Source organism: Neltuma alba, unplaced genomic scaffold, assembly GCF_004799145.2.
Source record: "Neltuma alba isolate B1F8T4 unplaced genomic scaffold, ASM479914v2 tig00012118_pilon, whole genome shotgun sequence".
NCBI lineage: Eukaryota > Viridiplantae > Streptophyta > Magnoliopsida > Fabales > Fabaceae > Neltuma > Neltuma alba.
Window position 1 is genome coordinate 1250 of NW_021636670.1, and position 72089 is coordinate 73338.

Consider the following 72089-nt stretch of genomic DNA (forward strand, 5'->3'; position numbering starts at 1 on the left):
TTCTGATGCTTCAACAAAGCGGGGGTCCATTTCCTTCCGCACAGTGGAAAATGCTGGGTCATCAACAGGGCCATTTGTTGAGCTGAGCCTTTTCTCTCCCAGCAGAAATGCACATGGTCCAGGATCTCCATCGCTTCGAGGTTGGCCTATGCGACCCTCAACTCATGTTATTGGACCGTGAGCAGGCTAGAAACTGATTTACTGAGTGAATGCCTTCAATTTTGTGGAAAAGTAAAACATTGTAAGGCTTTAGCTTCAATAAGGCTTTTTATTCTTGTTTTGTCTCCTAATTTTAGCTCATAATTTTTTTTTCCCCTGGAGTTTATTGTGAGTACTCCTTTTAATCCCTCTTGTGCCATCTATAATCTTTTTATTTTGGCTCTCAAGTTTTTATTTACAATGTTTGAATGCTTTTTTTTTTTTTTCCTGTAGCAGTAGCGGTGTATTCACCTGAGTTGGAATCTGTTGGGTGTCTATACTCGATAAATCTGGATAGAATTTATGTGTTGGACGAGGAATGTTCATTGTGATGGTATGCTGAGACTGAGCATTTTGTTGGATTCATTGTTATCAAAGTCAGGATTATTAAGTGCAGATATAGAAGAAACTTGTGTCATTTTACGTTTTCGCTGACTAGGCTTATCAGACCTAAATTTCTTGTGATTTCGGACGCTTGAAGGAGACTTGAATATTTATTTTGTGCGCTTGGCCTAGCCACCTTGAACTTCTGGATTCTAGGTGAAGGAGCGCTTTTTGGAATAACAGAATTGGAAGGGCGGACTTGATTTAAAAAATCGCAGAAGCAGGGTGAAAATTTTTTAATTAATTTTTCTTGCTCCCCCCCCCCCCCCCCAAAAAAAAAAATCTCATATCTTCTGCTTCTATTATGAAGTTTTGTGATGCCTGATTAAGGCAAAACGGGTTGGGCGGGTTAGTAGGACTATTCATGCTATAATGGGCTTTTATGGATTATCATAATCGTGGCTGTCTGGCTCCTACGTACTCTCCTAGTGGATTCTCAGTCCTCCCCCCCGTCGTCTCTCCAAGGTCTACTCCAAGGTACTACTGCCATTTTCGTGATGCATGAATCTTCCAGCATCGTCTCTCGTACCCCCCCTCGGGAAGCGATTCTTCTGGTACTACCCTTGTCGATGCATGTGGGTTTTCACCTCCATCCATTCTAGTCTTGTCGCCTAACATCATCTGCCTTTCCTGTGTTGTGAAACATTTTATATAGGACTCCTATTTTTACCATGCTCAGAGCCTTCAAGCTGCACCCTACCCCTAAATGTGGTTAGATTCATGTGTGCTCCTGGATTGACCGATCTTGATATTTTCAAATTTGCGTTGTATATGATGAATATTCTCATTTTTGTCGCTTTAAATTTGAGATTCTTATATGAAAATTATTATCCCCAAATCTCTACCATAGTTTTGGGTCGTTCCTTTAAGGTTTCTAAATCATATTGCAATTTCTTAAATTGAGTATTACATCACCTGCTACAATTTCTAGATAGATATTTCCCCATTTTTGGTTTTTTTTTCATTGATTTTTCCCCATGTTAGTTAATCATTTTTTGTTTCATATACATTATACATATATTTTTAAATATTATGCAAGATATTCATATAATATATATATACACTTTGAATTATATGTAAACAATTTGGCCAAACAAATTAGATGTAAAATATAATTTACATATTTTATGTATTTTGCATTTATATGTATGTCCATGATGGTTATTTGTGTCTCTGTTATATATTATATATATATTTGATCCGTATAAAATTTCACATGTATTTTGTAAGAAACATAAACTATAATGTATGTTTTTCCTCTGTGTTAAGTTTTTTAAAATTTAGCTTTTTTATACTGCATGGAATGAATCTGTCAAAAACCATCCTCCCATTCAAAATAATCAGACGACAATTCTTGTTTATCGTCTTTTTTTGCGATGACCATCAACAAGAGTCAAGGCCAGTCATCAACCAACGTCAGTTTGTACCTGCCCAGTCGGTGTTCACACATGGACAGTTGTTTGTCTCATTGTCAAGGGTCAAGAATATGGACGATCTCAAATATTAATCCTCGATTCTAACAGCAAACTCACAAACATTACTTGAAAGGTGGTCTATGGGAAGTCTTCCAGAATGTGAATTTAGAATGACCTCATTCTTACCATCATGGCCGGCTGTTGTCTTCACACTATTAGTATGAGAACTTTCTTTGTTAAAATTACATAATACTATCTTGTGATGCATTGTAATAGAATGAGAATTATTTATATTTAAGCATCTCACATGATAGTTTTTCCTCTTCACCTCCCCTATTACGCTTGAATTAATCAAATAGAATAATGCATACTTAACAAAGAGCCTCCATAAACAATAATTGCACGGGGAAAAGATCCTATCGGACGGTCTTCCCCCAACATTACTCGTAGTGTGGTATATTGGGAGGTCTTCCAAAATGTCCGTTCAGAGTGACTACATCATTCAATTCATGAGATGCCTTTCAACTTCATATTATCAACATGACAGCTACCATAATTACATTACATTTAGAACTCTGACTCTAGGATTAACTTACATTTATGCATTTCAGGCAACTAGATAACCATCTTCACCTCTTATATAACTTACACCTAAACAAGCACAATAATACATAACCTGCGAAAAAATTACATGCACCACAATGATCCATGCAACGCACGGGTAGAAGATCCTAGTTTTTTATCAAAATTTTATAACTCATTTTTTTAATTTTTTAAATTGACTTGTTAAAATTTTTTTAAAACCAAACGAAGGCATGTAATAATTTTTTCAAATAAAGTCATATAACGGTTGTGGCTAATGGCATGGGGTTGGTAGAGAGATGATAGCATCTGCCTAGAGGATTGCGGTGGGAGATTACAAAATCTGATACAATCAAACTTAGTGTGGAACTTACCTCATAAAAATGTAATGAAATATGCAGAGGCGAGTGAATTTTTCAAATAGATTACCCTATGATGAATACGATCAAATGGACTGAGTTTTTGGCGATATGCTTTCCCGCTACTGGGAAAATTTTATTATTTTGAAACACTTCCAAGACCTATTCATAATTATGCGGGGGAATAAATCCGAATATATAGTTTCTATGGGCTTCTACATAATTCAAATAGCATAAGAACAATATTACGTTACTCGTGCACCTAAAATTTAGCAATGGAAAAAAACAGGAACAGATATTCAAAATGTACCCCCCTTGAACATTTTAAATTGGAGTCAATCAGTTGCCAAGAACTCAACGGCTGAAAAGAAAAATTGCTCCAAAGCAAAAAAATTTATAGCTTCTCTCGCAACATAGTGATCACACTCAATTGTATAAATAGGCCAGAGCAAAAGAGGTGGTAAAGTGCAGGACCAAAATCTGGCATCTGTATGATGCAGGTAACTTTTATTGTACAAATACATAACCAACTGTAAAACAAGATATATATATGTGGATGAACTGATGCCATAAATTGACTGTTGTCAAAGCAAGCTCAATCATCGACTTCAGCTTTAATTTCTCTCAGCAATTCGTCCTTGTAATCCTCAAAAGTTCCATCAAAGAATTTGACGGTACCATCCTCAACTACCCATATTTGACTCCTCTCTTCATCATCACATACACGCGATATCAATCTAGAATCATGACTAACAAGAACAACTCCACCAGTGAATTCATCCAATGCATCAGCTAACGCATCAATACTTTGCATGTCTAGATGATTAGTGGGTTCATCCAACAGCAAAATGTGGGGCTTTGACATGGATATTGAGGTGAATACCACCCGAGCTTTCTGCCCTCCTGATAGTTTGACAATAGGGGTAAGATGATTATGACTAGGCAATCCAAACTTACCAAGTTTTGCTCGAACAGCCTCCTGCTTACTGAGCCCTTCCTGATCTGGATGAAGACGAAGAAGATACTGGACAGGTGTTTCATCCATTGTTAGGAGGTCCACAAAGTGCTGGGAATATCTTCCGATCCTCAATTTCTGACTTCTTCGAACTTCACCCTCAGTTGGAGACAAGTCACCCGCAAGAAGATTCAGCAGTGTCGATTTCCCGGCTCCATTAGGCCCAACAATGGCGACACGAGTCCCCATATCAATGCCAACATCAACATTTGAGAGTCTGAAATCTGGCCGCTTTGGATAGCTGAAGCTCACTTCAATGAGCTGCAGCAAAGGAGGTGTTAGTTCAGTAGGTTCAGGGAAGTGAAACTCAACACTGTAATCCCTCCACTTTTGTGGAACATCTGCTGGGGCATCATCCTCATCAACCTTGCCCTTGCCTTTACCCTTGCTTTTTGCTGCTTCCTTAGCAGCTGCAAACTTAGCTCGATCCTTCACCTTTTCCTGCTGAACCCGATTTCCACTTCTTTTGGCTGCTTTCATTTGCTTATCATAAATCTCAAACTTCTTATTCATCTCTTTGCGGCGCTGCTCATAACCACTTTCAAAATCATCAAAATTTCCACGGTAGATATAAAGTTTCAAATCATGCAAATGAATAATCTCATTACAAACTGTATTTAGGAAATCCCTATCATGTGAAACGACCACCAAAGTCTTCTTCCAACGGCACAAGTACTCCTCCAACCAGAGAACAGCTCTCAGGTCAAGATGATTTGTTGGTTCATCAAGCAATAATAGAGTTGGCTGAACAAAAAGCGCTCTGGCTAAAGAAATTCTCATCCTCCAACCCCCACTAAATGATTTTGTAGCGCGGGCCTGCATATCCTTTGTAAAACCTAATCCTGCTAGAATCTTTGATGCCTGAGCTTCAGCTGCATCAGATCCCATCAACTGTAACTTCTCATACAGCTCAGCAAGCTTCTCTCCTGCATCATCTTCATAACCATCATCCTTGTCTCCACTTTCATCAACAGAACTTGCATTTTGAAGAAGAGCCACTTCTTGTCGGGTTTTAACAAGTTCTTCATTAGCTGAAACAACAGCTTCAAGCGCCGTTTTATCATCACCAACAACCTCCTGCTCAACCAGAAGCACATCAATATTCTTTGGCACTGGTATCTTCCTCCAGGCAAGGAGCTTCAGCAGTGTGGACTTACCCTTTCCATTGGGCCCAACTAAACCATACCTCTTCCCATGAGATATCTTCACTGATGCATTCTTAAGGAGTTCTTTACCCCGAGCTGACACAGAAAAGTTCTCTATTGTCACATCCTTCACATTGGCATCAGTGTCATTTTCTCCATCAAGCACTGAAGTCCGGCTTCCAATGACCACAGTAAAAGCATCACGGTCATCCCTAAGTGCTTCCTGTTTCGCCAACTCTGCAGCATGGGCAGCTAGAAGATCCTTCTTTTCCCGCTTTTTTACCTCTTTGTCAGTGACAGACACCTCAAGAGGCTTTAAGTCAGGCCTTTGCTGCTGAGTGGACCGCTTAGGTGCACTATCTTGTTCTTCCTCCTCTTCCATGACATCATCTTCATCATCAGAGGGAGGAAGATCAATACCATCGGTGTATGTAGAAACTTTTGGAGCAGATTTTGCCTTGGGCTTACTGGATGAAGATGCTTTCTTGGGTTTATCAGGTTTTTTCATCCATACTAGCAAGCATGGCAGAGACAGAGAACTTTTCTTTCTTAGCCTTTGCGGCAGCGCCGGCTTCCTCTGTCTTTTTCCTTCCCATTGCAAAAATCTGATACAAGGAAGCAGAATCCACATAAGTTTATGTTAAAATTGTTAACTACACTACTGCCAAAGAAGAAGAAAATAGGAATTCACAATAACATTAAGGTTCCAAAACATTCAAACCCCATGGAAAGATCACAGCAGAAAATAGCTAAAGATCATTTTACCCTTCCATTAAAAGTTACATGCACCATATATACGTCAAAAAGGATAGATATGATCATGATATCAAGAAGCTGAACTGATCAAATAGGAATTAATATTAAAATGAAAGTTCAACTAAAATGGATATTACTAACAGGGTCAGCATATTCACAAAGCATCATATGAAAAATGCCTCTTAAAGAATCAAGAGACTACAGTAACATTGTCGTTCTTCAATAATTTTTCCAAATCAATAACATGATCCATTCAACCTAGAATATACTTCTCATATTTGGCCATCCATTGACCAAATGTTCCGTCAAAGGAACCATGCAGTAGTACTAATTTCACTCTATCATAGTTTACCAAAATAAAACAGGATCATGAACATAATATGCAGGTAAATGAAAGAAACAATATTAATTGGGAGTCAAACATGCATCACAAATAATCACAATAAATTAGAATCTTCAAAGTGTTGATTTTAAAATACAGATTCTAGTGAAGTTGAAAAATTACAAACCCACCTGACGGAAATAACAAAGAAGAGACTGCAACATGAAAAATGCAGAGAGAGGCATGATGAAAATCATGACTATAATAAAATGAAACCCCAAGGCTACATATGGGGGAAAAAAAAGTCACTGCCACAGTTAATTTTTTAATAGTTTGCACTGGAATTATAGTAGTTGTTTCACCATAATTAATGAGACATATAAAATAGGCAGATTGAGAGACAGCTAAGTTGAAAAAATAATTTGATACCCAGAATCAAAAAGTACATTAGATGGAAACTTCAAAATAAAATGACATAAAAGAAACCATAAATCTGAACCACCATGAATAATGAATTATAAAACCACAGTTCATAGACTATGAAATTGACACGATGCAACTTCTAATGTTTCATTATCAACTATCAAAATAAAAGCAAAACCACAGCATGCTAGCCAACCTTCACAGATCACAGAGTGTCACTGTAGTCAGAAAAGCAAAGAGAGCAACAGATGGAAGAAAATAGAGACCAAAAGGTATGATAGAGAAGTCGCTAGAGATGCATAAGAAAAAAATATCACAGGTGGTTGAACTAGATTACAAGCTGACCTCGGTAACAGACCCTAGATCACAAAACAAAACTAACTTCACGCTGATTTACAAGCACAAAAAGGAGAGGTAAATCAGACATTGATTTCTCTCTTAACTTGATAAGAGTACAAGCACCACCATAATTAAGAGATAAAATTAAGAGAACTAAAACACTTCAAGGGTGAAGCCAAAGTTGAGTGGCCAATACTCGGTTTAAGCTCCAGTGTGGTCAACAGAAAACAACCAGTCAACAATGAAAACAAGTAATCAACGATCAGACACAAAATATTATCAAATATAAGTGTTAACAGACTTAGAGATAGTTTGCTTTCGTAAAAATCACCCTCCCACGGAACAGTTGAAGAGCCATGAACTAGAGCACGCTTACCTACAGTCAAACCTGATCCCATCTTTGCAGAGTGGATAATAATCGATCAAAACAATAAAAGCCTAATATCTGGCCAACTACTAACCTCGTATAAACAATAGATTCACGGCCTCAAGCTGGAAAAATCTTAAGGTTTTGACATGCTATCCCAACCTTGGTGGACCAAAATTAATTAGGGAAAATAACAAGCAGCTCGACTAGAGATTCAACAAGAACAGCCCAAGAGATCAACGAAACATCTCATGCGCATCTTCACAAGTAACAAACATCTCATATGCGTCTTCAAATTTATTCACAAACAATCACTATAACCACAATTTAGTGTAAAATTACAGAACTTCCAAGTTTTATCGTTATCCAAGATTTGCATCATAATCATACGGAACAGGATTTCAATTCTTCTTCACCATCAAGATAGTTTAGAAATATACTTTCAATTAAGTCTCTTCTCTACCAAACGTTCCATCAAACACCTAGTGGGCACACAAGATTGTCTCAAATCCCTAACTGAGATTATGATACTTCAATCCTCTCTAGCTGTTCATTTTAACTCAATTCCACTAATAAACATTTTACCAGACAAAGACCATACATACAAATGAAATTAGCAAAACAAGTCTCTCTCTGTGTTTCTTTCAATCCTCTGACTTATTATGAATTCTAGTCTCCTTCCTAGATTCACCCACAGCAGCCACCAAAGCTACAATTGCAGCAACGAAGGGAAGAAGAAAAGATTTGTTACAGAACACCCATACTCAATGAACAGATTGGATGAAGACCGAATCAAAGGGACACATTCAAGGAAATAAGCTTACAATCACCACAACGTCGGTTGAGGAGAAGAGAGGATCACGCCGGACAGAGGAGGAAAACAAGCAGCAACCCGAGAAACTGAGCAGAGGAGAAAGATGACGGCGGTGGCCCCTGGCAGACGCACCGGCGATGGCAAGGAGACCAGCAAACGACGAAGAGGAGCGTTGGTGCTGTTGAAGAAAGCGCTAGGGATTTCTGATCCCCGAGCTAGTTAGCGACTGACCCGACCCCTGCCCGCCGCGCAAGCCTGGGTTATTTTATTTAGTTAGAAGGGCTTTAAGGTAATTTCAGATTATCAGCAAAATTTTAAAAGGAAATATCCATTTCTACCCAAAGGATTTCCGCCTTCCGTTGTGAAGGGCTAGGCGTGTGAGGGCCTGATTAAGCAGGGAGAGGGATAAAATAGGAATATTACAAAACGCTAGTGGACATTTTAATAAAAAAGGTTCAAGGCGTTTCCTCCTCGTTTTATTTTCTTCCAAGCTTTGGTAACCAAATAGTGTCAGAAAATTTATATTTAAATAAATTTAAATTTAATTAAAGTTATTTAAATTTTAATCTAACCTAAACTAACAAAAATATATACTCTTATGAAGCTGTGAAACCAAAAAACTATAATATGAAATTTTTATTATAAAATAAAAATAAATTCTTTCACATGGTGAAAAAAATAGCCTGAGTTAGATATATTTTCCCTTTTTAAAAATTTCGTATTTGTAGATCGGTTTTCATGAGACATGAGCTATATGTGTGTGTGTATCTCTCCTCATATTTTAACTTCTGTTCTAAGGCCTATTAGGTGCCGGGTAATATTATAAACATATTTTTGTTAAACACGCAATGTCTGTTATATGTGTGTCCGTGCGAAAATCTCTGTTTCCTTTGTTACCTCTACCTCGCATATCTTCAAGATGATATATCCGATCCAGTTATTCACATTGTCCCTATCAAATGTAACATTTTGATCATTAGAATACAATCACTTATTGATTACTGTTAAATAAATCTTACCCAATTTTTATATTAAAAAAATGAGAGAATGACAAAAAAAGAAACCTGAAAATCTCAAACCAGGTTTAGTAACACAACTTTATTTGATATTGAAAAGTCTGAATTTGTAAATGATAGCAAATTTTTGTTGACATTCTTTATTTGGCATTTACAAAATTCCAACTTCTTTTTTTGTCATTATCCCTAAAAATATTTAGCTTTCATATAAGGTTATGTTTGACATGCAGATTTAAATTTTAATGGATTGGGAATGGGATTGACATTAGGGTTGGGAATAAAGCTTTAAAATTGTGTTTGTTGTGAAGTAATATTTCTGGGCATTGATTTTATTAATTTTGTTTTATAAATAATTATTAATACAGTACAGTACAGTACCCTACTCTCTCTTAAACTCCAAACTTCAAAACCATCTGTGATGTTCTAAACTTCACCTCCCTTCACCCTTCTCTTTCACAGATACAATCTTTTGAAGCATCACCCACCTTTGCCCTCCATTTTCACAAATCCTGAGAACTTTGCCTTTAGTTGAGGATGGTGATTTCTCTTGACTTGGTTATGGCAGTCCGTGAAGACGACCCATCTTCGATTTGACTGCTTCAAGCTCATGATTTTCTGCAAATATGGGTCTATGATTCCTATTTTTGTTTCCTATTTCTTGTTGGTTTCTAATTTCTGGTTCTATATTCTCCTTTTTCATTTTTCTTGTTGGTGTTGCTTCCTCTTTGCTTCTGTCTCACTAAAGGGAAGACCCTTTTTTGTCTGCAAACATAGCTTCGAAGACATCACCACTTGCCAGATCTGATTCAAAGGTTGAAGATGAGGAGGTCGGAGGAAGGACGTCGCATATCAGTGGAAGACATCATTGATAGGGGAGGACGGAGATAAGAGTGATGGCAAGGAAAGGGCATGGAGTGAGGGGCAATTTTGTCTGCAAAATATCAATCCTAGGACTGATTTCCAATACCAAGGGGTTGGGCGGTATTGAGCAGTCGCATGAAAGGTCGGAGTGTGCAGCCCCATGATTACTAACATCCTCCTACCAAACATAGTAAAATGAGCAATCCCACTAAGGTTCTATGCTAAAATCCTTTCGATATAGGAGTTTATCTGTAAGCTTTTATATTTAATCTTTTTTTTTAAAGAAATTTTCAGTGATGGCTTCAAAATAATAATATTGCAAGGTCTCAAAATATATCCATTGCCATTTGGAAAGAAAGCATTATTCTGTTGAATCCTAGACGCAGCAAAGAATTAGGCTTTCAATTCTAAATTAGACAATTCTGAGGAAAAGAGAATAATACAAGAATCTGTTAGATGTGGCATGACAATAACCTAGACAGTATATATATTGAACTTTGACAGCATCAGTACATGCATTAATATTTGTTATATATGCAGCTCCAAGATCAGGTAATTCTGCAAAATTCTCCTAACTTTCTCAAAACGCGGGGTTTGGTTTGTGGGTTGCATTGTACACTTTCTTGGTATGAACGTATGATGCTTGCAACAAAGTCGATTTGTGGTATTAGTTATGATCTGGTATAATATTTAAGACAAAAATTGGTCTCGGGAGTTTTTTTTCCCCCCAAGTCATAAGTTTAAGAAAACATTACAATAAGGTCCTAATAAAAGAAAAGTCTAAATAATGAGTGAGTATTTGTCATTTACTATCCTAGAACTTGTTATTGCATAGTGTTTTGTTATCATTTGAACTTTTCAATAATTATGTTAATTAATATGTCATGTCAACTTTTAAGATGAAAGTAAATGACAAAGTGAGCTCTTAAAAATGTATTCAAAAAGACATCTTCAAAACTTATTGATTTCATTTGAAAAATTTATGTGAGGAATGCAAAACTATACCGATGTTAATCCTTAATATAAGAGTTGTTTCAGTAATTTAAGTAAGTTAAAGAAGTTAGATAAATTATTTGGTTATAACATATATGACTTGATAAATTACTTGATTATAACATATATGACTTAATTGCCCTAGAATACCTATGCATAACATTAAATTACATATAACTTTTAAAGTTAAGTAAATTAGCTTTAAAAAATCATAAATATTAAAATAAAATGGATAGAAGTCATATATTCATATACCAACTTCCTAAGTCTTAACTAGTTCTTATAATTAAGATCAAAGAAATATACTTTCATGGCCAAGAATAGAAAAAGTATATTCATGTAATACATGAGCATCAATTCAGGTATAATCTTATAAGCAATAGAAATAAATTTTAGTGTCAAAGAGAAGGAATAGAATGTCGCTTGAATCACTTTCTTCACTTAAAAATTCCTCCTTTCCCGTAAATGACTCAAGATATCAAGCTCTAGGTCAATTTGAAAAAAATCAATATAAATAATAAATAAAAATCAATTATAAGTCGAGCCATATTTTCATTTCATCTTCACTCTTTACTGTGCTATGAAATTGCTGTGCTATGAACAGTGATGGCTAACTAAATACTGTCAGCTCATTCTTTGGGCCACGTGCATTTTTTGTAAGTATAACAGAGTAGAGTAGACAGACCCTTTCATTTGTCATATTTTTCAACTTCCATCAGCAAGAGTGTGTCAGTTATTTTCTACCTACTGCACTTATTTGAAATTTTTTTTCTATTCAAATTCAAAATTTAAACTTGATTTTCTTCTTTCTCCCTCATTTTATTCTTTGGTTCACCAAACATGATGGAGAGGGTCAGGAAATTTTATGGAAGCTTCATCCATACAACAACCATAAGAGAAGCTTTTAAAAGGCTAGGTGTGTCATGAAATTGGACTGGAGGAGAAGAAAATAACCAGGCAATGAGGAAGAAGGGAGAGGCTGATGGTGTAGTGTTGATCGAAGAAAATGAAAGGCGTCTATGGTGATTGATCAAAGGAGTGGAATAAGAGGTTTCTAGTTTTGGCTGAGAGGAAGTTGTGGGATCTAGTTTTATATGCGTGTGTTGCCAGCCTGTTTTTTTGGTTCAAAGTTGCCATGTTTGAAAGTGGAAGAGGGAATGGTCATCAATGAAAATGATGTTGAGGAGGTGAGTTGTGGTTTGAGGTACGGAGGTTGTAGCTTGGTGTTCTCCCCTCTTCTTGGCTAAACCCTAAACCTATAAACTAAATCTTAGAACATATAAATTGTAGGAGTTAAACTCAATGCATAAATTCCAAATAAAATTGTCGTGCATAGATTTTTCCCCTCAAATTGACTTAATTACTTCAAAATATATTATTACTTTCACTTCTAAATATAAGATTTACTTTTAAGGAGGTAGTATTGATAGGTAGAGGTTTTGTTGAAGATTTTAAGAAAGAAATCATATTACTGAGTTGGTAAATTAAAATTTAAGGAAATTAATGCATCCCATGCATTGCGCGGGGAAATACTTAGCCGAACCAAGCTCTAGGACTAAAGAGAGAGGAAAAATGTCACCTAAACCATAATATTTATTGAAAGATATCAGCTCATATGCAACCAACTAAGTGAGAATTTTAAGGTTTTCATTAATTAGAGAAAAGATTTTGTTAAATTTATAAAGCGCAACTTCTTATCCCCCTTTGCTTTACTCCATTGAAGCTATTTTCATAATTCTTTTTCTCCTCTTATCACATTTAGCTTTTTGTTAGACAATCCTATAATAAAATGGATCTCGAGTTTTGGATAGAAATAAAGTCTATTTTTTCCTAATTTGCTCCCAATTCGTACTCCATTCAAAACGCTAGCTAATGTAGGTATAAAGAGAAGTAATGACTTTCTCAATCTTGAGAGGAAAATGTTTGTTGTTCGTTTTTAAGAGGATAGACAACTTATAATGCTGTTTATTTTAAAATAGTCTGTAACTACAGGCTCTTCTAAGTTGACAAGGCAAGAAATGCATAGTAAATATGGTTGTTAACTCATAATAAGCAGGTAATGATAACAATCTTAATTCCCAGAAAATGTAATTGTACCCGGAAATTAGGTTATTAACTATGCTTCTCAAATTTTACATATAGAATATAATGAAGAATTGCATATGAAAAAATTCATTCAAGTATAATTTTCTTCCATATTCATTCATATCTATAATATTATGTATTTCATTACATTATACCAAAATGCATAATTGTAGTTTCTTCAACTTTTTCAACTTTGATAGTCCAAGAAAAATGCTAATGTAGCGTACAAGCATATTCTTGAGTTGGTATCAGACATATGCTCCTATTCTCTATTGACTTTGGGTGATATTTGGTCAAATCTAATCTAAATCCCATATTTGAGATGTATCATTCATTCTCTCTTGAAAGAGTTTTGTCCTCAAAGTTGTTTTTTTTTTAATGGAAATTGGACATAAACTTGTTCAAGCTATAATACCAAACTTTAAGAACAAAATACTAACTATTATGTCAAAAATTTAAGTTGATAGCAAATAGCACTTTAATTCCTACAACCCACATTAGAAAAGGATCCAATAGTCTCTACTAACTTTGGATGCCACTTAGCTGAATCAAATCTATATCGTCAAACTTGATACGTATCATTTGTTCCTCTTCAAAAGAGATTCATCATCAAACATATTATTTGACAAAAGTTAAATTCAACCTCATGCAAGTTCTGATACCAAACATTAATAACAAAACGCTAACCAACATCCTAAAAACTTTAATTAATAGTAGAAATACACCTTAATTTCTTTAACCCAGATTAGACATGACTCCTCAATCTTTACCAATTTTAGATGTCACCTGACCAAACTTGATAGTTTGATTTATTTAGTTTTAGACAATAATTTGTCTAATTAAATTTTTAAAAAAATAAGTTAATTTGGACTTTAATAATGATTTGATTTATATTATATGCGTTGATATTTTTAAAATATATATATTTGATAAGAGAGTATTTTTATACTTATATAACTTGTGATTCTATAATTTGAATTAGAAATTTATGAGTTTCAATAACAATGTTTCTCAAACTAAAATAAAATAATAGCTAGATTATAAAATTTAAAAGTAAAATTCCTATAAAAAAGAAAAACTTGATAATTTTATTTTAAAAAAAAAAGCATATTCATGAATAAGAATAATCGATTATAGTGATGATAAAGTTTTAAAATACTAATGATAGTGTTTGTTTATTGCACATTTGCACTACAGATGAAACTTTTAGATGTTATCTTGTTAATAAATGTTTCAAATGTTCTTGGATGTTTATGGATATTTATATATGATGATATTTTGTATTTGTAACTTAATTTTATTCGTATTTATATCTTTTATTAATAATTTTATTGGTTTATTTTTAGTTTTTTGATAAAAATATGAGAAACATAAAAAATAACATTTTTTTCTTAAACAAGTCAAAAGCCCGCAGGCCGGCCCTGCGCCCATTAGCTTAAGGATGGAGATAGAGTGGGTGTGAAAACGGTAGGCTCTCAATGGATTTTTCTTCTCCCATTGTAGTCGTGTGCTAGGGTTTCAGAGTGAAGAACTAGAAAGAAAGCAATCGACTCTCTGAGACGGGTTCTTTCTCAAATCCAAATCAAGTAACTAGTATCTTCAATTATCTGAAATGGGTTTCTTCTTGAATTCGAACCCAACCTAGCAGTGGCTCTGATACCATGCGAAATATGGGCCAAATGATTAAACTAGATCCATCATTACACCGTAGTGAGAGAGAAGCTCAAAAATCTTTATTGGATCATCACTGTCAAAATTACACCGTCTTATTAGGCCTGAGTTGGGCCCATAATTTATACACAAATCAATGTAACCAAAACGACAAGCATCCTGGCTAAACTCAAGATTCCTAAAAAGAAAACACCCCATATCTAATATACAAAACGATAATTTATATTATGTTTTCTATTTCTTTAAACTACAAGACTAAGACAATGAAGTTTCGAGCAACATACAGAAAGATACGTCTAGTGTTTACCAACACTAGACAAAGCGTGTATCAGATGTTCAGGACGATGTGACATCCTTGAATAAAGAATATGAAGAAGTGAGGAGAAAGAAGCTGTAATTTTGGAGAAGTGGACATCTCAAGGAGAAGATCAAATGGCACTCAAAGAAGTAATCGAAATTCTTGAAAAATGTCCGAAGGAGATTATAGTTAAGCTGCCAGAGCGGGTCATTGAGGAGCCTGGCGTTCCATCAATTACGGAGTATCAGACTCTTCAGAATGCCTTCTAAGACATTCTAACTCTGCTACAAGATAGAGTAAGATGCGAGCACTTCATAGAAAAAAAAAGGTGGGGAAAACAACAATCATGCAAAACTTAAATAACCACTTCTATAACAGCGTTGTCCAGTTGTTGGTATGATGATTTTCATCAAATTGCTAGCTAATGAGCAGACTGAAGACATTCGCATTCTGCAGAAAATTGCAGATCGAACAAAGGTGGATAAAGAAGGTGATGATGCATGTGAAGTTGCTTAGAAGATACAGCAAGTGCTTGTGGACAAAAAATATTTGCTGATTTTAGATGGCGTAAGGCGCACACCCAATGGGATTGGGGAAAAGTTAGATATTTCAAAACACAAAAAAGATAGTAAGATGGTAATAACCACTCACTATCCTCTTGCTTAGAGGTCAAAATATGTTGACAAGAAAGTTGAGCTCAAAACGCTGCCCCGTGAAGAAGCACAGGCTATGTTTCAAAACATTTTAGGTGAGGCTTTACCCCCAAAGGCTGAACAGGTATGTCATAGGTTCTGCTACTGTCGTCCTCTCCTCATAGCTCCTATAGCAAAGTCTTTTGTATATCAAGAGTTTGCTCCTGGTTGGGAGTGAGTTCTGAAAGAACGCATGCCTTAGCCTCAATTCGAAATTGATGGTATAGAAGAGCCATTCTCACTTTTGAAAATTTGTTGTTAGACATTGGGTCCAAGTCCGCTCTTGATGGGCCGAACTGCTTGATTCAAAAGAAAAGAATTTCTTGGATCAAGAAAATCAATCGCAAATCAGAAGCAACTATGTTCCCCTCCATGTAAGTTATATTGCAAGGTCATTTAAACATGAAGACTCCTCCCACTAATTGGGAGAGGGCTTTGAATGAATGGAAGTGCTCCAAGTAATATGATGATCCTATCTTTTCGATTTTTGAAATATTAATTCTTTTAGTATTGTATGATGGGATTTCAAATTTATATATATGATGATAGGCGTCAAAAAATTAAGTGCCTAAAATATCTGATTTCTTTTTAACGCATTATGCTTTTGAAGGCCTTGCCACTAGAATGCAGGGAGAGTTCGTCATCTGCAAACCGGTGAGTAACTATTCGAAAAAGACAGCCTTTTCTTGTTGTCCGCGTCTAATGTCTTCTTGTTGGGGTTATAGAGTATTTCATATTTACATGTGTGTGAGTGTGTTGGAATTTAACGCAGTCATTAATTAATCTTGTTATTCATTTTAATTCCAGAACATTTAGGCCCGACCCTGGTTGCTTTTTTATTTTCGAAATAGAATTTTTTTGGGAAATAAAAAAATGTTTGAAAATGTGTTTTCAGTTATGTGTTTGGAAAGAAAAAAGTCAAAATTTATCTTAAAAACAAAAAAATTAGGGAAGAGGTAGATTACATTGTATTTTCATGAATAACTTTTAGTACTTTTGTGAGTGCTTTTTTGGTGAGTTTTCGTGTCTTAGAATATTGCGTTAGTATTTGTTTTTTAGGTTTTTTTTTTGGCTTCGGTTATCAGTGTGCATAAATTATATTTTATTTTTTTTTGGTATTAATAAAATGGACTCTATTTATGTCAACAGAAAACAAAAATGGTGCTAATAATGCACACTATTGTTTCACTCCTCATTTTACCATTTTGGATATGTTTTTCAAATTGATAATTCAAACAAAATTTTTTTTAAAATTTTTGCTCCCAAGACTTGTTCTAAAAGTTATTAGTCTACAATTATCCTGTTATTTTGATGTTTGTTTATCTCATTGGCACTATTGCTTATTTTGGTTCTGTTGTTTTCACCTTAGCTAAGCTGAAGGTTTTGGAGGCCACATGCATTTTCGTTTGCTATGAAGTTTGACAAAGAGTTGGATCTTGTAGGGCAGGTGGATTCGTTAAAACTCCACTATTCCCTTGACTTTTGGAAGTAATGCTAAGGCATGAAGAAGCACTGCAATGACTGTCGTTGATTGGCTCATGTTACGTCGCTGGTTAGGTTTGGAGTGCTTTATTTTCTTTTTAATTTGTTTCATTGATACTTGCTTTTCAGCTTGAAAGAGGTTGTGTTTGTAGTGGAATTTGAGTGTGTTTTTTTTGGTTGAATTTGCAGTTTGCTTTTGATATTAATAATATTGACTTGATCTTGGTTTTGATGAGTACCATTTTTAATATATGAAAAAGGATCAACATGTCCGAATTTGATCTTTTGACCGCTATTGACCTGAGCCGAATCGTTGTACTCATGGGCAACTATTTAATATTGTCTTTGATCCTTAATATAAAAGTAAGATGAAGACTAAATTCGGTTCTAAATATTAGGTCTTAATTCATTTTGTTTCTTATATTTAAAAATTTTTTCTTAAATTATCTATATTGATTGTAGAGAATTTTCACCAAGAGGTGCTTTCTAGTTCACATAATTAAAGAAAATAGTTTAGAGAAAACAATACACATTTTAAATAATTTTCTGAATATTTTTAAATTAGTTATTTACTTCTTATATTAAGGATTGAGGGTAGTGTTTTATATATTACTATATAATGTTCTATTTAACAATATGCATGCACACCCGGCCCACGAGACTTACGACTGTAGCCTGTGTGATAAGGCTGGTAATATAAAAGGTGAAAAAATAAAAGACTAAGTTATTAAAGTTATAAGTGAGTCAAAAGTTAAGAAAATGAGTTGTATCAAGTTGTAGCTAAGAAATTGAGTTACAGTTGAGTTAAAAGTTACAAAAATAAAAGATTGGTTTTATGTTTTTTTTTTACTAAAATTTGTTATTACAAACTGCTCAGTTGCTATGAGACTTTTTAGTAATTATTATATTCATTCAATCTTATAATAATGCTCCATAATTAAAAAGGATAAGAAAAAATGATTAAAATTTTTATGCATTGAAATTATAAATCATAAATTGAAAGCAAACACCAACCGTATGATGTTATTAGTATTAGCGAACATGAACATTTTTAATTATGTGAAGCGGAGCAACATATTTTGATTTTTCAAGCATATAATGGCGATAAGAAATAAGTGGATTATTAGACTCCATTAATTCTGTGCGAGAATTCGAGTTTTGAAGACTTCATCCCACCGCAAATTTGTATTAATTTACATTAGAGTTTAATGACTTTCAATTCATAATTAAAAATGGTAAAAAAATGTATTGAAAATATTTATAAATTGAAATTACAAATTACAAATTGAAAACAAACAACAAATATATGAGATTAATGGTTTTAAACAAGAGTAATAGAGAAATTGATATTTTGGACAGAAAAAGTTTTTACATGTGAAGTAGAACCCAACATCTAGATTTTTCAAAGCGGTCCCGAAATAGATAATTGTGTGAAGAAAAATGTGGAGTAAACTCCCTTAATTTTTTTCCAGGAACGAGTCATTTGAATTCTTGATCCCTTGACAAATTTGCACTAACTTGCATCCAATGTTAATGACTGTCAATTCATAATTAAAAATGGTATAAAAAAAGCAATTAAATATTTATAAATTGAAATTATAAAATATAAAATGAAATCAAACATTAAATATGCGAGATTATTGGTTTTAAACAAAGTAATAAAGCAATTATATCTTCAACATATTAACTTTTTAATTGTGTGAAATGTAGGTAGCAACATCTAAAAAAAACAGTTAATTCGAGTCACGTCCTAAGGACACTGTCCTTATGAGCTATTTTACAACTACCGGCAGATAAGGATGCGGCACTCTCAAAATTAAATGGAATTTTCCTATAAAACAGGGTGAGTAGAACAGCAACAGATAATAATAAACTCAGCAGGTAGAAAAACACACAGGAGGAAAAAGATAAGAACTTGAAAACTCTGGAACAATGTGTCCTAAACCTTAGATTGAAGCACCCTGTTTACAGCGCCAATAATCTAGACGTTGCTAGCCTCTTAATGACAATAAAATGTCAGTTTTTGGACGTTGAAACCATTAAATTTTTTGATTGCACAATCTGAAACGTTAGAGGCATATACGCAAGCATTCCGTTTAGAGTTTCATGTTCAAATCATTTAATATATTACAATTAAAATGATTAAAAGCACCGTTCATGATTTCAAATATTTAAAGGCATTAAACATTAAATTAAATAAATTGTTAAACAATTAATAAAGGGTTAATTAATCCGCAAGTCCTTATATTTTCAATGAATTTTGAATTAGGTCCCTATAGTTTTTTTTCTTTTTATCAGGTCCTTATACTTTTACCTTTTTTTAATTAGGTCCTTATATTTATTTTTCTTTTAATTAAGTCCTTATAATTTTACTAAATTTTTAATCAGGTCCATGTAGTTTTAATTTTTATTTATTAATTAAATATAAGCTTAATTAAATAGAGTAATACTGAAATATAAAATATTAATAATTAAAATTAAATTAATAATTATGTAATAAAAAAGTGATAGAATTAATTAATTCAGGAAATTTTTTTAGAACAATTAATTTTTTTGCTGAAAAAATTAAAATCATTATAATAATTCAATATGTTTAGAATATTATTGTTTATAAACTAATATTAAATAATATATACTATTTTATGTTTATATAATAGTACTATTAGAATTTATAAAATAAATAATAAAAAATTCAGGGACTTAATTAAAAATAAGGTGAACTTATAAGGACTTGATAAAAAGAAAAATAAATACAAGGACCTAATTAAAAACAAGTGAAAGTATAAGGACCTGATAAAAAGAAAAAAAACTATAAGGACCTAATTCAAAATTAGTTGAAACTATAAGAAGCTGTGGATTAATTATCCCATTAATAAATATAAAATCTGTTCAGCAATTTGAATGATTCAACCGTTTATGATTTTAATGGGCCACTTTTAAATTTTTAAGGTATTGAAAATCTATTTATGACATTAAAACTCTTTAACATTTGATTTTCTTATTTCTAATAATAATAAGAAAATCTGATCATGATTAATACTCAATTTGTTTTTATTTTCCCACATTCTCAAGTAATATAGGATTTTTTTTGACACACCCTCACAAATATCACAACATGAAATATGCCCCTTATTTTGATTTTTAAAACTGGGCCCAAGAAAGATAGCTTTGATCAGAAATATGTGAAGGAGATCTCCTTTCTTTTGCCTCGTAACGAGACATTTGAAGACACGATTTCAAGACAGACTTACTTTTTTTTTTTTTTACTAAAACATAAGTGTCCTCTTATTAGAGGCAATTCTATTCGAAATATTGTTAGGTACTAAATATGGACACCTCTCTTAACTGGAATTCGAACCTTGGTTCATCATGTTGTGAGAGACTAGTCTTTTTCACTAGACCCAATCCTCATTAGTAGATAGACTCGCTAATTTGCGTCAAACTTAATGACTTTAGATTCGCGACTAATAATGATTAAAAATAGGTGATAATAATGTGTATAATTATAAATTGAAACCAAACAACAAAGATATAGGATTAATGGTTCTAATCTAAAGTCACAGTGAATAGATATTCTGAAGAGAAAACATCTGTAATTTTGTGAAGTAGACCCCCTTAAAAAGATTTTTCAAACTGGGCCAAAGATATATAATTTCAATCCATTTTGTAAGGAAATAGAACTTTTGAAAACTTAATCCCCCAACAAATTTGTAACTCCCCCCATACTTTTTATGAGAATGTTTTGGTTATTTTTATGAGATCCTACTTAGAGGCATCGAAGCTCCTTTTGTCCCTAATTAATTTTTTTATTCTTTCTCCATATTTTTTCTCATCCTACATTTTATTTCATCATTTATCTCATTAATAATATTTCTCTTGCTCATATGCTTCCTTGTTAAATAGAGACATACTTAGGAAAAATATAATGGCCAATTTTTATATATATTTATTCTTTTAATTAATTTTAATTTTCACCTAACGTTGTTGACTTCTAACTCGCTATTAAAAGTGGTAGTTGCACATCTAATTTCTTTATGGATCCACTTGGTATAAACAGAGGCAGTTTGATTTAATGATCCATACATGCGTGCATCATCTGACAAATGGACAATGAAGGGAAGAACTGTCAAGTCTCAATTATTGGCATGGCAAGGCGCAAACATGCAGATCACGACAGATGTAGTAAAAACAAACATGGAAACATTAGTTGGTGTTTTAGCTGGGAAGCAAGGAAATGTATGCAAGGGACATACCTAAGCCCCACGACGACCAAAGGGTCATTTGGATTCGGAGAAGGAAAAGGCGATTTATTTTTAATTGTGCTTTTAAGAATTTAAGATGTGATAAAAGTTACACTGTAAAATGTGATTTATATTTAAATTGATTTTTGTAAATAAGTTAGTTGGTAAAAATAAAATTGTTTGGATTAATAATTAAAAAAATAAAAAGTTATAAATTTACATAATACTTCATTTTAGAATGAGCGTCAAATAACTAAATAACACAACTCAAAATATTGGTTAATACTACCTCCGGTCGTAATTATTAAACCTCGTTTGTAGACTATAAATAATATTTTATAATTAGGATCAGAAATAGTATTAGTTAAAGACAATAAATATATAAAAAAAAAAATTGACATGTATGCAATAGCTTGTAAAGAAAATCAAGCTCCTTCAAAGATTTATTTTAAACCAGAAAAAGTATAAGATTGGATGTGACTTGTAAATTTTTTAAAGGTGAGACCCTTTTTTTTTTTTTTTGAATTTCTTCTCTCTCAACGTTTCAACAACTAGAAGGATCAAATTTTCACCATAACTTATTGTAGCTTGCACCCGTAAGTCAAATGGCTCCCATCATGAATACAAATGCTACAATTAACTTTTGACATCCTTTGTTATTAGCTTCAAATAACTAAATTGTGTGGTTTAAAAAAATTATTAAAATTAATTAAAAATAATAAATACATAAAAAGTATTTTTCTCTCTTTCAAATATGTCCTTATTATTTATAAGTAAGTAAGTGAGAGTGAAAAAAAAAAGATAAGAGAGAATGTATGGGAAAACGATAACAAGATAGAGTATATTAATTAATGATAAAATGGGTAAAAATTTGTTTAATCCCACTGTGGTCTGTTTGAATTGTCACTTATAGTAATTTCTCACATGCCAATAAAATCATTAAATGCGTCAAATCTTTTACTTTTACCTTTATTAAATAGCTAACATCTCTCTTCACCTTTAGATTAGTCTCTCTTAATTTAATTAATACGGATAGGATTAAAAATGAAGTAGTAAAAAAAGTATAAGTGAAAAATAAAAAGGACCAAAATTCCTTCCTACAAATGATAATTTAAAAGAACTAAAATCTCTTTGTACAAGTGACAATTAAAAAAAAATTAGAATGATATTTGGACAAAATGAAAATGGGCCTTATAAAAAGGCACGTGAACCAAACTCCTTTTAAATAATTCTTCAATTCTAAATTAGAAAATTGATTTTGATTATTATGAAAACTTTAATTAATTTTATTTCTTATATTTTTTTATTTTTAAAATTAATTTATTTAACTTATAGGCAGGTATATAATTTAATAATACATAGCAACATTTTAGAGAAACCATGTCACATTTGTTAAAATTAAATCATTTGTTTAGCTTTCTTAGTTTTTTAAAATTAATTAAGTAAATTATTTAAGTATCTTTTATATTAAAAACATGATAAATGTAAATTAATTCGTCCTTTGTTAAAAAATGCCTAGTGACATGAAAGTGCTTGTATAAACAAGAGGTCATAAATTTAATCATACTTTCTTATTTTTATAAGGTCCTAATTTTTAAACTGGCTCCATTCTTTTTATGAGATTTAATTTAGAGTTATCTAAACATTAAATATATTTTTTACCAATTTAATTTCTTAAACCACATAATTTGGTTATTAGGATTTTATAAAAAGAACCAAAAGAGTATGTTGTTGATATTTGTGTACGTCTCTAATTTAAAATAGTCCAATTCCTTAAACATGGTTAATACGAGATTTATTAGTGAGTAGTTCCTCTGGGGATATCCGATAAAAAAATTTATTAGTGAGGAGTAATTTATAAAAGGATTCTTCGAACCCGTAAAGCTCACGTTAATCTCGTTGAGTTCCTTGATAATCAACTAACTAAAACTTATTTTTAATTAAAAAAATAGTCAATGTACTGTCATACTTTTCTAAGGCCAAGAAATGACCTGTCATTCAACTGAAACAGGCTCTACACAACAATACGTTTTTCTCGCCAGAGCTCGATATTTCTTCGGAGTGGGCCAAGAAATAAATTTCGATTAGAAGGTGATGCGACATTTGAAGCCTTGATGTCTTGGTCCCACCACAATCTTGTACTGCCTCTGATTCAAAAAATATATGATAAATTTTATTTATTTACGTTTAAAATAATAAATGTGCAACGTAAGCATATTTTTTAAAATATATCCTTATTAATAAAAAGAATAAATAGAAAACGTAATAAATGAATCAAAAAATAAAGAAAATATATGTTATCGCTAAAATAAAAAAAAACCTCATTATATTTAGACAAAAATTAATGTTATCTTATTAAAAAAAAAGATCTGTCCAACAAAATTTATCTTATATTTTAAACTGGAGGGAGTACTAATTTGAGTAGCTTTGTCTATGGCTGGTGCTTCCTGTATCGTGCAGGCATGGTGGTAATTAAGAGAAAGAGGAGAATCGAGAAGAGGGTTCATAGGACGCTGCTTTTGTTATCTTGAATTGGCTCTGTGAAAGCTAAGGCAGAGAAGGAGTGAAGGTTGAAAACATCTTTGACTGTGACTAATGGAGAATTACATTTACCATCATGTAGTCAAATTTCTTTTCCTCCATACAATGTTGAGGAGGCAAATAATTCCACATACTAAGGAAGAGGGACCATCTCTGTCTGACAAATAAGAGTATCTTCTAACCAACTCTTAAATTCTGAAAAATCATTGAGGGATTCTCACTGAGAAGCACCCAAACCAGAGAGATCTGCTGAGTGGACAAGAAATAAATAGATGATCCAAAGTCTCTTCTGCTGCACATCCAGAAGGACAAGATCTAGAAGTATTCAAGTGGTGATTATTTGGAACATCACACTAAGATTACTGCACTATGAAGGAGCTTCCAAACAAATAGTTGTTGTTTAAACGGGGGAGAAAGCTTCCTAAAAAGTTCTATAAATCATCAGTTCTACTACCATCAGGAGTGAGGAGACAATTGTACCTATCCTTGACCTTATAAGAGCATGAGGAATTGTCATTCTGATATACTACTTTTGATCTTTAATATAAGATATTATTTGATTTTATTTTAGTCCTAAATATAATATCCCAATTCATTGTCTCTTATTTTTATTTATTTTTTTTAAGACAGTCCTTGTAATAATAGTAATTCTAGCCAAAACACTTGATTAACAAGAATATTTTAGGAAAGACAACACATACTTATTACAAATAACTAACTTAACTAGTTTTTTTAATTTACTCAAATTAGTTAACTAGCTTTTATATTTAGCACTGGAAGTAGTAATTGATTAGATGAATTTAAAATGGAAAGTGGGAGTTGCCGGGTTTACATTAACATTTTTCTTAGAATATACTCCTCTGGTTCTATTTATAAGGCAGAGAAAAAAGATATTTTTTTGTTCTATTTATAAAGCACTGAGAGAAACTTTTTATATGGATGTATAATTTTATCTCTCATTTATTATTGTATTGATTTTGTTTATATCAGATATAACGTATATTAGATATGGATAAAATTGGAAAGTTATTCAATTTTAAATGAGAGTTAATAAGTTTAAAGTTTTGTTTGGTTTATATAAAACATGTTGAGAGTGACTTATAAATTAGATAAATAAGGTGCAAACCAGTGAAGAATTTAGTGAATTAGTTAAAATGATTTATATCATGATGATTCACTTGTGCAACAATCAATGCGAGCCGGAAAATTAGAACGTAGCACCTCCTTCCAAAATTCATTGGTTAACCAGAACCTTCCCCCAACTTCTTTTGTTCTCTAAATCTCGGCCTTCCACGTGTCCTGTTTTAGCATCCACCTGATGCGTAATTAATTTATTAATATATGAAACTGAAATGCTAACATTTATTAACATTTTTTCTATTACATCCTTAATTATAAAAGCACGTTAGTATCATTATAAAATTTCTACGACTCATGCGTACGTAAAAATCATGTTTTGATTACCAACATTAAGTAGTCTGGTTTTGCTTTCTTTTACATGGCTCCTCATCGTGGCCTCATATTTCAGCAAAAGAGTTTATAGGGTAATTTAAGTGTTCTTATAATTCAACCTTTTTTATTTTTATAACACTATTTTCAATAAAATATGTTAAAATTAAAACTATATTTTTAAAATATTTTTTTGATAATTTTTATTTAGATACTCCAGCTTCATCTGTCTTTCACAGAAGACAATTTATCAAAAATAAACATGATATAATTTTTGTTTGCTCAAATAATTAAGATACTTATATTGTAAAAATACATAATTTGCCCCGGTTATACGAATAATTAGAAAATTGCAGCACAACACTTGAACTACTATAATTGGAGCAATTAACGTAGTTTGATTCATATTATTTTACATAAGCAATACTTGTATCAGTAGCCATCTCTGGGCGTTGATGGGAAGGCTGGCGCCCAAGAGAGAGTGATTTAGGCGACACAAAAAAATTTAAATGAAATGCACAACCTATTTTGAAACGAGTTAGACCCAGCACAAAATCAAACGATCATGAAGATGCAAACTTGAGATGGGAAAACAGGCATGCGCGTAATATAAGACAAAGGATATAGAAAGTCGCACATAAAGATTTATCCTGATTCGGTTTAATTCCACAATAACCTACAGTAAACTCATGAGATTTTAATCCACTCAATTTCTCAAATTTAAAGGCCATTTGAGAACCACTACAGTCCTTCAAATTTTACGGAATATTATACGGAGATCCAATTTTACTTCTAATTTATTACGTCGTAAACTGCTGTCATTTTTAAAAAATATAATATATATTAAATAAAAATAAAATTGAAAAATTATTAAATTTTAATAGGTAATAATATTTAAAGTTCTGATGCATTAAAATTGTGTTGTAAATAGCAGTAAATGTAAAAGAACCTTATACAACACCACTCCTTGAAAACATCTACAGTACATAAGGCATCTAGCACAGAAAAGAGATAAGTCTACACGGATGGCTCCATATTTACGTTGTGGACCCTAATTTTTATACGCTGCCCCTTTCATATATACGAGTAATTGAGTTATAAATAAGCCTCCCTGTCTGCTCGTCACTTCACACAAATCAAAACTCAAACACACAAAGCCCCCCCTAAGAGAGAGAGAAGATGGTTCTGAGCAAGAAGCCGGCGATGATGATGGTGGGTGCGGTTCTGTTCCTGATGGCTTTCGCTGATGCAGCCTGCTACAACAAGACCTTCTGCACAGCCTGCTGCAACAAGTCCCTCTGCACAGAGTCAAGCTCTCCTCAATGCCACTGCGGCGACGTCGGAGAAGCTTGCCCCCCTGCTTGCAAGGCCTGTCACTACCCTTGCTCATATCCTCCCCAGTGTCGCTGTGCTGACACCGCCAATCTCTGCTATGATAAATATTCCTCCTGTGCTTATCCTCCGCAGTGTCGCAGTGCTGACACTGCCAATTTCTGCTATGATAAATATTCCTCCTGTGCTTATCCTCCGCAGTGTCGCAGTGCTGACACTGCCAATTTCTGCTATGATAAATGTTCCTCTTGTGCTTAATGCTATGCGAACGACAAAGCCTAGGCACTCTCTACTACTTTAGGCTTTGGTTCTATGTACGTGAATCTCCTATCTAATGAAATAAAGTCGGGAAAATTATAATAAAATGATTCTTGAATTTGCAAAATCCCAAATGATGACATGAAGTAATTGCAAAATCTTAAGAATTTTAAATTGAAATTTTGAAATGTTGGTGAGTCTATAATATTGTTCTTTATTTTTTTAAAAAAAAAACCCGTAAGTCAGCCTTATGGGTAGCGGACAGTCGGCCAGTGAGAGTGGCTTGCGTTTTAAAAAAAAAAAAAAAAAAAAGCAAAATTATATATTCACTAATAGTTCAAAAATCCAATTTAGTCATTATGACTAATTGAAAATTTGTTAAATTCATCTGATTTTTTTTGAGATTTTGAAATTGAAGGATAAATCTTTTCAGAATTTCCCAATAAAGTATCTTGTGCCCTTGCTTCCCGTTTGTCTTTTGGCAAAATGGTTGCCTTGCTTTGTTTTCATCATGCTGTTACGATGGTCCCAGGTTTAAGACTTTTATTTTTATCTAATAAAATATGTTAAAAATAACTTATAAAGAATTAGAATCACGATTCCTTTTGGGAGGACCAATCAGCACATAAAAAGTGGGTACGTGGCTTTTTCCTTTGCAAACGCTGTGTAAAAACACCCATAGTCGTGGATCAATTGTGCATAATCAGTGTGGGCGTCCAAGAAGTTCCTTGAAATAAATGGAGTATTGTAATATATTTCATAGCTCACTATAGAGAAAGAAGATTGTTGGGGTTTATATGAGGGTTAAGGTGCATCCAACATGCCTAAATATATTGCGAGATGCATCCGACACCATTAGTTATTAAGTTATTCTTTCAAGTGCGTCCATCACTTTGAAATATTTTTTTCTACATCTAGTATCCTAAAATATTTTTTTCATACGCATCTAGCATCTTAAAATATTTTTTTGGTGCATTCAACATTAAGGCCAAAAAATGTGTTAGGGTGCTGGACATACCCATACAATACTTCAGGATTCTAAATGTACAGCAAAATACTTTGAAATGCTGTATGAATCTGAAAAAAATATTTTAAGATGCTAGATAAACTTTAATCCCTTATTTAAATAGAGCAATATGAAATTGATTGTAACTAGTGAGTTACGCATTACAAATTAAGACTAAACTTAAATGTTGTAGAAAACTTTCTTATAAACAACATTGAAAATAGAGCAATATGAAATTGATTGTAACTAGTGAGTTACGCATTACAAATTAAGACTAAACTTAAATGTTGTAGAAAACTTTCTTATAAACAACATTGACTCTTATCAATTGATTGTCCATTATCATCCCAGACTAAAATTTTCAGCCCATTCTCCAGCCTAGCATGGGATGTAGCAACATATAATATGTTTGTACTAAAGGTGACAAAAGTGATTTTTATTTCATTTAGCTTTTGTAAGTGTGAGTTAGGATAAAAACCAGTTAGGATAATGTGATTTATATTTGGATTGATATTAGTAGAAAAGTCAGCTAAGAAATTGAAACTTGTTTGGATATAGAGTATAAAAGTAAGTTTTAAGTAAAAGGACCAAAAAGACACAAATTTTGTTAAATAATAATGTATATAATGTGACAATTTTAAGAGAAATATTAAAATTATAAAAATAGTTAATATATTATTGAGAAATTTGAAAATACTAAATATAAGATATTAATTTATTTTGTCTTAAATATTTATGAAATAAGGTGTTTAAATACTCTGAAAGTATACATAAAGGAGCACCTAATGAAACATCCTTCCGTTTACTCCTTTTAGTACACATCCGAAAATGTTATGATTCAAATAGATCATGAAATAAGCTCGTAAATTAAAATTTTATCGGGTTATTATTCACTGGTAATTTTTAGATTTTTGGTATTTCCTAGATTACGGTTCAAACTATGGGTACAGCTCAAATGCATATATCCAGAAACTGCATATGTATGTGTATAACTCTTTTCATAATTTCAAAATTTAAATGGTTTGTACTAAGTATTCCCTAGACTATATATAGCTTTTACTTGCTTGACAATTTATACATAATTTTTTGGGTGACTAAAATTAAGATTAATAAGCAAATAAAACATAGTTAATTAAAATTATAACCAATATATTAAAAAAAAAGTGTAACAGGCCCAGCACATCTAGCAGGATTAGGCCTTTAAAAAGACCCATGTCTACTCCTGTTTTTAAATTGGCCAGGCGAGACCAACGATGGTCTTTTTCATTTCCACCTCTTACTGAGGGGTTTTAATTTTATAGTCATTATTGAGACAAATATTCAATATATGTTGGTCCAAAAAGGTAAATATCAATATACATAATATTACGAATTTATATATAGTCGTAGATTATTCTTAGATGGATATATTTGATTCTTAGATGGGCCCGGGTCATGTATGATGTAATTGTCCTTTCTGAATTTTAACATTTTGGTTCAATTCTCGGGCCCGTAAAACAAAGGAATTCGGTAGAGATTCTTCTCTTATTATTTGATAGTAATTTATTGTACCAAGGTCTAAGGGGGCTAGTTTCCTACAAATAGTAATTTATTTTTTTAATATTACATCTAATCCTAAATATATTTAATCTTATATTTAATACCAGAGGGGTTAGTAATATACACAGACAGTTTGATGCAAACCTTCTATATATATATATTATGAAAGAATTTAACAAATTGCATTGTCATGAACCGTAAAATAATGCGGCTTATTTTTTAGACTACGTGCAATGATGAGAATTTTATTTAAAAAAATATAGCTGATGTATAATAAATTTATATATTTATAATTGATGTAACGTTTATTTTGGATAAATTGCGGTGTCTTAAAAATTTTCGAGCTTGCATGAACCAAATAAGCAAAATAGAAACTAGAACCACTATAGACATAATGATAAACTTTTGATATACTAATAACTGAAAGTACAGAAAGGCATCTGTAACATAATATTATGCTGTTTATGACAGCGATCTAGGAACCTTTACGATGAAGAAGACTCACGAGCAAGAAGCCTAACACTCGACAACACAAGTTTAATCTGTACTTGAAAGGTTATTGAACAAGCAGCCCAAAACTTATACGCAAATTGAAGCGTGACGTGTCCCTGATTCCTAGAATGATTAACCTCCAACTTTTGAGGTCGCTCTGCCATGTATATTTCCATCTTCCTTTCGCCTCTTGGCAGTCGAGAAGCAAATAAAATAAGATGGTGATCAGTTTCAATGAGAGTGGAACCAAGACCTCTTCAGTTATAAGTTGCTGACTTGTAGAAGGTTTTAACATAGAACCATAGCAATGGGACTCGAACACTGACCCTGACAGTAAATAGCTGTTGTTAGCACTCTTGCATCAAGCGGCTGTCGATGGTACAGAGACTGCCCTCAACGCCTTGCAAATTTCTCGCATTTTCTTTCTTCCGTGGGCATTTGGCAAATCTATGCTATTTGGTGTTGCTATTTCAGTGAACAAGGAATGAACAGATTTCCATGCTCATATGGTCCTCAATCCAAATCCGACTCTCATTAAAAACGTAAGGAGAGAACATCCAAGAGAGTAGCCAAACAATTTTGCAATATTTACAAAATATTGAATTTTCAAACAAGTATCATACTAGCTCCTGTCCTTAATATAAGACCCCGTTTGACTTTTAGTTTGGTCTTAATTATAAGACCTCAATCCATTTTGTCTCTCATATTTATACATTTTTTTCCAAGATAGTCCTTCTAATAATGATAGTTTTAGCTAATACACTTAATTAGCAAGGATATTTTAGGAATGACAACACTTATTTATTACAAATAACTAACTTAACTTACTTTTTTAATTTCTTCAAATTAGTCAACTGGGTCTTATAATTAGGACCGGAGGTAGTAGATAACAAGTGTGACCTAATGAGAATTTAAAAATATATAGAAGAAGATATGGGTGTATCATTTCAAACAAATCCTTAGTGGATGGCTGCGCAATCTGCTCAAGAAGAGGGTTGTCGGATTGGTCAGATGTGGAATTGTAAATTCCTGTGTGACTAGAAAAAGCCAGTTCAAGTTATGTCTGCACTGTAGTTATATGTTTCATTCGCTAAAGATTTAATACAATGTTCCATAGTAGAAAATGACTCGAGATCCGAATTGGATGCCGACTTGCCTCTCGGGTTTACACTGTAAAGTAAAACTGGCTCTGGTACAGGGGAGGCTTTTGTGCTAGCGTCACTACTCCTGTTACTGATTTTAGAGATAGATGAAATAAAGTCAAGCTTACAAATAAACTCTAGTTCTTTTTATTTGCAATGCAATTAAGCAGTGGTGAAACTATTTGCATGCATTGGCCTGGTTTATCGCAGTTGACATGGTTACACACACACACAGTTATATATTTGTATGCCCGGATGCTTAGTGTGTCTTTGATATCAATTGATGTGAGATTGGAGTCTCTTTTGACATGTTAAAAAAAAAAAAAAAAGAACCCTTCAAATGGTTTTAGATTCGTTTTGGCATTAAAGCCTAATACAGATTAGAGGCATATATGTATCTCACTCAATCTGATTTCCGAGTGGCTTAGGTGAATTACACGAACCCAATAATTCTTCAATCCAAGCCAAATTCTGTTTGCATAATAAGAGATTTACATATAGATGACATATCGATTTATCTCTCAGGAACTCAATTTACAGAATTGAAGCAAGACATGTCCATGCTTCCTAACATCCATCTCTCATTGAAAATAAATGGAGAGATCATCCAAACAATTTTGCAGCATTTACTAAAGGTTGATTTTTCAATCAGGTATCATAAAAGTATGACCTAATGAGAATTTAGAAATATATAGAAGACAATTATGGGTGTATAACATACAGGACTAAAAGAAATTTGAGATATTATAAGATTTAATCTGATTTTTCTGATTTTTTTAATATTTTATTATCTTTTTGTTCATTTTCAAATATACATGTAAATTATGTGAGTGATTTATCGTTATCTTCTATTATAGATGCACAAACAATATTGTGATTTTTTTAATGTTAATTAAATTTTAAAATTGGCAAGTTTATTTATTCATTTGTTTTATATAAAACCAAGTAGATAATTTAATTTCTCCTTATTCAATCTTTTATCCTACTCTTTTGGACATACTGCTTAATCCTATGTCCTCCTTAAGAGCACTATTTTCACTTTAAAGTTTGGGATGTTACATAATTAACTTATAATAATTGAATTTTAAAGCTTAATAAAATGTTATTAACAAGAATCAGTTAGAAGACAAATCATAAATTAAAAAACGCACATGTTAATTTGATTAAAACAAGGACATTAATTAGGATAAAATCTAAAGCTTCTAAATTTTTTTGGATAATCTTATTCTTTCTTAAGGTGGAACCTTTTGACGAGGAAATGATATTTTGAGAGATTTTTAAAAAGAAAAAAAGAAAAAGAAAAGGAACAGAACAGACTTATTATCAAAGAAACAATCTGAATATCCACAAAAAAAAGTTCACGCTTCTTTATCTTATGATTTTTAAAGGGACAGCACATTATGCCGTTTTCTCCACTCCTTTTTTTTTTTTGGGTAAAAAACAATTAAATTTTCTATTGTTAGATGGATTCTTCAAATTTTGCTAGGAATTTGTGAGGTAAAAAAGTTTTTGAAGTTTTGAAAAAAAAAATCACTTATAAATTGTGAAAAAGGCTTGTGAAAAATACATAGGATGAATTCTGAAGTCCATTAGTACAAATTCGTGGAATATATGCAAAAAGCTCAACAATGCAAAGTGAAAATGAAATAATCCTTGTTTTGCTATTGCTCATGAATAATTCACAAATGAAGAGAAAAAGTACAGATTTTAATTTATAGGACAAAGATCAAGGTCTGTTTCATTATAATTATCCCAACCTACACTCAATTTCGTATCAGTGAGTTTCTGCAAGTATATATTGTCCATAATAGGGTCTTCTACAAGGCATGCTTCACTTGAGTCCTCCGCAATTGTTTGAACTGAGAATTTCAAGTTGCCTCGAGAAACAAACGGATGCATCACAGCAGCCCATCATTGAATTAAAAAGACCCATGAATATATGTAAAAATATGATGTCAGAAGGAAGATAAAGTATTGGGAGATGGAAATTGAACCACCTATAGTTGTAGGTGAATCATTGGAATTGCAGTTATGTATTTGATTGAATATTTTGATTTGCATTTGATCAGGACATGCTCTCTATGTAATCAACTTGTTTGTGTGCTTTACATATAAGAATAATTCACTTCATCATTTGCAAACCAGTGCCACATCCTGAAAATATCCCCATGAATACAGTAAAAGGGTTCCATTTTATGATCCACAGACAATTTTCCTACCATACTGGTATTTAAAATGGAAATCCACACCAGCTATATGGCCATTCTAAATAATAGGAGATCAAGCAGTCGATGTTAAACAGGGAATTATGCATGCAGAAAAGAGACACCAAAAATTCAATACGAATATTTGTCACACCAATTCACTGAATGTCCGAAATGTATTTTATTCTCAGGACCATCCTATGAACATATTTCAAGGCATCCTACCAACCTTTATGCGCAGCTCTAATGTGTCCATCTAATAGCACTGTATGTTTCTCCTATTTCAAAGAAAGGGATACAAGCACTGTCTCTTTCTGATGGGGAAAGGCACAATGGATTCAGAATGAAACTTTAAACAACTTTGTTGTACCTTATAATTTAAGAAAAATATACCACTTTTCTCTGCCACTTGAAAATTTACATGAAAATGGACACCTTTTTTATTAACCTTTTCTGCAGCCCATAAACGTGGGCGTTAGATAGACATATTTCTCACTATATTGCATGTTTATGTCAGTAATTTTATGCTGTATAATGTATGAGAAAAGTTTTGTTTTGTAAAACACTAAAACATTTATTTTGAGAGGATAAGGTGTTAAAATATCCTGAAAATACATGCTAAAGAGCACTATGCCGAGGAGCACTAAGCATCCAAAACTTTTTTTCTTTTTTTAAGCTTTAAAACATCTTGAAACTATTAATTTGTAGCATTTATGCCCTGAGTTAATCCCACTAACTTTTAATTTTGACTATAATGGCCTACATGGCAGCCATTCATCATCACATCTCATCCTCCTTTCCCTTCTCTCTTCTTCGTTTTCTCTCTGAAACTTAATGAAAGGAAGATTAACTTGAAGGGCATTATATAAAGCTACTAGTGTCGTAGAGGAACAGAGTTGTCAGCATCGTAATGTATTCAGAGGATTAAAGACTCACCACATGCAACAAAGAATTCCAACTAAAAATTTTCGCCTAAATCGATTAGAACAACGAAAAGGGAAAAAAAATGCAGGAGAAAGAATCCATTCATTCAGCCACAAAATCGAATCTATTAGAATCTGAATGTGATTAAAGTATCCAACCTCTTCCGATAACCTTGCGCTTTGGACGTTTCAGAGGAGTCTTCGATGCTTGGAGGACGCGGTCGTGGGTGTAGCAACCTAACTAGAATGGGCTCAAGAAGCGATGGTTCCGTAATTAGGATGAGGATTGAAAAAATGAAAATTGCTCGCAGATTGAGAGAATATGCATTGTAAACTCGGTGATGTCTAGCCTGAGACAGAAACGGCAACGGCGACGAGGGATACCAGAAGCCAGAACGAGAGGTCTGGGAGGCAAACAGGAGGCCAAGGGAGTATTTTCTGGCGAAGTATTCACAGTCCACGGATCTCCAATGTCCGCGGCCGAAGGCACAGGGTAAGGATTTGGAAAAACATCGGCAAAAAACAGGGAAAGTGCATCTTGTGTTGTGAATTGCAGCGAGGTTGTTTGGTCTTCTTGCGATGCGAGGATTCCGACTTGGACTCCGGTGATCAATGCTCCATGGGATTCAAGCCTTCAAAGCCGCAGGTAATAATGCATGGAGGATGGTGGAGGAGGTGGCCGGCTAAGTCGGGTCTCTGATTCTTGGCTAAGTGGGGATGGAAGGATTGAGCAGAAAAAGAGAAAGGGAAGAAGACGAGACGGAAGAGAGAGCGCCAGGTGCGCCGATGAGGTGGAGAGGAAGGAATAAAACATGGCTGTTACACAAGCAAGAAAGGAAGGAAAAGAATGTCTCCACTTCCTTTCAACTCAATATTCTGTCATTAGAGCAAAATTTAAACGTTTGAGATTTATTTTATAAAAAACAATTAAAATATTAAATAATAAATAATAAAAAATAGATAAATAAATTTATACTGTTGAAATTTGATATTAGTAGTTTAAAATGATAAATTTTTATCATATTTAATATTATAATAATCTTTTTAATCAATTTTAAATCTTAACCATTAAAAGTTAATCTAATTATAGAGAAATTAAGTGGCAAGGAAGTAGACAGAAAATTAGTTAGTGGAAGCGCTCTTCTCCCACTAAAACACCAATAATAATTTTTATCTTAAGAATTTTTTTGACCGATTATCTTAAGAATTCATTTACTGAATTTTAAAATAAGTTTGTTCATGATAGAAAAAGTCTATATATTTGCTTCATTACTTAAATTTGACCAAGTCCAATTATTAATCTCAACTTCCTGTCCAGGCAATCACTATTATTAAGATACTTTATGCACGTCCTCCGTTATTATTACAAGACCTTTTTAGTTTATATCCCACGTATTGGGGCAAAAAAATACTAAGGTCAAGTTATTCATATCTGTTATATCAGGTTTTTTAATTACATACAGTCATGTATCCTATTTTTTTTCATGTAAATTTATAATTAAATAATAATATCTCAAAAATAGGATATATTGTCAAGTGTGACTAGAGAATTTAACATAATAGATATAAAGAACTTAATATAATATTGTCATTTAAAAAATTAGTGTAAAGTAATTGAGAATATGGGATGTTTTTAAAAAAATTTTATAACATGTTAAAACCGCTATTAAGTGAAGTCATTAATTTTTATCCAAAACTTAATTATATTAGTTTAATTTTCTCACTTTATGAAGGGCATTTAAAGAGTGTGTGTGTGTGTAGTAATGTCTTACTACTTTTTATAAAGGGTTTTATGTTAAAAGATATAAAAGTTTTTAGCTGGCCCTTGTAATAGAGAATGCAGAGAGTACTTAAGATACTTTATTTTTATTCCAATCAAATAAGATGAGAATGAATTAGGATAATCTAAATATAAAACATATAAATGCAGATTATGCATGAACATTCATATGTCAGTGTTTTTTACCTACATTAATATGTTAAAGTTGGCTTCTTTAGCATTGCTAGTAGACAATTTTTTGAACTTCACAAAATTATTTCTTAAATAAAATTACCAAATTTCTAGTAAAAAATGAAATAATCAAATCAATGTCCCCTTGAAAGGCAGAAACAAACTATTTGAAAATTTCAACAGAGGAAATATAAGCAAGAATAATTTTGAAAACGAGTCTAAGATTCCTAGGCTAATGCCTGATTAAAGTGGACTACCATCTGATGTGCTCCAATGCTAACAAAATCCATGAAAAAAAGGCAAGATGCATGCCCACTAATTATTGATGTTGAGGAAATCCCATATATGAAGGAATTAAGAACGTTACGTGAAATGGGCAAGAATGGGAAACAAAAAAATCAAGAGAGTCACAATAATATAAGATAAACTCACATAAGTACACACAAGGATTTCTGTCTATTAACATAGAACAATATAAAGGACAATCCCATCACACACTGACATATGCATTGCCATTTAAAAAGAAAGTATAGTGGTTCAAGCTTTTAAAACGGGAACAATAAATCAACTCTAAAAACAGGAAGATCAAAGGAAACAGTTCAAAACACACAAAACAACATTACAACAGTTTTATGGGGAATCTGAGAAAGCGAAGTAAAATCGAATATTCGAATCCTCAGATGCAGGCAAAGATCAGGCCTTCAACTCCCGACCAGGTAATTCTGAGGGAAAAAAAAATAGTACAAGAATTTGTTAGATGTGTCATCAGAGTAACTTTCTCGCTTAAAGGCAAAAACCTTTTAAACTATAAAGGCAAAAACCTTTTAAACTATGTATTGAACTTTAACAGCATCAATACAGGTATGAACATTTTGTCATATATGTAACTCCAAGATCTTTTCTACAAAATTGTCCTAACTTTCTCAAAATACATGATTCAGTTAGTGGGTTGTATTATACACTTTCTCGGTGTGATCTTGCTTTTTTTAAGAAAAAAGTCGCAAGTCTAAGAAGGTTACTAATAAATCTGGAAGATTGATATTATTAGTAATAAAAATGAGGATCAATATGTGGAAAAAAAAGGCAACATAAGCTCTTAAAATGTATTCAAAAGGTTATCAAAACTTATTAATTTATTCTAAAAATGATGTGAGGAATTTAAAACTAATATATTTTTATGGCTACGATATATTTTAGAGTAGATGAAAATATATTCCTACCATACATAAGCGTGAGTTCAGGAGGAATCTTGCAATCAATAGAATTAAATTGTAGCGGCAAAAAGAAGGAATAGAACGTCACCTGAATCATTTTCTTTAATGAAAGACGTGATCAGCTCGTATGTTGTCAGTTGAGTGAAGATGTCAAGGTCTTCATCAATTGGAACAAAGACCTTATCGAATTGATCAGGCTCGTCTTCTTGTCCCCACTCTTCTCTCCTCCAATTAAGTGCATCCCGCCATTTTGTTTCTCCTCTTATCACCTTTAGCCTTTCAATTGACAATTCTGTAGTGGAAAGACTCTGAAGTTTTGGACAGTAATAAAGTCCCATCTCCTCTAAACTTTTCCCAATACACACCCCATTTGAAATGCTAGTCAGTTCAGGCACAAAGAGAAGTGATAACTTCCTCAATCTTGGGAGGAAAATGCCTGTTGTCGTTGTTGGTTTGGAGGAGGATGGACAGCTTATGATGCTACTTACTTTGGCACAATCTTCAACTATAAGCTCTTCTAAGTTGTCAAGACTTTGCAGGGAATCCACAGTGAATATGGTAGTTAACCTAGGGCAAGTGCGCAGTGCCAACAACTTCAGTTGATGGAAAATGGAATTGCCAACATTACTTGGATTTTCAATGATGCTTCTCAGATTTTTCATGTAGAATATGGTCAAAAATTGCATGCAAAACGATTCATTCAGGTATGAGCTTGCTCCATATCCATCCAAATTTACAATGCTCCGCATTTCATTACATTCTGCCAAAATGCATAATTGCAGCTGTGTCAGATTCTTCAACCCCAATTGGGCAAGATTGTTGATGGTCATGTGGCGGTCCAAAAAAAATGCCCAGGCTTTAGAGAGAATGGACTTCACCTCATCTGGAAATACTTGACCATTTACAAACTTTAAGCTAGGACTACTTTCTTTAAACATCTCTTCAATAGCAGGCGGTACACGTGACATCATTCCTGGCTTGTGATTGCTGATAATGAATCTAAAACTAGACAGACACCTTTCTTTGAGATTCAAATTAACTCTAATTGGGATATACATATCCAATGCTTGTAACTTCTTTAATCCATTGGTTTCCGCAAGAATGCGTTCAACGTTTTTGAACCACCATTTATTGTCTGGGTTAACAGCAATCCTTAAAGCTTTCAATTGATTGAGCTGGGATAGAAAACCAAGAGGAATCATTGCACAGCTAGAATCATCATCATTATAAAATGAAAGAGATAGACTTTCCAACTTGCCCAAATTTTTTATCTCCTCTGGCAGATGTGTGATCAGAGTGCCATCAAGATCAAGTGTGGTAAGATTATCAAGTTGGCCAATGTCTGGTGAAAGTTTCACAAAAAGTCCACAATCTTTTAGATAAAATTCTCTAAGCATCTTTAGATTGCAAATTGAACTTGGGAGTTCATGTATGCTAGTGCGTGACAGGTCAAGGATGATAAGTTGAGGCACATGTCCAAAAAATGAGAACGGAATATTCCTCAAATTAAGGTTGTTTCCCATAGACAGACTTCTTAGTTTGGGAAGATTCAAATGCTCCGGAAGATGTGTAATCTGAGTGCCAGAAAGATCACATATCTCAAGACTCGGGAGTTCCCAAATTTCTTGTGGTAGTGCCTCCAGTCGCTTACACCCTTCCAACCTCAATGTCTTAAGATTCACAAGTTTAGCAATCTGTGGTGGCAATTCTTGCAATTGTGAACAATGTTCCAAAGACAAAGTCTCAAGATTCTGGAGTTCCCAAATTTCTTGTGGTAGTGTCTCCAGTCGCTTACACCCTGCCAACCTCAATGTTGTAAGATTCTCAAGTTTAGCAATCTGTGGTGGTAGCTTCTGCAGTTGCAAAGAGTGTTCCAAAGACAAAGTTTCAAGCTTCTGGAGATCATCAAATATTGCTTCTGGCAATGTTTCCAGCATACAACCTTCCAAATTCAATTTTTTATGTCCATAAGAGATATTTACATCATATAAATTTTGCATGTGAGTGTTGGATAAGTTTAAAACTTGGAGGTTTGAAATTGTTGATACCGATGCTTCTTTACTCAAGTTCTCAGGAATTTCCAACCTAATTGCATGTAAGATAAGATTAATACCCTCGGGCAATAGGATATACCGACCTACGGCCTCTTCAGTTTTCAAGAAGACAGAACATTCCAGGAAATAATGTAAGGTGCCTTTTGCTTCTCCTTCCGTGTCCACTAATTTTTCAGAAAACCAGTAATCAAACAATTGACTATGACTTATCTTCCAATCTGAGGATTTGAGGACCATCAAACACCTTATAAGACGAACCTTTTCTGTTTCAGAAATTACATTTGGCCAGATGATGTTGAAGAATGCATTCACTATTGGTTCACGATCACCATAACCCAGTTTATCCAATGCAAGTTCCCAGGTTTGAACATCTTTTATATCTTTCAGTGACTTCGCCATAAGAATGATGGCAAGAAGATGGCCACCACATTTCTCCACCATTTGCACAGCAATTTTTTGGATGTGAATAGATGAATTTAGAAGCTCACTACCAACATTCTTGCAGAAGACCTCCCAAGGCAACAAATGGTCCTCTGTCTTGATCGTCAAATCCATTTTCAGACTCAATTCATCGTTTTGCTGTCCTGATGATAGTGTTGTTATAAACACCACGACATCTCCAGAATCTCTTTTATTTGGTAAACTCACCTTCTGGGGGTCTAGTTTTTTATCAACATCTCCATCCACCACGAGCACTAACTGTCTGCTTCTTGTATAATTCTTTGTCGGCGACTCTACACTGGTAGATTGCTGCAGCCTTGTTTCAAGATTTAAGAACTCTTGCTCTCTTTTGGTCTCATCATCAATCTGATTCAGATCAATGATTTGGACATTACCAAATGTTTCACGAATTCGAGAATTTGCTTCTATGTTTGCCACAACAGTTCGTTTTTCTGCATCATCTCTGGTCAAAAACAGGATGTTTTGAATCTCCTCAAGGGCCAACCGACTATGGGATAGAGTGTCTAAAGTTAATGTTTGAGTGAGTTGGTTTATGGCAAGACGAGTAGCTAAGAGGAGAATAGGTTGGGGCACATGTTTGAGAGATGTCCCCATGCTGACGCTGCCTCCGTTTATGCTCTCTTCTGTTATCTTCCGTGGTATAAGGGCTTTTACATATTTCAGTGGCCTTTCAGAGAAAGGATGAACACTTCCCCTCAAATCATCATTGATCCATTTCTCCAGCATGTGTTCATACCCGATTCTCATGGGGTAGCTCAAGATGAGGTGTAAAAAGTTCCGTGTCCTCATCAACCTTAGCACATCTTTCCCCGGCTGCCGTTAAAAAGGAAGAGAAAAGAGAAGAAAATATTCGTCAAGGAAGATATGATCAACAACACTGACAACAAAAGCATGTTAACTAAGAGTTTGATATTGACGCCTATTATTATATTTATAAAAATCCAGTCATAGGTAGAAGATACGAGGTATCAACAGCAACAAGAGACGTTACTTCTACCAGCCTGAATCTCTTTTCTAAATGAACTCTGTCTAATCCAATCATATGACACCCGCCGACTCTAATATGCACAATTACTCACATATTATCTATTTATTAATTTATTTTAGATTTGCAAGCGCTACTCACAACGGATTAACCATAAGGTTCTGAAATTCAATATTTCAGTTGTTACTTTCTGGGAGGCTTGTGAAAATACGTAGGCATCAGTTGTGAATTTCACAATTTGACTCTTTCTTTCCCCTTTTTCCCCCCAAAAGGAAAACTTGTAAATCATCATAAAACCAAAGATTTTAAAAAAAAATTGAGGGACCTATAGAAAGAAATCACCGACTAGACTGTACATGTCATGGTTTGATTTGCAAATTTGAGAAGACGACTTATAAAACACCGCAGAACGATAAAAGTTGTGTCAATCATTTTTTAAGGAGAAAAATGGGGAGAAGTTATGAAATTAGTTAAAACAACTTATAAAAGTGGGAGGGAATTTAAAAAATATGCATAAGAACCACGAGGGGTTGTACATTCATATTGTTCAAGAAAACACACACATATTAAATTACTGTGGGGTAGTCCGATTAGAGTCAATAGCAGCCAAATGATCAATGCTGGACAGTTAAAATCAATACCAATAACTTATTAGATTAATGCCAAAAAGAAGACATATGACCCGTCAAAGCATATAATTCATTCAGAAGATGCAGCTTTTTAATATTAATGGACATATAGCAACAAACTACAAACAAAGAATATAATATTTAGCCACTTCCTGCCTATATGATCATATAATAAATTTGGAATCCCATCATACAATGCGAGAAGAAATTTTCAAAGATCAAAAAAAGAGAAAAGTATCGAATCACTTAGAGCACTTCCTTAATCTGGGAAAAATACTTATTAAGAATACATACATTTTATTTCTTAAGTGAGGGGTGTTCAGTAAGTTAGTGATAATTGGATATTTTCAAGGAAATCATGATTTGGACCCTTATAGTTATCAAGCACACCTTCACATGCCAAAATTAATTACAATTATCATAGTTATGCAGACAGGCACAACCAATTGGACTAACGCCCATTATGCCAAAATTAATAAACCCCGGAAGGACAGATGAGACGCCACAAACAAGGGGGCACTGTTTCTTCTAATATAGTTTACTCACCGTATCGCTAGCGTAATCAGTAAAACCCCATTGAGGAAAATCAGCAAGCTTTGGTTGGGAATTTCTAATCCTCGGCTTCTCAGTTGGCGCCTTGGGAGAGGAAAGAGGAAATACGTTGTCAGTCGTCCATACGGACTCGCCTCACTTAGACAAAATCTTAGGAAACACATCATCAAACTTACCTTTACATATTTCTCGCCATAACTCGCCACTGCATCGCATGCATGGCCTTTTGCAGGGTTTTCACTTGTGCTTGTGCTTTTGTTTGACGACATCTTGGGGGAGGAACTTCAAAATTCAAACATTATATTTGCCTGCATCCATCCAAAATAAAAACCTACATAAATATTTGTTTCTTCTTAGAAATTACTCTCGAGTCCCATATAACAACATAAACTATCATAAAAATACATTCTCTATCTGATCTCCCGACGTTTAATTTAATTACTCAATAAGTTTTGATGTACAGTTATTAAAATCCTCTACAACAACAACATCCAAGACAAGTACAATAAGAATGACTGTTTTAGCGTTGACTTGATGAGGCCTTCTTTTTCTGCCAGCTTTGAACAATTTTGTTCTTTTAAAAAAGATGTATAATTTTTACAATGCAAATTGGACTGAAGGCCCGTAGTTGACAAAAAGTCTCTAACAAGTTAAGCTGTTTACAACTTAAAACGTGGTTTTCGATACATTTTAGACTCAGTTACTGACTTATTGATTATTTTTTTATAACAAAATCAACAAATAGAAAATACAAAAGAAAGAAAAGGGGAAAAAGAAAACCAAACTAATACCTGATCACCTTGATGTGACCACGTGATCCTTATCTAATTCTAACTCACGCGTAAGAAAAGCAGGCTGCGAAGAAACTCTGGCAAAACCCAACGGTGCTTCAAGAGCTTCCTTTACCAGATGATCTGCAGAACCTTTTGCATCCCTGGCACAAGAAGAAATAATAGCTGACCAACCTTTGCTCAGCAGTCAGCATGCATCTCCCTTATTTCGTCCAGACTTATTGATTTTTTTAAAAACATATTTCATGAATTTCTTAAAAAATATTTTTTCCAGTATTTATTTCTATGGTCTTGGCTTGTTGTTTGTCCCATTATGTATTTTATTCTTTTCTTATAATGGAATAAAAAATAAATTTTAATAAAAAAAATTATGTTTGAACAAAGTACTTATTTTAGACGTGGTTTCGATGGAAAATATTTATTCTTGTAACTAAAATGATGCTTGTTAAAAAATGTCCTTGCTAATGTTCAGCACCTTCTTCGCCCACCGTTGAGGGTGGGGGCTCATCGTCGATGAACCTAAGTTGCTATTGCACCCATCTTTCCAGCTAATCTAGTTTGATGCTGAGGGGGCATTGTTTTAATGGTATTAATAATAACTTTTTTTCCCATGTCAGCTGACTCAGTGGTGATTCGGCATGAACACGGATAAAAAGATCAATGATTGAGTTAAAAGTGAGTCAAAAGTACAGAAACTGAATTACATCAAATCATATTTAAGAGATTGAGTTACAAGTAAGTTAAAACTATAATGCAACATGGCCCGAACTAGGGTCAATATGATAGAGGTCAAATTTTGGTCATTTCCCATAATATATTTAGCTAGCTACTTATTAGATTGACGCCTATCATCATATAAATTTTAAACACAATATTTCAGAAATGGAAAAGAGAAAAGTATCAAATTACTTAGAGCAGTTAAAAGATTTTTTTGGGCAAAAAAAAACATGTAACATCTTTTTTTAAGATTTAGAGAATCAGTTATGATCTAAAATATATGTAAAAAGTATATAATGATTTATGAGGAAAGCTCTATGTTTTGAAATTAATTTTATTTATTAATTTACTCTCACCATAGTAAATCCATAATTTTTTTTTTTGAATCAATTGTTCATTTTACAATTCCCGACAAAAACTTCATGCTATGATCAAAATTCATTTTTAGACTATAATAAAATTTAAAATTATTTGCATCAAAAAAAAATTTTTTTTCCACAATTGAAGTCTTTGCATATATCTTACACTATAGTTTTTATTTTAAATATATCAACTAGTTACTTCTTTGGTCTTGTTAATAAAGCGGAGAGGGAATTGTTTTTTGTAAGGCACGTCATTAAATTTTTAACATGAATGTTTTAATTTGTTCTTCATTTATTATAATGCAGTTAAGTTTTTTTTAAAAAAAACTGTATATATTAAATAAGGGTAAAATTAGAAAGCTGTTAAATGTTTAAGGAGAGTTAATACAGTTTAAGATTTTTCTTAATTTATGTGAAACATATTAAAAATGTCCGATAAATAAAACTGAAGGACGGAATGAATATTTCAATTATAGAGGACCAACAGGCTTTGACGTTAGCATAAGAAACTATAGTCACTTAAATGTTTGGATGCAGAAAATGGTGAGAGGAATGATCAAAATTACCATTTCTAACCTTCGATTTTCCAACGGGCGCTCCGGACTCATTTCGATTTGAAAACATCTTGGAGGAGAAACTTCAAAAACCAGACAATATATTTTCCTGCATAATCCATCCGAAGTCGAACAACCAACATTAACATTTGATATATTTTGACCTTAAAATATAATAAAACAATAGCACTAGCCATAATTCATAATGTCCGCATGACCATTTATTAGTAGTAACTTATTTGATCCGTGGAGTTTTCATTCCCTCCCTCCTAAGCAGTTTTATCTTTATCTCCCCCCCCCCCCCAAAAAAAACGTGTGTGTTTCTGTAAGTTTCATTATCTGATGACGAGCCCATTTATGAAAAGGATATATGCATGTATATATGTATGTGTGTGTATCAGATAACTAATTTATATACGCGGTGAAGTGAGATGTCTAAATAAAACCGTTCGTTCCCTATTTTAGTGTTTGTTTGAAGTCAACATAAATCCGATCATTCTATAAAATTTCATTCTCTTTTTAAAATTAATAAAGCCTTCATGTTCCTTCATATTTTAGTCCAGCTCAACATTTGAGAATTCCGTCCGAATATTTCTTTGACGCTCAAACAAATGGTTAAACTGATGGAAAAGCATTCAATAGGACTCATACATGAATGGTAGTATTTAATACTCCTCTAGTCCTTAATATAGGACCCAATTGTTGAGTTAGTTTTGGTCCTAAATATAAGACCCATTTCTCATATTTATCAATTTTCTCTAAATTATCCCTATGAATACTGCCTCAACCATAATTAAGTAGAAGAGGAAGAGGGGGTATTAAGAAAGATGATTATGGTATTTGAGAAAAAAACGTGTTACATTTCTTATAATTAACTAACTTACCTAACTTTCTTAATCTAATTAAATTAGTTAAATGGGTTTTATATTAAGGACCGGAGGAGTATTTAATATGACTACAAGATATAGTTACTCTCACATATAAAAAAAAGTATTAAATTGATAAAATCTTTCACTTTTGTCCTTATTTAAAAGAAAATATGGATATTGAAAAAAAAATGTGATATGATACTAGTACATTTTCTCGCACACATTCCTTTTTCTCTTCACTTTTACTATAATTAGGAGAGGCAGAATTAAAAATAAAACATTAAAAATAGTACAAATGATAAATTAAAAAAATAGTACATGCCTTAAAATAACCTCATCATGCATAGGAAAACACAAAAGAATCGGTCTATCAAAGAGGGGGAAAAAATGAAAAACAACTGAAACATAATTTAAGTGATGCTTTGGTTAAATAAGGGTTAATTATTTAGTTCAGACTCATCATAAGCTAACAAATTAAATCGTATCCACGAATGGGTGGAGTGATGAAGAAACAGCAACTAAAACTAAAATTAATTGATCCTGGAAACTTTCACCCGGGAAAAGCTCGAAATGATCAATCAAACACTCGAGATATATTATATATAAAAATACGAAAACTTATGGACTATTAATATGCACTGTTAATACGAATAGTTTAAAAAATATAAGTTTGGGAAAATTAAAATTTACATTTATGTTCAAATCAAAATAAACTTCTCAGCTAAATTGGAGGAGAGGAATTCTGAAATTATTATAGGTAATCAAACCTAGACTCGTAATCAAGCAAATTAAATTGTATCTACAAGAAGCAGCATCTAAAACTAAAAACTAATCCTGAAAACTTTCACCTGAGAAAAGCTCGGAACCATCATCAAATATCAAATACTATTCCGGTCCTAAATATAAAATCCATTTTATAGTACAAATTACACTACAAAATGGGTATTATTTGGAACCGGAGGAGTACTCAACATATATAAAAACACGAAAGCCGTACCTTTTTTTTCTTCGTTGAAGACGACAAAAAAAAAAAGCTCGATGGTCGAGGACTCGTTCATACACGCACCGATCTGATTTACTTAGAAAACTGTTAAATTTTCTTAGATCTGTCAGAAAGATAAGCGATTCAAAGAGAAAGCGAAGAACAATTAATTAGGTAGGATCCTAGAGAAGGCGTGGTTACCAGGAAGCGGGATTTTTGAAGGAATAAAAGAGTTGCGAAGTAAGCACTGTTGTTTCTTCCTACCCTCCCATGTTGGATATCAGGTTTCATGCTAAATAGAGAATAGAGCGAGAGGAGAAAGGGAAGTCAGCCAGAGTGTAGCACTTTGCCGGTGAGGCTACGGCTTTAATTTCTGGAAGCAAGATGAGAATCAAGCGAAAGAGAAAGAGCGCTGGTATGGAGAGGAGATGGACGGAGAATGGTATATTTTTTAGTGAGAGCCACCAATTAATGTCGATTTTTTTGTGAATTAACAAATTATAAGACTTGGTGATTATCCCTCGTGCCAAATTCTAGACATATCCTGTCAGTGGTTTTAATAAATAACCAAAATTAAAAATTTGAAGAAAAAGTTATATTTATTGAGGAGGATCTTAAAAATTAAAATTATTTAACAGAATCAAACATCAAAATATAAGCTTAAAAAGACCAAATTAACCTTTAAAATTCTTGATGTGTCCAATGCCCTGAAGGTTTTTTTTTTTTTGCCATGGTACTAGACCATCATCAAAAAATATTTTTGGATGCTAAACCCACTTAAAAAAATACTTTAAAGTAATGGATGTATCAAAAAATACTTTACAGTACAGGACATACTGAAAAAAATATTTTAAAGTATTAGATGCATTACAAAATATTTCAAAATATTATATGCATCTGGGAAAATACATCCGCATACTGAATTCTTAATTTCATATAAAGGATAAGAGACAGTAGTTCAAAGTAAAACAAATAAAAGCAACAAATAAAAACCAGTAAACGACAAATGACAAATAAATTTAGGCAATGTCGATCTCAAATCTCAAATCTCAAGGTACTATAATATAAAAGCGATAACAAAATTTGTCATTACCATGAACAAAGTGCCACAAGCTTTTCAGCGAGGCCACGAAATTGAATCTTGGTTAGGAATTTGTCAGGTGAATAGTTGACAATAATCGGAACGCGTGGTCAATACGATTGATGATGACAGTTGAAATGAAAATAAATATTGCAAGATTGCCAATAAATGACAAGGAACAGCAGTGATCAAGTGCGGGAAAGACGAGGGAGCGTGAAAGAAGGGAGACAATAAGCTAAATGACAATACCAAACCAAATATTAAATACATTTATTTATTTTTTCCGGATTGCTAAATACATTTGTTTATTTTATCTCTATAAACAATGGAGGGGAGGACTTTCAGGTGCCCATGGGCTCCTAAGACGTGACTTCTCACTGCCCAAGATCTATGCCGGCATGCTTAAGTTGATAGGATTCTTGTTTTATTTTAAGAAGCTCATTAGTTATGGGAATTCCCAGTAAAGAAATTTTTTACGAGATAGCTATGTTTATAGCGATTTGATTTGGAGCACAAGAGAAGTCTGAGTGAAAGAAATAGAAGAAACCTAGGCAAAACACAATATTATTGTAATTGAAGTTAATTGCAAACTTAGGGTGTACGATCAACTCCTGCCCAATTGCCGTGTTACAAATTATAGATCTGACTTCTTCATGAACTTGAGCCACGATGCCTATGCTAGCAATCGGATTTTGAAGCTGCTTCTACTGCTTCTAAATCAAACCGTTTCATTTTGAGCCCTTAATTTCTGTGAAAATAAAATAAAACGAACTAAACAGGTGAGGTGAATTAAATCAAAGCGAATTAATTAAGTCTCTAAATTAGAGCAACAATCAGACAGTTTACTTGAGATTCATAACTATCTCCAAGTTTCTTGATTGAAACTGTGTATTGTGAACATGGACGCTCATTTTTCTTCTCTTCTTGAATGTATAAATTGCTGAGCCTTGATTTGAAATCTTTCGGGCACGTATCTCTACTATAGCTAATGCTTCTTCATTTCAAAGATAGATGGAGGGACATTATAGCAAGGAAGGCGGCAAAGTACAACGTACATTTAAATAAGTCAAAAGGATCTAGTATAATTCAAATGATAAAAACAAAAATAGAATGATGCACATCAAGATATAATCTCAAATCATATATTTCGTAGCTTATGGTACTGATTGCCCCTTGAGCAACACAATGCCAGTATTGGTTGTCTACGAGTGTGCTTGTCTCATCATCAAAGTCCACATGTAGCCTCTCTACAATATTAAGTATGACCAACTCTTCTAACTTTGTGATGCGCATCGATCTACTCCCTCTTCCTACTTATTGGTCGTGCTACTACCCCCTACACCATTATATATTACTTTCGGTTTTTGACATAAGAGTCAATTAATTTATTTTGACAGATGAAGAAAATTAATAAAATATCTTAAAATATTTATATTTATTATTTTTTTAAAACTAATTTGTCACTTTTATAAATTAATATATAATCTAATAATATGTATAAGTATTTTAAAAAGATCATGTAACATATGTTATAATTAATTAATTTAATAACTTTCTTAGTCTCTTTAAATTAATTAACTGGGTTTTATATTGAGAACCGGACATAGTATTTACTTATATTTGATGTTTACTATTTGATGATTAAAGAGAAAATCGTCAAATATGTTGAGGTGAAGACAAGGCAAACGTATATTCGATGGTTATCTTAGCAAGTTTAAAATTTGGAAAAAGTAGTTAATTATAGTAGTAAGTAAATAGCTAATGAGATGCAATGAATTGATAAGCAAAAGTTGCAAACAACTTGTCGTCATGCCTTAATACTTAACTTATCTATTATTTTGTTAAGATACATTAGTCCCCCAATGGTCATCTAATCCATTGGCATCCAAGTGGTGCTTGTCACAAAAAATTCCGCCTGCCGGAGAGGGTGATTTTTCTTTAAAAAAATTTAAAGTGAGCTCTTTCTGGATGAAATTATGAAAATTTAGCGCACCATATTGAAAATTTTCAGATTCAAAGTTTTTTAGTGTAAGTTTCCCAAAATGATTGTATCAAGTATGAACAAACATGAGTATAAGTATTTTTTTCCAAAAAGAAAAAAAATAATGGAGCAGGCTCTGAACAAGGAGCGTTAGATCAAGCAACGCCGTTATTGAAAAGTTCGACCTCTGTCACTGTGCAATACTCTTGATCTTCTAAGCAGACTCTCTCCTTTGAGCTGCTTCGCTCAGACATTCACCAAAAATCGAAATCTTTCATCGGAATCAACACTCAGACCACCTGCCGGTTCCAGCTGTTTTGAACATATTACTCCTCCGCTCCTAATTATAAGACCCAATTGACTTATTTGAGGAGATTAAAGAAGTAAATTAAGTTGGTTATTTATAATAAATAAGTGTTGTCATTCCTAAAATATCCTTGCTAATTAAGTATATTGGCTAAAACTATCATTATTAGAAGGATTATCTTGAAAAAAATGCATAAATATAAGAGACAAAATGGATTGGGTCTTATAATTAGGACCAAATAAAAAGTCAAATTGGGTCTTATAATAAGGACCGGAGGAGTAAATTAGACCTTTCCTTAATTCAATCCTCATCTAATCCCCAACTCCTTAATTTTTGGTACCAAACACCGCCTAAGTTTTTGCAGAGAGACGGAGTCAGCAAACCATATCAATTACGGGGAAGAAGGAAAGGAGACACTAACTTTCCTCTCCACTTAATTTCTCCATCATATTGGATTAATTTCTAATGATTGAGATTTAAAATTGAATAAAAATATTATTATAATATTAAATATAATAAAAATGTATCATATTAAATTACTTATATCAAATTTTAACACTTAACAGTATAAATTTATTTATATATTTTTATCATTTAATATTTAATATTTTAATACTATTTTTATAAAATAAATCTTAGCCATTGAAGTTTGATCTAATGATAGAAATATTAAGTGGAGAGGAAGTGGAGAGAGGAGTTAGTGAAGACATTCCTTTCCAATTTAATTATGGGAGAATTATTTTAAGGTCTGAGAGATCTAATTACAAAAAAATCTAAATGACAAGTGAATAGTTTAAATGTATTGTCATTTATTATAATGAAACTTGTTATTACAAATTTTTTCGTTTTTAATAAATGTCTGGGTTATTAAATCTTTTATTTGGGACCTAACAATAATTTTCCTTTTAATTATACATATATATGGCTCATGTAACAAATAAGGGACCATGGAGGGAAGCGTCAACAAATTACTCCAAAGAAATTGCAATAATGACGATAAGCTTTATTTTGACAGGTGGGGTAGCTAGATACACGCCTGAATTGTACGATTTCATTATATTCTAACATCAACAACTTAATATTTTGATTAATTATCAATCAAGAAGTTCCACTAGTATTTAGTCTTTTTCTACTTATTTTAAGAAAACCCCACGTTGCTTGGTCACCACTCGTTGCCCGTGTATACTGTGATTTTCTTTGTATATATCTGAATCACTTTGGACAATTTTTAATCATTTTATTTTTTTAATAGTAGTATATATCAGTCCAACTCCTTTACAAAGAAATTAAATGTCGAGAGTCAGTTGGTGCTAAGCTGTAAAGCCAAGAAATACGGAAATGACATACTTAATAAAAGCCCAGTGACCCCTTGTGATCAACTTCTAGACGAGCTTTATCAACTTTATCGTCACAGGAGCCCTGTCAAAAGATAAATAGCTCTAAACTATTGGCAAGCATGATGGTCATCACATCGAAATTCAATTGAGAAATGATTAGGTACGGTGTGCCACATCATTTATACAGTCCCGGCCAATGAAATCACAATATATAAGATATTTTTCTATCCTAAATCTCAACTTGGCTGATGGCTTTGCGTTTATGGAGCATATTATTTTAATAATACCTCAATAATTGTGCCTCCCCATATTCTCGTTTTAGTTTATGTACTTATATCCTTTATTATCAAATCTACTCCCTCGCCTACTCTCCTACTTACGTGGTCTTTTTTTTTGTTTGGATAAAAATTAAATTATAATTTTAAAAATAATTTTACGACATGCAAAATAAATATATATAAAAAGTTATCTTTGACTTATCAAAAAGTACTTCTGAGATATTCAAAAGGCTCCTTACATCTGATATGTTGCGATTTCATCAGTCAGAGCATGTGGTTAAGTACCTTCCCTGTGTAGTAAATGTGAAGCTGGGCCAAGAATGGCACGCGCGATCAGCGAGGATGGTGATAGTCGTAATGGATACGAATATCCAAAGATTGCATATCTAATGACAAAGTTTAATTATCAAGTACGAGGGAGAGGAGGGAGAAAAGAAGGAAGACATTATGGAATGCAATTGGTCAAAAAGCGAGGGCGGCTGGAGTAACCGTTGGTGCTTCATTTCAATTATGGCAACGCGCAAACAAATATATTAATCACACGTGAAATGCAAAGAAATTAAAGATGGGAAAGAGATACCTAATAAAGGTCCTTTGACAGCTTATGGGAGCATCAACTTTATTGCCACAGGAGCCTGATCAAAAGATAATTAGCTCTAAAATATTGGAACGCGGTATCATTGTAATCTTTCGTACCAAATTGGATGATTTTCTAGCCCAATTTTAATCCCAACTCTAGAGCCGGCTCAACCTACCAATTTGTCAAAGAGCGGCGAATTGAGTGGCGAATTGAATTGAAGAAAATAGGAACCATTTAGATAATGAGAGAGAAATGAAGAAGATAGAAAGAGAAATAAAGAAGATAAGGTGCCTCTTTGGTTGGACGGTCCGACCCCTAAAGAGAATTTATAAGTATGATAAGTCAGTTTATAAATTTGAGAGTTATTTCAAATAGCTGTTGACCCATTTAACTTGTAGGCCAAAAACTATTTTGTTAGGCACAATTGTAAAAGCACATAAAATTTACTTATCACTTATGCAACAGTAGCCTTTTAGAATTAAAAAACATTTTCGCCTTTATATTGTTCTTATGTTTCTCTCTTCATATTTTTTATGCTTCTCAATCAGTTTTTAGTTATTTGTTTTTATTATTCTCTTAAGTGAAAATAAGTTTTAACATAGTATCAATAATATTTTTAATTTTATATTTATATAAATTGTGCAGAGTATATCATTCAATTAATTATATAATATTATTTGATTCAGAAATTTTCATATTACTATAATTTCTAATTTAAATATATTTTATTCATTAAATATAACTTTTTCTTATTATAATAATTTAAAATTATTATGTTTTGTAAATTTATTTTTGTAATCATTTTTATTATTTAATAAAAGTCATACTTATTTTGGTTATTCTACTAATTAAACTTACTTATCAAAATTATAATTTACATAACTTTTCTACTTTACAAATTAACTTGTATAAAAGCCAATTCAAATATAAATTATATTATCCAATCTAATTTTTATTCAATTTATTTTTTTAAAAAAATTAGATTGAAAATAAGTTTTTTTTTATCACCAACTCAATAATTGGACGTGTAATTTGCTTTGAATCCAGTTGGTCAAAAGAGCAGGCAGGTCGGAGCCATGGCGCTTGACAAATGGACAATGGAGGAACCGGAAGCAAAGTCCCAAAGCTAAATGATATTTCCCATAATTTTTTCATAGTAGTGATTTGTTTTCGATTATCATCATAATTCATAAATTCAATTTACGTCAGCATTCATGCGGTTAATAATTCTCTTCCAGTGTGAAATGTTAGCTCTTTTTTTTAAAAAAAAAAAAATTTGGGACAGCCGGATAATGCGCATTATATTTAAAAATTATATAAGATTGGCTTTTTATTTTATCTGATTTTTGTAAATGTAAATTAAGGTAAAAATCAGTTGATGTTTAAATTGACTTTTATTAAAAAAAATAGGTTGACAAGTTAAAACTTGTTTAGATAATTAATTACAAAATAAGTTTAAATATAAAATTACTAAAACAAGACATAAGTTTTAGTAAATAATATACACACACAAGGTGATAATTTTAAGAGAATTATGAGAATTAAAAATAAACTTAATTTGAGCGAAAAATCATGTCGTTAAATATTTTGTTTTATCTTAATTTTATTTCATTTCTTTTATTTTTTTCTTTTATTTGTTTCTTTTCTTTTCCTTCATCATACTAGAGATCTGTGAATTTACACTCAAGGCGCAACACGAGAAACAAATGGTCGCAATCTTTCACTATTCCCATCTTCACCCCTAAGGAGACTCTCCTCTGAAGCTCCTTCACTCAGACCTTCACCGAAAAATTGAAATCTGTCATCGAAATCAACACTCAGACCATCTCCAGAAAAAAGCCAGGTAGCTTCTCTTCTGCTCATATTCTGGGTAAGCACAAGTCATCACTGCATTTTCTAATTTTTAGTTAATTTCTCTTCTGAGATGTGTTAATTATTTGACGTTGAAGCAGCTTTATATTCTGATTCTTACAGTCAAGCAGTGGTTACGTTTTCGCAGAAAAATGTCAAATTCATGACTTAACTCAGTAGACTTTTACTTTGATGCTTAATTCTGCTTATCAAGAAAAAGATAAAATGAACAAGACTGAACGATAAAAAGAATAGCATTTAAGTTTGGGATTTTATTCTTCTTTAACGCACAATGATCCATATGACATTACAGCATTTACTTATTCATTTGAACAATTGATATTTGAATTTCCACAGAGCTTCATTCTATTTTACCTAAACATATTGGGATCCTCTTTTGGTCATCATGTTCTGGGTAGGTATGAGCCATCGCTTATTCTTTTTCCATAATTTCTCTTATGAGTTGTTATAATAGTCAACACCGAAGCAGCTTTAGGACTCTTGTGTATGTACTCATGTAGACATGGCTCTGAATCTTGCAACCAAAGCACCGGCTGTTGCAAAAAATGTCAAGTTCATGACTTTAGTTCAGGAAATTCTAAGTACCTGAAGCCGCTTCTGATAGAAAAAAAGCTAAGAAGGGAAAGAAGACTAAAATAGTGGGAATTCTTGATTACTGGTAAGTGATTTCTGCTTCTTAAAGATACGTATATAGACACACACACAACTTGTACAAAATGAGTTAATTTCATTATTCTGATTTGTGAGCGAAAAGTACTCATATACGTGATTGCTTCTTCTGATTTGACTAGACTGTCTCCACTAAGAGCTTTCATGGGGATCAAGAATCAGACCTTTGCCAGTAACTTGTCTCAGTATGCGTAAGCCATCACTCTTTTTCAATTAATTTCTCTTTCGCGTTTAATAATTTTGTTGTTGAAAGAGCTTTAATTTATATTTTAGCTCATGCTAGCTTGACACTGGGTTTTAATTTGCAGAGAAAAAAAATGAATGTCAAGTAGATGCTTTTACTCTGTAGATTATTACTTGATGCTAGCTGCTTAGTGCCTATCCATGTAAAATGCTAAAAGGGGAGAACCAAGAAAATCGAACAACCCAAACGCTTGATAACTAGTAAGTAGCTCCATTTTTAACTTCATTCAACATTTTATTTTCCCTTATATCATTTTATTTGCCTTAATTGGATGTGCTGCATTTCATTGGGCATGCATGTGTTATCCAAATACACACACACATTAGCTCTATTACTTATATCTATTAGCTCTAATTCTCCAATTAAATTTTTATTATTAAAAGATTATGTGCTAAGATTAGATTGAAATATTATACTAAGTTTTTTCTTTAGTAATATTGTTTTGCTAATGCTAATTTCACTAACAAGGTGAATTATTCAAGCAGGCAATCAACTTGTTCACAAAAAAAAAGGAAAAGACAAAAAAGTGTGGTTGTTGTCTGCTGAATCACTTTTAAGAAGACAATAACACCTACCAGTTATGTTTTTTCAAATTAGAAAAGAAAACAGACAAATTTATACGATAAAATATGAACAAGACGATAATTCAAGTAGTCAGCTTATAAAACAAGATTAATTATAAACAAAAGATTGTTGGGAACGAGGAGCGATGTGAGGGATGGTGTCGTCCCTCGGTTCAATCAACAGTAGCTCTAAGCTGGACTAAGCCACGTGGTCCAACATATGCCATCAACTTCTCTCTCCCTCTCTTAACTTTTTTAGTACTCTCATTTTTACTTAAGAAAGAAAAAAAGAAAAAAAAAGGGAAAAAAAGAAAAAGAAAAAGAAAAAAATTAAGTTTGATCCTAAATATAAGACCACAATCTACTTTGTCTCACATATTTATTCTTTTTTTTTTTCAAAGTACTCCTTATGTTGATTATACATGTTAAAGGTTGCATTAAAGGATAGTCTCAGTACACATTATTAACAAGAGTATTTTAGAGAATGTAACAGTTATTTATTACAAATAAATAAATTAACGGTTAACTAATATTTTTAATATTTGTAAATTACGTATTTTACTATTATATTAAGGATCGGAGGCAGTACATAATTGGAAAATTTCTTAAAATGAAAATTTCTATCAAACATGTTTCATTAATAACACTCTCTGGTAACGTTTCTTGAACCGTTTCCCCGCAGGCTGAGGTTTCTCGATGACTGAGGTGATAGCTAAGATAATTGTTCCCGCCGCTACAAGGCTTGCCCAATCTGTTATCGAATTTCTGTGGTCCAAAGTCATTGGAGACTCCATTTCGCTTGCTGACATACATGAATCGCTAAATCATGGATTAATGCAGCTACTTGCTTTACAAAGGGACAAAGACAATGAAGTTTTGAGCGATATTATACAGAAAGATCCGTCTGAGGCTTACAAGCTTTGGAAGGAGCGTGTATCAAATATTGAGAAACAGGTGGCTCCCTTGAACAAAGAATATGTTGAAGTAGGGACAAAGAGACGGCGTATTGTTCGAAGGAAACATCTTGGAAAGAATATCAACGAGGCATTAAAAGACGTGATCAAGCTTCTTGAAGAATGTCCGGAGAAGATTCTAGTTGATTATAAGCTGCCGGAGCGGGTCATAAAGGAGACTGGTGTTCTATCAATTGCGGAGTATCCGACTCTCCTGAAAGCCTTCCAACAAATTCTGACTCTGCTACAAGATGAAAATGAAGGAGTAAAATGCGTGGCACTTCATGGACAAAAAGGGGTGGGGAAAACTACAATAATGCAAAACTTAAACAACCACTTTTTTGATAACGATGACAAGTTGTTTGATATGGTGATTTTCATCAAAGTGCCGTCTGATGAGCAGATTAAAGATCTTCCCATTCTACAGAAAATTGCAAATCGAATAAAGGTGGATAGAGAAGATAGTGAACCTGCTGATGTAGTTGCTGGAAGAATACGGGAAGTGCTGGAAAATAAAAGATATTTACTGATTTTAGATGGCCTAAGGCACACACCAAATGGGATTTGGGAAAAGTTGGATATTTCACAACACAAAAAAGATAGTAAGGTGGTAATAACCACTCATTATCCTCTTGCTTTCAACTCGAAATATGTTGCTGGGAAAGTCCCGCTGGAAAGATTATCCCCCAATGAAGCATGGAAGATGTTTCGATGCATTATTGGTGAGAATCTTTTACCACCCATACCAATTGCTCGACAGATATGTGAGAGATTCTGCTATCGTCTCCCCCTCCTTATAGGTCTTATAGCAAAGTCTTTTGCCTATCAAGAGTCTCCTCCTGATTGGGAGGGGCTTTTGAATGAATGCACGCCTTGGCCTCAACTTAATGGTTTCGAAGATTTATACTCAGTCTTGGAAAGTGGTTATAAACTGTTGGGTGATCAACGTAAACAAAAATGCTTCCTTTATGCTTCACTGTATCCTGCAAATAGCAAGATATACACAAATTACTTTGTGGAGTGTTGTATTGCTCAGGGCTTTCTTGGTGATGTTGGTGCATCTACTAATTACAGCGCTATGCGTAGTCGCTGTATTCATGAAGTATTGAGGCACCTTGTTAATGTCTCGTTCCTGGAAGGGGATCAACAAATGAGTTATGTTAAAATGAATGATTTTTATAGGCAATTTGCCTTTGATATATCATTCAAATATTGGGACTTAGAATGTAGCACTTATCGTGCTGATAATGAAGGACATGAGAAGTGCTCCTTCAGACCAGAATCACGGCAGGATGCTAGATGGATTTCTATGGTTGGCAGTAAAAAGGATTGTCTACCAACAAACAAAAATTATTGGAGCCTTCAGACACTATTGCTACAAAAGAATCAGAAGTTGGTTGAAATCCCACCAACCTATTTTGACAGCATGAGCAATCTTCTTGTGTTAAACTTATATGGTACTAAAATAAGGAGTTTGCCATCCTTGTCCGGATTAACTAGGCTTAAAGCATTCTATCTAAATCGTTGTTCAGACTTGACGATAATTCCATCTCAGATCCAAACACTTGAGCACCTGGAGGTGTTTGACGTTCGAGATACTGGAGTGAATTTTGTGCCATGCTTGGAAAGTTTGCGGTGCCTGAGAATCTCATACATTTTAAAAAGTAATTATGACGGAATTTCAGAGCTTCACAAATTAGAAGAATTGACCATTGAAGTGAAATTCCTACCGCAATGGTGTGATGATGCTGAAAAAATTATTCAACAAGTTGATTCTTTGGAAAGTTTAACAACCTTCAAATGCAACTTTCTTTCTCCAGAAATTACCCTTAGAAAATTCCTAGAGGTCCACAAGGCTCCCGTTGATTGGGCGGTGGCTTTGATTAATTGTAAGCCTTCGCCTCAAGTTGGAGTTCATGGTTTATCCCCTACTGAAGCGAGGAAGATGTTTGAAGACATTGTTAAAGCTAAACGGGTATGTAAGAGGTTCTGCTCTTGTCTCCCCTCCACATAGATTCTAGATTCTATATTGCAAGTTCATTTAAATATGAAGAGTCCTCCCACTTATTGGGATTTGGGAGAGGGATTTCAATGAATGGAAGTGCTCCAAGTAATTTGATGCTTCTATCTTTTCAATTTTTAAAATATTATTTTAGTGTTGTATGATGGGATTTCAAATATATACGATAGGCGTCAATCAATTAAGTAGCCAAAATATCTGATATCTTCTTAATGCATTGTGCTTTGAAGGTCTTGCCACGAGAAGAGCAGAGTTCGTCAAAGCCCACCAACGTTACTGGCAGACCGGTGAGTAACTATTCGGAAAAGAACAACGTTTTCTTATTGTTGACTTCTAACATCTTTCTTTTTCTTTCGGCCAACGCCTACTAATGTCTCCTTATTGAGGGGTTTTATATTTGCACACGCATATATAATGGAATTCAAAGCAGTCATTAATCTTGTTATTCGTTTTAGTTTCAAAAGATATAGGTCCTGTTTGCTTTTTTATTTTCAAAATAGATTTTCGTTTTGAAAAATAAAAAATAAAAAATACAAAGCATGTTGAAAAATATGTTTTCCGTTTTGCCTTATTGAAAAAAAAAAGAACATCTTTTGACATTGTGTTACTTTTTGTTCTACGAAGTTAGGAAAAAGGTAGAATACATTGTATTTTCATTAATAACAAATAACAATATCATGCTTGTTGGTATTTTTGTGAGTGCTTTTTACGCAATTTTTTGTGTCAGGATATTGTGTTAGTATTTTTTTTTGTGTGTAATGTGTATAAATAATACTTTTTAATAATAAAATGGACTCTTTTTATGTCAAAAGAAAAAAAATTACGCCAATAAAGCAAACTATTGTTTCACTTTTTAATTTTACCATTTTACACATGTTTTTCAGATTAGTAGTTCAAACAATTTTTTTAATTTTTTGCTCCCAAGAGTTGTTCTAAAAAATTAGTCTACAACTTTTTTTTTTTTTTGAGGTACAAGGGAGCGGGCTCAAACTCGTGTGCACACACTCAACATGCACACATCACTCGGCCAAACAGCTAGTGGTAGTCTACAACTATTCTAAGAACATAAAAATAGAGAATAAAATCAAACAAACCCTTAATTTCTTGAGTATCAATTCGAATATATGGAAAGTGATCAAAATGTCCGCCTTTGATCTTTTGACGGCTATTGACTTGGACTGAATCACTGTAGTCATGGCCAGTTATTTAATATTTTAAATTTTAAATATTACTATATAATGCTCTGTTACGACTCCACACCAGATGGGCCACGCTGATCTAGGGAGTAGTGCTGCTAAAAGCCCAAACCAGAATATTGGTCCACGTAGAAGCCAACGGATGAAGAAGAGGCCTTGTAAGCTTCAGGAAATAGGAGAGGATGCTCTTATATAGTACGACAAAAGCCGTTAAGGTGGGGTGTGCATGATTTGGTCGTTATTCCTTCTGGCCAGATTCTCTGGATCTCCTCACTCCTATTGCTTTTCCCTTCTTTCGCTTTATGCATTTTCTGCTGTACTGCTCACTAACGTTCTGATATATTTCCGTTTGTGTACTGCATCGTTGATCGATAATATATATATATATATATGTATATATCCATTGGCAGTCTCATTTGTTGCTATTCTAGTATTCAGTTATTATCATTGCATGCTCTCTTTAACTATATGCCTGCAAACCCCTGAGACTTGATTACAACCGCAGCCTGTGTGAGATTTATATTTTATACAAAATTTATCTTATCAGAATCATGCGATCAAAGTGGAGATTCAACTAATCATCATCCAGTGCTTCACAAATTAAAATATTAGCCATCGAAGTGAAATCCCTACTGCAATGTTGTCATGATGCTGAAATTATTATACAAAAATTTGCTTCTTTAGGAAATCTAACAACTTTCATATGCAGATTTCTTTTCTCACAAAGCCTCGAAAAATTCTGAAAGACTATCAAATCATGGAGAGATGAGAAGATTTACATCATTTCAATTTGCTGTGGGATGTGAAGACTTAACAGCCGAAAAAATCATCGAGTCTTTTGACTATGAAATGTTCAAGAATGTAAAGCACTGCAACGGTGGCAAAAAAATAAACAAAGACTTGGCAATCATTGAGATTGCTCCCTCAAGCTGAAGCAGTTGAGCTAATTTGTCACAGGACTGTTGGTAAAGACATTAACGTCGGTGTCATAAGTGCAAGACTTGTTATGTTTGATCCAAATGTTTCCTTGTTGCCCATAAAAATATATATGTACTGAGAAGCATAAGACTGGTATATTTTGTTATGCTTTCAAAAATATTGTCGTGGTTGATATTTGTTTTAATGTGCATTAGAAGTTACTTCAGGTGTGTAATCTTTTTTCCCGTTTCATATCTTAGGGAGATGAACTCGGTTTGAACTAAGCCTTATTTCCAGGATGCCTCTTGTTTTACTGTGCGGGTTATTTTCTTATTTTGGCTCGTGTTATTTATGGTTGCATCTCAATTAAGCAATGGTACAATTGTGAACTGTCTGCGCAGCCATTGATCAGGTTTATTGCACTTCACTGTCGATCCGTGAGTTCTATGCTAATATGCTTTACTTTGTACTTGAGCTTCAATTGATTTATCGTGTATTAACTATTAAAGCCTACTACAAGTTCGTGGAATATATGCAAAAGGCTCAAGTATTCAAAGTGAATCTGAAATAATCCTGGTTTTCTTATTACTCAACAATTGGAAAATAACTCGGTCTATGTGGTTTGGTGACTCAAGTTTTCTTTCTTTGTTTTTTTTTAAATGTTAAGACAGTTCAATTCCTTTGGTTTTTAGCTCAATAAACTCTAAGCAAGTTGTTCTAAAGTAAAGTTTGAAGGATGAATCAATATTTGAAATAATTGAAAGAAAGTTAAGAGATTAAGATTATATTTTTTAGGCTTTAGTTAAAAGTTAAGAATCTTTTCAAAATTATCCTCAATCAAACTAAAGACATAAATATTTTATTAAATATTGTAGAAAATATTACATTAAGGATTAACAGATAAAATCTTACGAATTGAATAAGAAGTAATTACCAAGAAAAAAAATACACTCGCCCTGTAATGTAGATGTACCTTGTCTATATATGATGACTGATGAAATTAATATTAGAGATATAAAACCCAATATCGGGGAAAAAAGGAAAACTCAATCTAGGATGATTAAGCTAACCTAACCATCAGTATCCTCATCGTATTTTGCTTCTAGCATTTGGATGGCCTAAGAAGGTTCCAGTCCAACTCATCTCCCTTTGGTTTTTTGAAAGACCCCAAACCGTTTCTTGGCAATGATTGATCATCGCCTTTATCATTCTTGGCGATTTAGTTGGATTTTGTCCTTCAGACTGTTTCCTTTTGAGGTCGCCACCAATCTCATTGGTACTGTCTGCACAATTTGAACCATCAATGTAAAATAATGTGTCAGCTAACTAAGGTCAAATCCATGGATGTAATATTTATGTGGATTTTGGGATTAAATTAAAACCATTGATGGAGAATCATCAGATCCTTTTTTTCCCCTCAAGAGATGGGGTTGGGAGACAGACCACACCAACAAAATTAAACACCATAATCACCAAGGACTTGATTCAACTAGCAAGCTTGTATCACTTTAACCAAAGGTCTCAAACTCAAGTCCTGAGAATGTAGCCGTGTTTACATATTAGATGGTAGGACTTTGTTACCCTTGTGATCCTATTCTGGGTGCTCTTATGCGAAAAGAATTTAGCACCATAAAGAATCGCATGTCCACTAAGTATCATAGGAAAAGAGAACCTAACAGAAATTTTCCAGTTTGATTCCTAGAACTAGGCTCCTGTTTGGTACAACGTATTAAAAATGAGGGATTGGGATTGGGATTGCAATTGAAAAAAATCATTAAAATAGTACTTAGCATGAGTAATTGTTTGTTATATGGGATTGGGGAATACCACTTCCCCCCATGGTATTTTCCAATCCCATATACATGGCTTTAGTTAATCTCATATATCAAACAATCTCTTATATTAAATACTCTCTTAATAGATTTTCTCAATTGTAATCTCAATCTCAATCCCTCATTTTCAATACTTCTTACCAAACGCAACCTAGAAGTTTCTGCTGCTGGTCATAACCTGGGCTTAACCCATCGAAAAGAATAAAAGGAAATATTATAACCACATTGAGTCATTGAAATATCACAAATGTGAATTCTTGAACCAAGCAATGATAAAGCCAAGCCTCAGAAACAGGGGGACCATGTGTGATTCCTGTTTTACCTTCATGTTCTTGAGCGTGCTAGAAAGCTCTCGTTTCGCTATTATGATTCCCAGCCTTCCACCAAATGCCTAGATCAAAACCTAAAGCCAGGATCATAAATTGAAAATTTAGGACCAAATGTCCTACATAGATATGAAAAATTGAAATTTTAGCACTTGATTACTTATGAAGAACAATCGTGTATTCCTAGAGTGTTTATCCCTACCAACGATGCATATGATTAACGAGTAGATTCCTAAAATTCAATTATTATGGCCATAATTTGATGAGTTTATACTTGGATTAAAAATCTATCCGTTGATCCATATCACTTTGTTTAAACATTTTTATTCACTTGCTATTGATGAATTCGTGCGAATTGTAAATTACAAACAGATGGAAGAATTCTATCACTTGTTTTCATAGCTTTTCAAACAAATATATCAAAGGATCTACAAAATCCATAACTTGGCAGATCAAACAGGTAAAAACATGTTTTTTTGGTCATGGCGCCGAAAATAAAAATAAATGACAGATTCTTAGATCCAAGCTAAACAATCACATTACGAACAGTCATTACTCCGAAACAGTTTGTGAGGACCCGAAAAATTCATAGGGTTGACGAATGCAGGAAAAAAAATATTTCGGTTATTACAAATGCCGATAAGAAAAATGCAGAGACTCTTGGTCAAAATACAGGAATGCTTCTTTCTTTTTTTTTTTAGCTGAAAAATACAGAGAATGCTAACAAATCGTACATCAATATAAATAAAGTCCAACTGAGAGAACAGGGGAAAGAAGCAATAAGCGAAAGCAAAGAGAGCAGGGAAGAAAGTCTTCGAAGCTTTCGAAGCGTACCTGGCTCACTCTCCTTGGCCACCTTTCACTAGTTTGATTTGATTTGGGGTGGAAGCTCTCACAAGTTGACGCAGATGAGGGAAATCAAATCAGAGAGCCGCGTGGTGCGTTCGCAGCCTAAACCGAGACTCCGTCACGGGTCTTCATTCAATGCTCCCCATAAGGATGAGCATTATATCCTTGTCACTATAATATATTCTAAACCACTCAAAATAGATGGTTCAGATTTAAAATTTTTAATATATAATTTTTTAATAATAATTTTTTTTACAGATATGTTAATTATAATATTATATTCATTTTAAATTCTGTGTTTATTAAAACAAAAAGTTGATTAAAATATATAAAAAAATTTAAATTCAATTTAAACCATCTAAAATCAATTTGGATGATCCAAATTATGATGAGCACTCCATGCTCATTATTGTGATGAGCATGGAATGTTCTCCCCTTTATAATGATTATTGAGTTAAATAATCAATATATGTTAGTCCAAAAAAGTAAATATCAAAAACTTAGGTGAACTTGTCAAGTTTTTTGTATTAATATAATTTTTAGTCTTTTAAATTTGTCCTTATTTTGATTTTAGTTTATCAAGTTTTAAACTATAAATTTTAATCTGTCAAGAAGTAAAATGGTCTAGGTTTTTATTTAGTTATAAGAACCTATGTTTTAAATGAAAAGAAAATTGAGGGACCAAAACCTATAATTTAAAACTTGAGAGACTAGAACCAAAATAAAAACAAATTTAAGGGATTAAAAATTGTATTAATTTTTTTGTTTATATGAATTTATAGTTAAATGCTATGAAATAATGATATTTTAAAAATAGGACATATAGTCATATATGACTAGAAAACTTAACATAATAAATATAAGTATTATTTTTTTGACCAGAATAAATATAAGTATTAGATATATGTATTTCTCAGAAGGAAAATATTACCAATTTACATATAGTCGTAGATTCGGGCCTCGGGGACGAGAGATACGGATGGATATATTTGATCCTTTGATGAGCCCGGGTCATAGAGCGTTTCCTCCAATTTTGAACTTTTATATTGGATGATGTAATAGTCCTTTTCTGATTTTTAACGTTTCGGGTTCAATTCATGAGCCATTTAAACAAGAAAAAAATTTCATTTAACCCCATTGTAGCTAATTTATATTCAAATGCTCTAACTAACAGAAATTGAGTCTAACAGAAAATACTAGTCTCTCACAACGTGACAATAAAATATCAGTTTTTGGACGTTGAAACCATTAAATTTTTTGATTGCACAATCTGAAACGTTAGAGGCATATACGCAAGCATTCCGTTTAGAGTTTCATATTCAAATCATTCAATATATTACAATTAAAATGATTAAAAGCACCGTTCATGATTTCAAATATTTAAAGGCGTTAAACATTAAATTAAATAAATTGTTAAACAATTATTAAATATAAAATCTGTTCAGCAATTTGAATGATTCAACCGTTTATGATTTTAATGTGCCACTTTTAAATTTTTAAGGTATTGAAAATCTATTTATAACATTAAAACTTTTTCACATTTGATTTTCCTATTTTAATAAGAAAATCTGTTCATGATTAATGCTTAGTTTGTTTTTATTTTCCCACATTCTCAAGTAATGTAGGATCTTTTTTTTGACACACCCTCACAAATATCACAACATGAAATATACCCCTTATTTTGATTTTTAAAACTGGGCCCAAGAAAGATAGCTTTGATCAGAAACATGTGAAGTAGATCTCCTTTCTTTTGCCTCGTAACGAGACATTTGAAGACACGATCTCAAGACAGACTTACTCTTTTTTTTTTTTTTTAACTAAACCATAAGTATCCTTTTACTGGAAGCAATTCCATTTGAGATACTGTCAGGCACTAAATATGGACATTTCTCCCAGTTGTAATTCTAATCTTAATTTGTCACATTGTGAGAGACTAATCCTTTCCACTAGATCCAACTCTCATTGGTAAATAGAAGCTAATTTGTGTCAAACTTAATTACTTTAGATTAGCGACTAATAATGGTTAAAAACAGGTAATAATAATGTGTATAATTATAAATTGAAACCAAACAACAAAGATATAGGATAATGGTTCTAATCTAAAGTCATAGTGAATAGATATTCTGAAGAGAAAACATCTGTAATTTTGTGAAGTAGACCCCTTAAAAAGATTTTTCAAACCGGGCCAAAGATATATGATTTCAATCCGAAATATGCGAAGTAGACCTCATTAATTTTGTAAGGAAATACAACTTTTGAAAACTTAATCCCCCAATAACCCCCCCCCCCATACTTTTTATGAGAATGTTTTGGTTATTTTTATGAGATCCTACTTACAGGCGTCTAAGCTCCTTTTGTCCCTAATTAATTTTTTATCCTTTCTCCATATTTTTTCTCATACTATATTCTATTTCATCATTTATCTCATTACTAATATTTCTCTTACTCATTTGCTTCATTGTTAAATAGAGACATACTTAGGGAAAATATAATGGCCAATTTTTATATATTTATTCTTTTTAATTAATTTTAATTTTCACCCAACGTTGTTGACTTCTAACTCGCTATTAAAAGTCGTAGCTGCACATCTAATTTCTTTATGGATCCACTTGGTATAAACAGAGGGAGTTTGATTTAATGATCCGTACATGCGTGCATCATCTGACAAATGGACAATGGAGAGAAGAACTCTCAAGTCTCAATTATTGGCATGGCAAGGCGCAAACATGCAGATCACGACAGATGTAGTAAAAACAAACATGGAAACATTAATTGGTGTTTTAGCTGTGAAGCAAGGAAATATATGCAAGGGACATACCTAAGCCCTTTGACAACCGAAGGGTCATTTGGATTCAGAGAAGGAAAAGGCGATTTTTTTTTAATTGTGCTTTTAAGAATTTAAGATGTGATAAAAGTTACAGTGTGAAATGTGATTTATATTTAAATTGATTTTTATAAATAAGTTAGTTGGTAAAAATAGAATTGTTTGGATTAATAATAAAAAAATAAAAGTTATAAATTTACATAATACTTCATTTTAGAATATGAGCATCAAATAACTAAATAACACAACTCAAAATATTGGTTAATACTACCTCCAGTCCTAATTATTAGGCCTCGTTTGTAAACTATAAATAAGATTTTATAATTAAGACTAGAAATAGTATTAGTTAAAGACAATAAATATGTAAAAAAAAATTGACTTATTTTCCTAAAAGACTCTAATTTAGAAAGAGATTAAGTGGGTGAGGGAATAAACAGCAAAAGAGATGAGGGAGAATAAGTGAAAAAGGGAGAGACATAATAAGAGGTAAAAAATAAAAGAATATGTTTGCAATAGCTTATAAAGAAAATCAAGCTCCTTCAAAGATTTATTTTAACCTAGAAAAAGTATAAGTTTGGATATAAGTCAGATGTGACTTATAGTAAATTTTTTAAAGGTCAGACCCTTTTTTTTTTTTTGGAATTTCTTCTCTCTCAATGTTTCAAAAGTTTAGAAGGATCAAATTTTTACTATAACTTATTGGAGCTTGTACCCATAAGTCAAATTGCTCCTATCATGAATACAAATGCTACAATTAACTTTTGACATCCTTTATTATTATATTCAAATAACTAAATTGTGTGGTTTAAGAAAATTATTAAAATTAGTTAAAAATAATAAATACGTAAAAAATATATTTTTCTTTCAAATATATCCTCATTATTTATAAGTAAGTGAGTGAGAGTGAAAAAAAAAAAGATAAGAGAGAATATATGGGAAAATGATGACAAGATAGAGTATATTAATTAATGATAAAATGGATAAAAATTTGTTTAATCCCACTCTGGTCTGTTTGAATTGTCACTTATAGTAATTTCTCACATGCCAATAAAATCATTAAATGCATCAAATCATTCACTTTTACCTTTATTAAATAGCTAACATCTCTCTTCACCTTTATATTTTTCTCTCTTAATTTAATTAATACGGATAGAATTAAAAATAAAACATTAAAAAAAGTACAAGTGACAAATAAAAAGATTAAAATTCCTTCCTACAAATGATAATTAAAAAGAACCAAAACCTCTTCGTACAAGTGACAATTAAAAAGTACCAGAGTGATATTTAGACAAAATGAAAGTAAACCTTATAAAAAGGTACGTGAACCAAACTTCTTTTAAATAATTCTCCAATTCTAAATTAGAAAACTGATTTTGATTATCATGAAAAACTTTAATTAATTTTATTTCTTATATTTATTATTTTTAAAATTAATTTATTTAACTTATATGCTGGTATATAATTTAATAATACATAGTAACATTTTAGAGAGGCCATGTCACATTTGTTAAAATTAAATCATTTGTTTAGCTTCCTTAATTTTTTTAAATTAATTACATAAATTATTTAAGTATCTTTTATATTAAAAACACGATAAGTATAAATTATTTTGTCCTTTGTTAAAAAATGCCTAGTGACATGAAAGTGTTTGTATAAACAAGAGGTTATAAATTTAATCATACTTTCTTATTTTTATGAGATCCTTATTTTTAAATTGGCTCCATTCTTTTTATAAGATTTAATTTAGAGTTATCTAAACATTAAATATATTTTTTACCGATTTAATTTCTTAAACCACATAATTTGTTTATTAGGGTTTTATAAAAAGAACCAAAAGAGTATGTTGTTAATATTTGTTCCTCTAATTTAAAATAGTCCAATTCCTTAAACAGGGGTAATACGCAGATTTATTAGTGAGTAGTCCCCTTGGGGATATCCGATTAAAAAAAAAAATTATTAGTGAGGAGTAATTTATAAGAGGATTCTTCGAACCCGCAAAGCCCATGTTAATCTCGTTGACTTGAGTTCCTTGATAATCAACTAACTAAAACTTATTTTTAATTCAAAAATCAGTCAACTTACTGTCATGCTTTTCTAAGGCCAAGAAATGACCTGACATTCAATTGAAACAGGCTCTACCCGACAATACTTTTTTCTTGCCGGAGCTCCATATTTCTTCAAAGTGGGCCAAGAAATAAATTTCGATTAGAAGGTGATCCCTTTGTTTTGGGGATGCGACATTTGAAGCCTTGGTGTCTTGGTCCCACCACAAACTTGTGCTGCCTATGATTCAAAAAATATGTGATAAATTGTATTTATTCATGTTTATTAAGAAATTAATTAAAATCAGTTTAAAATAATAAATACATAAGGCATGTATTTTTTTTAAATATATCCTTATTAATGAAGAGAATAAGTAAAATACATAATAAATGAATTAAAGAGTAAAGAAAATATATGTTATGAGTAAAATTTTAAAAAAAAACCCATTATGTTTTGGCAAAAATTAATGTTATCTTATAAAAAAAAACAAAACCCCTCTAACAAAATTTATCTTATACTTTAAACTGGAGGGAGTACTAATTTGAATAGCTTTGTCTGTGGCCGGTGCTTCCTGTATCGTGCAGGGATGGTGGTAATTAAGAGAAATAGGAGAATCGAGAAGAAGGTTCATAAGACACTGCTTCTGTTTTCTTGAATTGGCTCTGTGAAAGCTAAGGCAGCAAGGAGTGAAGATTGAAAACATCTTTGATTGGACCAATGGAGAATTACATTTACCATTATATAAAGCCAAATTTCTTTTCCTCCATTTAATGTTGAGGAGGCAAATAATTCCACATACTAAGGAAGAGTGACCAACTCTGTGAAGACAAATAAGGGTATCTTTTAACCACCTCTTAAATTCTGAAAAATCATTGAGGGATTCTCACTGAGAAGCACCCAAACCGGAGAGATTTGTTGAGTGGACAAGAAATAAATGGATGATCCACAGTTTCTTCCGCTGCACATCCAAAAGGACAAGATCTAGAAGTATTCAAGTGGTGATTATTTGAAACATCACATTGATTAGTGTACCATGGAAGAGCTTCCAAACAAATAGTTGTTGTTTAAACGGGGGAGAAAGCTTCCAAAAAAGTTCTAGAAATCACCGGTTCTATTACCACCAAGAGAGGGGAGATAATAGTACCTATCCTTGACCTTATAAGAGCCCCAGGAATTGCCATTCTAATATACTACCTCCGGTCTTTAATATCATATATCGTTTGACTTTTATTTTGGTTTTAAATATAAAATCTCAATCTACTTTGTCTCTCATTTTTATTTATTTTTTTCCAAAACAGTCTTTGTAATAATAGTATTTCTAGTCAACACACTTGATTAGTAAAGATATTTTAGGAAAGACAACACATATTTATTACAAATAACTAATTTAACTAGTTCTTTTAGTTTACTCAAATTAGTCAACTGGCTCTTATATTTAATACTAGAGATAGCAATTGATTAGAGGAATTTAAAATGGAAAGTGCGAGTTGCCGGATTAGTTAAAATGGTTTATATCATGATGAGTCACATGTGCAACAATCAATGCGAGCTGGAAAATTAGAACGTTGCACGTGCTTCCAAAATTCACTGGTTAATTAGAACCTTCCACCAACTTCTTTTGTTCTCTAAATCTCGGCCTTCCACGTGTCCTGCTTTGGCATCCACGTGGACAACGTGCGTAATTAATTTATTAATATATGAAATTGAAATGCTAACATTTATTAACATTTTTTCTATTACATCCTTAATTATAAAAGCACGTTAATGTCATTATAAAATTTCTATGACTCATGCGTAAAAATCATGTTTTGATTACCACTATTGAATAGTCTGATCTTGCTTTCTTTTACATGGCTCCTCATCGTGGCCTCATATTTCAGTAAAAGAAGTTTATAGGGTAATTTAAGTTTTCTTAGAATTCAACATTTTTTATTTTTATAACACTATTTTCAATAAAATATGTTAAAATTAAGATTATATTTTTAAAATATTTTTTAGTAAGTTTTATTTAGATACTCTAGCTTCATCAGTCTTTCACAGAAGACAATTTATTAAAAATAAAAATGACATAATTTTGGTTTGCTCAAAAATTAAGATACTTGTGTTATAAAATTACGTAGTTTACTCCGGTTAGAAGAATTAATTAAAAAATGGCACAACAGCACTTGAACTACTATAATTTGAGCAATTAATGTAGTTTGATTTATATTATTTTTACATAAGCAATACCTAATAATATACATTAGTAGCCATCTTTGGGCATTGACAGGAAGGCAGGCGTCCAAGAGAGGGTGATTTAGGTGACACAAAAAAAATCTAAATGAAGCGCACAACCTATTTTGAAACGAGTTAGACCAAGCACTAAATCAAACGATCATGAAGATGCAAACTTGAGATGGGAAAACAGCTATGCACTTAATATAAGAGAGAGGATAGAGAAAGTCCACACAAAGATTTATCCTGATTTGGTTTAATTTCACGATAACCTTTATCCAGTTCTCAGTAACCTCTTGAGATTCTTAATTCACTCAATTTCTCAAATTTAAAATGTATTTGAGAACCACTACAATCCTTCAAATTTTACGAAATATTATATGGATACAAAATTCTAAGTCTAATTTATTACTTTGTAAACGGCTGTCATTTTGAAAAGTATGATACATATTAAATAAAAATAAAATTAAAAAATTATTAAATTTTAAAAGGTAATAATATATAAAGTTCTGGTGTATTAAAATTGTGTTGCAAATAGCAGTAAATGTAAAAGAGCCTTATACAACACCACTCCTTGAAAACATCTACAGTACGTAAGGCATCTAACATAACAAAGACATAAGTCTGCGCGGATGGCTCTATATTTATGTGGACCCTAATTTTTATACGCTGCCCCTTTTATCTATATAAGCAACAATTACCCAAATAACATAGATTAAAATAGTGGTTAAAATGAGTTATGATATCCCTCAAATTGAGTTATAAATAAGCCTCCCTGTCTGCTCGTCACTTCACACAAATCTTAACTCAAACACACAAAACCCCCCAAAGATTAAGAGAGAAGATGGGTCTGAGCAAGAAGGCGATGACGATGAAGGTGGGTGCGGGTCTGTTCCTGATGGCTTTCGCTGATGCAGCCTGCTGCAACAAGACCTTCGGCACAGCCTGCTGCAACAAGTCCCTCTGCACAGAGTCAAGCTCTCCTCAATGCCACTGCGGCGACGCGGGTGAAGCTTGTCCCTCCGCTTGTAAGGCCTGTCACTGCCCTTGCTCATATCCTTCACAGTGTCGCTGTGCCGACACCGCCAATTTCTGCTACGATAAATGTTCCTCTTGTGCATATCCTCCACAGTGTCGCTGTGCTGACACCGCCAATTTCTGTTATGATAAATTTTCCTCTTGTGCTTACTAATGCTATGCAAACGACAAAGCCTAGGCACTGGCTCCTACGTCAGGCTTTGTTTCTATGTACGTGGATCTCCTATCTAATGAAATAAAGTGAGAAATTCTAATAAAATTATTCTTAAATTTGTAAAATCTGAACTTGCAAGATTTTAGGTTGAAATTTTGAAATGTTGACAGATTTACAATGTTACTCTTTTCTTTTCTTTTTTTTTTTAAAAAAAAAACCGTAAGTCCACCTTATCGACCGCTCCGGTGACTAACGAACAGCCAACTAGTAAGAGTGGCTTGAGTTTTTTTTTTAAAAAAAAAAATTAGAGCAAAATTATAAATTCGCTAATAGTTCAACAATCC

At 32.7% G+C, this 72089-nt stretch overlaps 6 protein-coding genes and 2 long non-coding RNA genes across 10 annotated transcripts in view; 5 read left to right on the forward strand and 3 right to left on the reverse strand.

Annotated features, from left to right (window-relative positions):
* LOC114723043 (uncharacterized) overlaps positions 1-239 on the forward strand; it is a 1461-nt gene extending 1222 nt beyond the window's left edge. The window contains exon 1 of the mRNA XM_028909181.1: positions 1-239. This exon is cut by the window's left edge and continues 1222 nt beyond it. Within this exon, the coding sequence (XP_028765014.1) occupies positions 1-181 (181 nt within the window). The 3' untranslated portion in view covers positions 182-239.
* A 3134-nt stretch (positions 240-3373) lies between these two features.
* LOC114723044 (ABC transporter F family member 4-like) lies at positions 3374-8348 on the reverse strand. The gene is given in 3 exon segments (XM_028909183.1): positions 3374-5600; positions 5602-5703; positions 8130-8348. Coding segments are annotated over 2 exon segments (2160 nt in total). The 5' UTR covers positions 5695-5703; positions 8130-8348; the 3' UTR covers positions 3374-3533.
* An 18279-nt stretch (positions 8349-26627) lies between these two features.
* LOC114723027 (seed trypsin/chymotrypsin inhibitor TI5-72-like) lies at positions 26628-27038 on the forward strand. Its single transcript, XM_028909169.1, has one exon. It carries the CDS (start codon positions 26628-26630, stop codon positions 27036-27038), a length of 411 nt encoding a protein of 136 aa, XP_028765002.1.
* A 9660-nt stretch (positions 27039-36698) lies between these two features.
* LOC114723019 (disease resistance protein RPS2-like) lies at positions 36699-40830 on the reverse strand. Its single transcript, XM_028909162.1, has 2 exons — positions 37598-40830; positions 36699-37017 (listed from the first exon to the last, which is right to left on the reverse strand). Exons 1-2 carry the CDS (start codon positions 40812-40814, stop codon positions 36989-36991), a joined length of 3246 nt encoding a protein of 1081 aa, XP_028764995.1. The 5' UTR covers positions 40815-40830; the 3' UTR covers positions 36699-36988.
* A 1443-nt stretch (positions 40831-42273) lies between these two features.
* On the reverse strand, positions 42274-46876 carry LOC114723046 (uncharacterized). Of its 3 annotated transcripts, none has more exons than XR_003738205.1 (3): positions 46668-46876; positions 44628-44724; positions 42274-42522 (listed from the first exon to the last, which is right to left on the reverse strand). It is a non-coding gene; the product is annotated as an uncharacterized LOC114723046 (long non-coding RNA). The 3 variants fall into 3 exon arrangements; XR_003738203.1 differs by lacking the exon at positions 42274-42522 and adding an exon at positions 43010-43125 and having other exon boundaries at positions 44638-44724; XR_003738204.1 differs by lacking the exon at positions 42274-42522 and adding an exon at positions 43010-43125.
* A 9198-nt stretch (positions 46877-56074) lies between these two features.
* Positions 56075-58164, forward strand: LOC114723028 (disease resistance protein RPS2-like). The gene is made up of 2 exons (XM_028909170.1): positions 56075-57966; positions 58152-58164. Exons 1-2 carry the CDS (start codon positions 56075-56077, stop codon positions 58162-58164), a joined length of 1905 nt encoding a protein of 634 aa, XP_028765003.1.
* A 59-nt stretch (positions 58165-58223) lies between these two features.
* LOC114723017 (uncharacterized) lies at positions 58224-60291 on the forward strand. The gene is made up of 3 exons (XR_003738199.1): positions 58224-58306; positions 58582-58638; positions 60257-60291. It is a non-coding gene; the product is annotated as an uncharacterized LOC114723017 (long non-coding RNA).
* An 11127-nt stretch (positions 60292-71418) lies between these two features.
* LOC114723029 (Bowman-Birk type proteinase inhibitor-like) lies at positions 71419-71745 on the forward strand. The gene has a single exon (XM_028909171.1). The coding sequence runs from the start codon at positions 71419-71421 to the stop codon at positions 71743-71745; it is 327 nt and encodes a 108-aa protein (XP_028765004.1).
* Positions 71746-72089: the final 344 nt, after the last annotated feature.

Bases quoted from the DNA above. Each gene is read 5' to 3' on its own strand.
- LOC114723028 (XM_028909170.1), top strand. From the start codon at position 56,075: ATGACTGAGGTGATAGCTAAGATAATTGTTCCCGCCGCTACAAGGCTT.
- LOC114723029 (XM_028909171.1), top strand. From the start codon at position 71,419: ATGACGATGAAGGTGGGTGCGGGTCTGTTCCTGATGGCTTTCGCTGAT.
- LOC114723027 (XM_028909169.1), top strand. From the start codon at position 26,628: ATGGTTCTGAGCAAGAAGCCGGCGATGATGATGGTGGGTGCGGTTCTG.
- LOC114723019 (XM_028909162.1), bottom strand. From the start codon at position 40,814: ATGAGGACACGGAACTTTTTACACCTCATCTTGAGCTACCCCATGAGA. The intron at 37,018-37,597 runs GTGACGTTCTAT...TTTTTCCCTCAG, and splicing joins CATTAAAGAAAATGATTCAG to AATTACCTGGTCGGGAGTTG.